Genomic DNA, 72,089 nt, shown 5'->3' on the forward strand with positions numbered 1-72,089 from the left:
CAACCCTCCTGCCCCCAACAACTCGCTTCAGCAATTCCCAAAATCAGATCCACTTACCAGGTGCCTCCTCTCCTGTTTTGCGCTTTGCCAAGATCCGACTGCTGTGACTGGTTAGGCTCCTCCGGGGTAGAAAAGAGCTCCTGACTGCATGCATCTCTGGCCTCCAAGTCATCCTCTGCCTCTGGTTTCCCCACCCCCTCGCCATCCAAGATTGCCTCCTCCTGGCTCCGTCCACTCTTGACTGGCATGTGAGCCAATGAAATATCCACAGTGGCCTTCGCAGTGGAGGTGGGGTCACTACCGAGTATCGCTTCCGGCTCTTTGTAGAACCGGCAGCTCATGGGCGCAGCACCGGAGCAGTGGTTTGCCTCCCGCGCCTTGTGGTAGGCGTTGCACAGCTTCTTCACTTTGACCCTACACTGCAATGTGTCCCGGTCATGGCCCTTTTATATCATGCATCGTGAAATCTGTCTGTAGGTATCATAATTCTGACAGCTGGAGCACAGCACAGCCTCCTCTCCCCAAATGCCAATGAGGTCCAGCAGCTCGGCATTGCTCCAAGTCGGGGATCACCTGGTGCGAGGAGCAGGCCTGGCCACCTGGAAAGATGCGCTGAGACCACGGCACGCATCACCAAGCAAAGAGGAAGGGGATTTTGAAATTTGCAAAGGAATGTAAGGGGTGGGGCTGACGGTTGGTCACCTGAGGGCAGGGCAGTAGAGTTCAAACCGATGGCCAGCAAGGTGAGAACAGGCATTGTGGGACACCTCCCAGAGGCCAATCACAGCGCTGTAATCACCACGGTGTCTACACTGGCACCGCAGCACTGTAGCCCCGGCGCAGAAAGCTCTACGCCTCTCATCGAGGTGTTTTTTTTAAGAGCGCTGCAACTGGCAGTTTCTGCACACTAAGTGGCTTGGCAGTGTGCACACCTCGGGAGTTACAGCGCTCAAAGATGCTTTACTGCGCAGTGTAGACGGGGCCTAATTCAGTCAGTATGCAGAGTGCCATAGAGTCTTCCTCAATGATATTTAAAAGGGAAAAGGACTTGACTGTACTGTGCCAGACAACTCAAAGACCTCCACCCAAGAGGAGCTGCAAATCAAATGTTAACAACAGAAAATAATAATAAGTAATAAAGGAAATAGCTGCTGGTAAAGAATGGCTCTAATCTCTGTGTTGGTGCCTGAGATAAAAAAGAAAGTTGGGCAACTCCTCTGAAACAGCAATTCTTACCTAGAAGGCGGGTCTCCTGTGGGAGGGAGCGGAGCGCTGATCTCTTTAAGGGGAGGTGTGACCACAGTCAGAAGCAAAGAGGGGTTAAAAAAAGAATAGACTTTTTTCTTCCCTGCTTAATCATTTTCATGTGAACCTCGTCAGCTGTAGGACTGGGTATTGTCCACTGAATGCTCTGTTGGATGCAAACGCTTCACAAATAGAAAAAATAACAATTCTGCCATCTCAAAAGGTGGTATTTACTAAAAATAGCATTAGAAAATGTATGGTCATGGATCAAATTAATCCAAACACAATAATGATGACATCACCTGAGAGCTCCAAAATGGGATTTATGAATCGTAGCTGTCTTTTCTGGTGTCTGCTTTTATAGGTACATTTTAATATGGGGGAACTATTTTCTTTTACATGACACTTTTGTATCTGAAATGTTTTGATCAAATATTTTTTGCCCACCCCAACCCTCCCTCTCACTCCTTTTTCCTTTTCCATGCTTTAGGAAGGTAATAAATAGTGAATCTAGAATAACATGCATGAAGGAATCATCGAATCATGCAAATCTAGGTCTGGAAGGGACCTCAAAGTCATCTTTTTCAGCCTCCTGCATTGAGGCAAGACCAGGTATACGTAGACCATCCCTGACAGATCTTTGTCTTACCTGCACTTTAATACCTCTAGTGACAGGCATTCCACAACCTGTCTTGTAAGCCTATTCCAGTGCTTCATTATCCCTATAGTTAGAAAGTTTTTCCTAATATCCCCCCTAAATCTCCCTTGCTGCAGATTAAGCCAATTACTTCTTGTCCTACCTTCAGTGCATATAAAGAACAATTGATCACTGTCCTTATAACAGCCCTTTACATATTTGAAAAGTGTTATCAGATGTGTCCTCAGTCTTCTTTTCTCAAGACTAAACAGGCCATTTTATTAACCTTCCTCATAGGTCAGATTTTCTAAACCTTTTATCACTGTTGCTTCTCTCCAGTTTGTCCACATCTTTCTTAAAGTGTGACGTACAAAACTGGACGCCATGCATGATGAGAACTCACCAGTGCAGAGTAAAGCATGACAGTTACCTCACATATCCTGCATATGACACTCTTGTTAATACAGACCAGAATATTAGCCTTTTTCGCAGCTGCATCACATTGTTGACTCATTTATCATCCCCTATATCCTCAGAACTTTTTCTGCAGTACTACTGCCTAGCTAGTTATTCCCCATTTTGTCATTGTGCATTTGCTTTTTCCTTCCTAACTTCACAGCACGATATTTATCTTAATTGAATTTCATTTGTTGATTTCATACCAATTCCGCAATTTATCAAGGTCCTTTTCAGTTCTCATTTTGATCTCTAAAATGCTTGCAACTCCTCCAAGTTTGGTGTCCTCTGCATATTTTGTAAGAATATTCTCCACCTCTTTATCCAAGTCATTAATGAAAATATTGACCAGTACTGGACCCAGAACAGATCACTGGGAGACCCCACTAGCTCTCCCCCCATTTAGGAGCAAACCATTGACAACTATTCACTGAGTATGTTTTTATTTTAAGCAGCTGTGCACCCACTCTAATGGCAGTAGTCTGCCCCCTTACAGTGGTGCCTCGTGGTCAGCCTCCCCCTTCAGGTGGCCTGGCTCTTTAAGATTTTGAAAAGTCTATTATATGTAAAAGGACTAGGAGATATTGATTGAGAGGAAGTGGTCCTGAGAATAAGTGGTGCTTGGGAGGAAATATCATCACTGTATCTTTAAGGGCTTGGGGTAGGAGCCTTGAAGAGAAGGCAGAGCAAGGCTCCCCTTTCACCCAGCCAATTGGGAATGAGCTGGGAGAAGGGGACCAACATAAATGCTGCCTCCTCCTATATAGCAGGCCAGCTGCTAGCAAGAGGAAGGAGGTCTGTTGAATCCTCTGAAAACTAATTGAAGAAAAGGGGCTAGTAGAGGGAGGAAGTGGCTAATCTCTTACAGAGGGTTAAATTATAACCTTCCTGTACAGCTGGGGTCGCCTGAGTTAGAGGTAATAATTGCCTTAAGTATTCATCTCTAGGTGGTAATTCCTGTTTAAGAATAACAGAGGCTGCAAGGTAATACAAAAGGGACTGGGAATAGAGCCCAGAGAGTGGGTTTATTTATTTGGGGATTTCGTTTGGGCTTCTTACCTAAAAGCGGATTGAAGTCAGGGTGACCAGGTTAGAGTCCTCAGCCATGGGGAGGAGGAAACTGTAGGCTCCATGGATAGGCTACTGTAGGCTCCATGGATCTTGAAAAGTGTGTTGATCATTGTAGAAGTGGAGGTATATCTACAGGTTTTGCATCTGTTGTTCTGGCAGACTGGTGCTGCTTGGAATTGGTGTGCCCTGATCTATAGGGAGCTTGCTTCTGAGGAGGATAATTTCTTAACATAACCAATACTGGAGTGAGTTGCCCAAAATCTGGGTGAAAATGGGTAAAAACTGAACAGAAGCTTTTGTAAAAAAATTATTAAATTTTCAGTAAAAAGAGGAAAAATGAAGGGTAGGTGGTAACAGCACTGTTATTTTCTTACCTGGTTTGAGTGTCTAATATGGTAAACTATTGAGTCCTAAGTGACTTAGTTAAATGATTGTGTGGAAAAAAGAACCAGCTGCCCCTGTACATGGGCCAAATACTGCACTTGATGACTGCATGCTGCTCTTTAAAGTCACATGTCAGAAGGAAGACTTGGATGCTATGGATATAAAATAGACTCCTTTAAATGGGGATATTTTTCACAATTTCTTCCTGTAGACTTGTGTTTTGTGTATGTGTGTGACTTTTTTCTTTTCAAGGGAAGAAGCCTGAAATCTAAAATATATTCTGCCCTTTAGGCTCTTGAAACACCAACCTCTAAGAAACCCTATAAGTTATACATCTGCATGGTTTAGCAATTTAAAGAAATTATATCCAATTGGCATGTTAATGTGCCAACAAAGAGAGCAGTTGCTCCTATGTAGGGAATATCAAGGGGCGGGGCCGGGGGGGGGGAGACTGAAATTTTGGGGTGTGGTGTTTTCTGTGGTGGTTGTGTGTTTTTAATTGCAAGTTCTGATTAATCAAACCTATTATCAACAATAAGCGTTCTTTACTGGCAGAAGGTGGGAATGGACTGGGAACTCTGACTCCAGACAAAGAATTTAGTATAATAAAGACTATGGAAGGAGAAGTGAAACTTTTTAATGGATTTGAAAACATTGCAGAAGACCATGGAATCTCAGCTGGCCCTCAGTAAATCTGTATAATTCAGTTGATTTAATTCACATTAGCAAATGATCTGGCCCAGGCAATATAAATCAACTTTTTTTGGTCAACAGCATAGCATAGAATCTGTAATAATTGCTACCAAAGCTCTGTTTGTCCTTTGTGTTAGTGTGTATTTATCAGAGTTTTCTCACAAGATGGCAGGATTATTTATCTCCTGGTGTTGTTGTTGTTGTTTATCTTTTCTTTTATGATCTTCCAGATGCAAATGTGAACACAAGCTTAAATCTAAATCATGTGATGTGTTGTGATTATTCTGATCTTCAGCAAGCAGCCCTTTCCAGTCTTAGGAAACAGCTTTATTTTCTCTAGCAGCAATCTTCAGCAGCAATGAGTGGGGCCTGTCAGAGCAAAAACCATTTTTTTAACATCCAAATCCCTTCTAAAAACAAGAATTCATAGGTTTAATGTGCAAATCTCTTCCTCCAGCTCTACTATCCAGCTGCTATCTCAAAGTCTCTAAAATAATCCTCAGTTGTTTAAAAATTGGCAGTGACTCAAAATAATGCTCAGGGAAACAAATTCCTAATATAGCAAAACTCAAAGCACAATCACTTTGAAAAAAATATCTGTACACTTAAATAAGAGTTTTCATGATACAGAAGAGTGACAAATTATACTTGTAAAAAAATCTTCAAAACCCATTAGGTCCAGTGGAAAGACTCCAAGGCTATGTCTATCCTGAAATAAAACAGCAGTAGCATGGTCATGGCTAGCCCAGATCAGTTGACTTGAGCTTGTAAGGCTATAAAACTACAATTTAGATGTTCCAGCTTGGACTCTGAGACCTCACAGGGTGTCAGATCTGGGGTTCCAGCCCAAGTCTGAGCACCTACCATGCAATATCTTGACCCTGAGCCTCCGTTAGCTGGCTCTGCCCCTGTATTAGGAGCTCTTTCTGAATTTACCCACAATTTTGTGTGTGTGGGGTAAGGGGAGAAAATATGAGGGGGGCTTTTTTATCTAAAATGATATCCGCACACTTAGATAAGAATTAGTATTTCTACCTCCTCTTAGCTCTAATGGGATTCTTTAAAAATATTTTTCTAAAGGAAAATATATCTCTAGAGAGGATGGGGTGGGAGGGAAAGACAGAGATAAAACGTTTTAGTACCAGCTCTCAGTAAACAGCTGTTTACACGGCTTTATTAAATATCAGGTTTCGATTATGAGAAGGGGGCAGAGGGAATTTATCAAGAAATCGCATTTTAAATCACAAATTGAACATTTCATATTTTGACTCCAAACTTTGTTCTTCAGAATAACACTTGCCAGTGCCCTGCTTGGCTCTAATTTCTACATGTTTCCAGCTAAGCTGAGTTTGTAGTTCAGTTTTGTGTGTGTGTTGGAGGGGGAAAAAAAATCCCCAAACCCGAACTAGTTATGGTTTGGCAGTGGAGAATTCCCCTCAAGTGTTCAGAATAACCTTGCATGTTAGGATTTGGGAAACTTGCATTCAGCCCATGAGAACCAAATGTATAGGTTTGCAAATGCTTTGCCTAACTGAATCGAGTGGGATTTATGCATCTCATTCTATTCTATTCCTCAATTTACTTTAATCCAGAATAAATTTTAGGAATATAGAAATCACCATACCAGCTCAGACTGGTATCCTGGTCCACTATTCTGTCTCTACACTTACAGTATCAAATCTACAGAAAATCTTATAATAACACACACATAAAAAAAGTTTCACCATAACCCCATCAGTTAGTAATTGACTTGTATCCAAAAGTTTGAAGTCTTATACCTATCCTTTGTATATTTTTAGCCTATTTGTTGCATTACAGTTCATCAGTATTTGCTCAGTTCTAAAATGGACTTTCTTGGTCATACAGAAAGTGATCACAGATAAAATACAATTTAGACAGTGGGTTGTAGACTTCTTTTTTTTTCTTAACACAAAAAGGGAAATCAATAGAACAAGATGAAAAAAGCAGGCGATATTTCCTACTGTGGGATGAAACTTGGATAATAGAAATCTTGATTGACTGATTCATATGAAAATCCTATCAATTGCTTCATAAAATATGATGCAATTGCTGATTTAGGCTCTAAGCATGATCTTGCAATTTCGTACTGTTCAACTTACTTCTAGGTTTCAGAGTAGCAGCTGTGTTAGTCTGTATTTGCAAAAAGAAAAGGAGTACTTGTGGCACCTTAGAGACTAACAAATTTATTTGAGCATAAGCGTTCGTGAGCTACAGCTCACTTTTGAGCTGTAGCTCACGAAAGCTTATGCTCAAATAAATTTGTTAGTCTCTAAGGTGCCACAAGTACTCCTCAACTTACTTCTACTTTGCATTCTTTAACTTTTTTCTAGACTATCTTTGGCCTGTATGAATACATCTCTCTAGAAATAAGAGTACATATGTGCTTAAACTTTTTTTAAAAAAAGTTTTAGTCTTAATTGAATTAAGACTGTCTACTTATCTGAGTTATTTTTGACCTAGAATATTCATGAGGCTCCAGTAAATTTCATGTGCAACGTAATGAACTATTTCTCAGTGTATGCCAATGTTTTTTCCAAAGGAAAGAATAGATCGTACATCTCACTTTCCATCCTTCCTCATCTCTGATTAACAAATCAGTCAATTACTGAGCAATTTAGTCAGTGGACAAATTTTATAAGTAAAAATATTGCTCTCACCATCATCAAAACACCATATATTAAGGCCCACCAGTTCTGGATGATAAAGAACAGATAACTGTTGGACCACATTTTCAAAAAGAGAAACCTTCTACTGTGGGTGCTGTTTGAACATGTAAAATTTGCATGAGCACTGTTGTTGCATGTATAAATTTGTATACTTATGCCTCTAAATACCAGGTTGCATATAGAAATCGGGGAGAGGGTATATATTCTGACTTACATTTGCCCTTTGTTTTGTGGGTACCAAAATGCAGATGCAAATGTGGGAGGGGTGGGGTTTGTTTTTCCCCCGGTAACTTTTTGTTTTTGTTTTTGGTGTGCAAAATTGGGTGTCAGCCATTTTGAAATTTTACCTCCTTGTTTACAACAGACTGTGACACGATGGGTTGGGGATACCATGAAAAGCAATTAAATAGCATTCAAAATACTTTCACAGGAAAACTTCTTCTAATGGAGTTTTTGTAATGATTCTCAAATACAACTGGACTATAGGGGAAAATATTCTAATGTAAACTTATTTTATCTTTAAAATTCACCATATTTTTCATAACTCCCCACCCCTTTTTAATAGATTTCAATGTTATAAATCAATGTAATTCTGTGGTAATTTTAAAATGAATTCTCAATTGCCATATTTTTAATTATCTGTAATTATGGATAGTGACAGAATGCAGATGAGCTAACACTTATGCCAGCAAGGACATGGCTTATGCCAATTCTTTGCATCACATTGGCAATCTGCTTAAAATGTTTCTGTTGAGAGAACAAAGGTAAGAAAAAAGATATACAAACATGATGATAAATACAATTCTCCTCTTTCTGGGAAGACCCAGGGCAGGATGCCACAAAAAATGACTCAAACCGCAAACCCAGCAGGAAAAAATACTGAAATTGGGTAATTGAAGCTTGTGCACGCTTAATGTGTGGCTTACCTAAAACCCCAAGGGTTGACTCTGCGCAAAAAAAAAAAACAGATCGGACAAAGATTACTTAATCTTTAATCTGTAATGTAGAAATGTATAACCCTTTAGTGAATATGGGGTTTAAACTGGAGAAACACTGGACTAGAAGCTGAAGAATGGGACTGCAGGAACTGACCAAAGGATCAGAGAACAGGATGACTATCCTGGAAGGTGGTAGAATTTCCTGGTGCTCCAGAATGTGGAAATTTGAGCCCATTTAACAATTCTGTCTTGTCTGTTGTTTGTCTGGCATAAATGTATGTCTACACACTAAGTGACCGTTCTGTCTGAAACCGTATAAATAAAAGCAAAAATTGATTAAGCCTAAATTGGGTAGACTTATGACTCATTTTCCAACTTTGACCACAATGCTGGTAAAACCTTTAATTCCATAAACTGCACATACATTCAATTCAATGATATCAAGCTGGAGTGTAAGTTTGATAGAACCAGATTGTAGCCATATTGCATGCTCCAAGGAGGCCTAAGGCCCCGTCTTACTCCCTGGTGCTAGCTACCCAAATTGCAAGTAACAGCATAGGTAGGAGAGCAGCTTCCACAGGGTGGCTGTATCCTCTCCTATGCAAATGTGCAGCCTATGAAAGTGTACAGAATTCCAGAGGGATTTGAGAGCCAAGGGTCTAGCACCCCAGTGTGCTAGCTTGTATGGCTTTGTCAGTTCGTCAGGGAAAGACCTGATGCAAGGTATTTCTTTGTTGGAATAGGGGGAACCCAGAAACCACACTGATTCAGTCACAATCTGGTTTCTAGCCTGCTGCTCCGGGGGAGAGCAACAATGTGCTACCTCTTGCTTGGTGCTGGGAAAGTCTCCACAATAGAACCTATAATCTTCACTATTTACCAATCAATGCTTTAAATCTGTAAAAACATAATCTTCCTCACTCTTTCTAGAACCTTTGTTCCTCTCACTTGGAAACAATCAACACTGTACATAGTCACTGATTATGTTGACTGACTAGCATTATATTGCAGTGACCACGTTCAGTCATGTGCGCAGGTTGTCAGTCGTCAACAGTCTGTACCTTCTTGCAGGTTAGATAAAGTTCTGCATCCAGCTCCCCTCTACTAGCAGAGCTCTGACACGTCCTGGCAAAGGGCAAGCAGGCTACACCTGTAGATCAGCTTCATTTTATTGCACCAAGTAGTAATGTGAAATACAGGTGCATTATTACTACAAAAGTCAGGTAACGGCCACTGATGGGACTCTGCTTGTCATGTACTTGTAGTATGTTTCCCCCATTAAGTTTATTAAAGTCACTTATTGACATAGGAAGAAAATACTATAACCTCTATTCTGCTTATCACTGGGCAAATCCAAGAAAGCAATGCCTACCACTAAGGTTAAGATTTTGTCATGGGTATTTTTAGTAAATCACAGGCAGGACCCAGGAAATAAATAAATAAATGACAGACGCCTGAGCCCTCCAACCATAGGGTTGGAGCTGAAGTCCAGCTGTCCTGGGGGGCTGATAGCCACAGCCCCACTGCATGAGGCTAAAGCAGAAGCCCAAGTGAGGCTGAAGTCACAGAATCTGTGAGCTCGTGACTAAATTGCATCCTTATCTATACCACCAATAAAGATATTTAAGAAGTTGTGTATATTTTTTTAGGGACATTCCTTAGGGGCCTGATCCTCCTTCCTTTGATGTCAGTGACTAAACTCCTATTGAAGTATGTGGGAATACAATTGGTCTCTTAGTCTCCCCATTTTAAAGACTGTATTTTTCCCTCTTGTGAAGATCTTAAATAGATTTTCCAAAAGCGTTGGCTTTATTAAACTATCATTAGTCTAGGATACTCTTTCTGTAATGAGCATTTTAAACAGATTCATCTCTTGCCCTAGAGAGAAATATCATAAGTAAATGTATCCATTGCTGTCTCTGAAGTCTGTATTTCATTAGACACACTATATTAAGATAAAGCTACTCCGTTCACTTATTAAAAATGCAACTTGTGAAATGTGACAGCTTTGAGATATATTTGTATTTCTTTTAGAATTGAATCTTGAACATGCAATGAAGGAAAGAAAGAAGAAACAGACATTGTAACTATAAATTTTAGGCAAACCTCAAGAGCCAGCATTAAGTGAAGACCGAGTCAGAGTGTCCTGGGATCTTCATATGTCTCATTATTACTTTAGCAGGCTGATAGGGAGATTGAAATTGATAATTGTTACCAATTTTATGCAGCAGTAACAAAAACCCTACATGAGAGACTTCCAATCAGTTAGTCTAGCTTTATCTTTTTCTAAGTTCAGAGACTAGATAGAGAATAAAGCTCTGTTCCTGCAAAGCTAAAATTTATTCATGAATCATATCATACATATGTCAATATAATTGCTACCTATTATAACACTCCTCTTTTCAGTCAGGAAGCCAATTACTCTATATGTAAGAGAAGACTTAAATGTTAATAATAAATGCATTGCACTTCTATAGAGTATATCCACACATTTCAAAATACTCTAAGATACTATAATATGTTTTGCTCACAGGAGGCAACTTATGCTCAATATTTCATAGTAATATAGTTTTTAAAAACTAGACTAGTTCAGCTTTATAAATAGCCTAGAAGGAGCCTGGCTATATGAGACTTAGAACCTTGCACTGATTTACACCAGCTGAGTCCATCATTGAAGTTATTGGACTGATGATAGTTTACGTCAGCTGAGGATCTGACCTTTTAGCCATTTAAGTGATCTACTAGTTCAAGACACAGGTCGTATTAACTCTTACTACATAGTCTCTGTTGCATATGGCCTAACCAGGGTCTGGGAGACCTTGGTAATACAGCTCCAATGTAGCTGCTAGGAAGGTGTTGGTAGGCACAGGTACAGGAACATGGCCTACAGGTGTCGTCTTTTAATTTTACCAAGGGGGGGTGGGAAGTCTTGCTTCTCATTGTCTGTCTGGATACTACAGTGATGGACACTTCTAGAAATGCCCATGGGTAGCTAGGCAAACTTTTTTTTTTTTTTTTCAAAAATCTACTGGAAAAACTAAAAGGAAATTGTTTACCTTTTATGAAGCTGATGGAATGTTTGGAAGCAAAGCACCTTATTAACTGGCACAGATGGATTATTGAGGAACTGCATCTGAGATTCTGCAGGGCCTCAGGTTTGTGCCTTCTGTATATTCTGTTCATACATAGTCTCCTAGCTTTGAATCTGGTTTTATGAACAACTAGGCAAGTCCAGATACTGTTTGGATGGTCTGCTGTTGAGTCTTCCCCCGCCCCCACCCCAAAGTTCTGGAGGGGGGGCGTTGCAGAACTCCAAACAAATCTTAAATTATTTAAGTGCTCATATGGTCTGGCCTGACCATATGCCAGTGTCTAAATAACCAAAAATAGCACTGACACCAATAGACTGGTCAACTTTTGTGTGTGACCCATAACAACTTAACAGGAGGCACTAAAATGTAATCAAGACAAACCTACTTGTATGTAGAAAGAAAAGGAGGACTTGTGGCACCTTGGAAACTAACAAATTTATTTAACATAAGCTGTAGCTCACAAAAGCCTATGCTAAAATAAATTTGTTAGTCTCTAAGGTGCCACAAGTACTCCTTTTTTCTTTTTGCAGATACAGACTAACACAGCTGCTACTCTGAAACCTACTTGTATGTGACTTTCAAAGAAATGTACTAGACTCGAATCTTTAATATGTTTGCCTGTATTGTTAGAGAATCAATGGTAGACACTAATTGTATTTGTCTGTGTTCACCTATATCTTGTTACAAGTTTAACCATGTGACCTAATTAGCATGTAGATGCTAAAATCTTGTTCTTGTCTGCTAATGATTCATTACTACATTCTATTGACTCAAAGATCATAAGACATAAGATACTGTAGGAACTAATATTATTTGTCTCCAGTTTACTTGATGATGCTATAATGAACTGTCTTGATAAGGCAATTAATCATTTGAACTATGTTAATGAATCCAACCAGTTACCTGGGTATCCAAAGGAAATAGAATAACTTCAAAACAAAACAAAAGGGTCTGTTCTGACAATTGCTGACCAGAGGCTTCAACTATAAAGGAACCTTCAGGCCTGATCTTTTTTTAATCTCAGATCAGCTTAAACTTTTGACAGGGAAAGTTCAGTCACAAGACTGAGGTCTCTGAGCTTACTCTGGATTCACCCTGGAATTCTCATGGAAGAATTTGAATAAACTCTGTACCTGGACTGCCTGTTGGACTACAACCTTTTTAAATTTAATTCTAGAAAGACTTTCACAAATCATCAGCCTCACCATCTCTGCTATGAAAGTAACCTAAGGACTTTGCACATACTTGTATGGATATTGATCTCTTAACCAAAAGATAACGCTTTTATTAATTTTAAAAAAAATCTATGATTTTTTTTTTGTTAATAAGATTGGCTGTATGCATGTATTTGGGTGAGGTCTGAAATATTCATTGACCTAGTGGGCAATGTGTCCTGTCCTTTGGGATTGGTAGAACTTTAAATATGGTGAATAAGGTTTTCAGTAATCTCTCTCACTGTATTAGACTTGGCTGTCTAAATGGGACCCAAAGGCTGGATTGCATAAGGGGACTGTATTGGACTTCTTGATAACCAGTGTGGTGTCATAGAAGCTGTTTTTTGTTATAGTTTGGAATCTAATTATTGAATGTCCCATCGTTTTGGGGGATTGTTGGCCCTATTCCCTGCAGTTTGCCCTAAGTCAGCATTCTCAGTGTGGCCCCTTTAGGACAAGCAGCACCATTGCTGGTAGTCTTAACGTTACCCAGCTGTAGCTTATAAAAGTGTGTATCTATTTTGGTGGGGTGCTAGATTTTATTTAAAATGGTGCTGATTATAGTCTAGAAAACAAAATTGTAACTGGTAGGAAGACTTTTTTTTTTTTCTGTTTAAGATATTGTTTTGTTTTAAGCCAGCAATGGCCCAAGTCGCCAAATTCAGATCCAGACTTAAATGATTTCCCAAAGCTTGGTTGGAGATACTTCTGATTATAATGGGGCAAAGCAAAATCTGTAGAGCTAGAGTTCAGCCATAAGGTTAGTATCTAGAACAAGACACATCTAAAGTATTTCTTTTAAGCGGAATGTTGGGCCTGGAGTCTTGGTTAGGTCTTATCCCTATCTATTAATGACCTCTAACTCATTTTCTTGGTGTCTTAATACTTTGCGGTTCAGTACTTATCAACCTCATCTTTATACTAAAGATTTGACAGTTGTTTGCTTTACTCTTGGTGGACCTATAGAGGGAATCTTCTCACTTTCCTGAGTGTGGGGCTGAAATAGACTTTGGTCTTATTATGGCCATGGATGTGAAGTGTATTAGTACCTCTAAGATATGACTAGTGCTCTCACTATTATAGCACACTTTATCTGAATGTCTCAAAATGCTTTGCAATCCCTGGATAAACATTTTGCCCTGGAATCTAGGGCCTCATCTGCATAGTAGTTACTGCCTTTGTCTCCCACTCAAGCCATTAGAAATTGAGGGCTCAGCATCTTTCAGGATCAAGCTCTTAAAAGTTGCTCACAGACAGTGAAACGCCAGCCTTTGCTTTCTATTCTACATACTACCAAGTCTAAAATTGCATTTTAAAATCCATAAACATTATGGGGGCGGGGGGAAGGGGAAGATACCCTTTGTTCTTAACACTTTTTTTATTGAGTTTTCTTTAAATGTTTTCTGCTTCTTGATACAAAAGCACTTTAAGATTTCATGAAAGGCACTATAAATAGGGAAGTTCTTGTTGAAGGGCTGACCAAATGGCTGAAATACAAAGGTCAGATGACTGCAGCAGCTTGCTGCAATCTTCATATTGCAATCTTGAGGTTCACCTTGAATTTCTGCATAAGGCTATAATTTCCAATACAAAAAATCTCACTTTCACTGTAAATGGCAGAGAAACTATTTTAATCATACTATACTTATACTTAGGCTCAAGTATAACTTCAGTGAAAAAGCTTCAGACAGACCTTAAAGGAGTCAGTACCATACGTAAAGCTGCATATTTGTAGTGAAAGTCAGACAGATTTAATGACAGATATTTACTATAAAAATGGATGACGGACATTTTGGAGAGTAAGAGGTGCACATTTGACAATGATAAACAGGTGAATCAGTTTTGCCTGCAACATTGAGGGTTGACCAGCTTAAACTCCTGGGTTACATGGAGAATGTGAGTTTGGTGATAACCCTATAGGGATACAAATGACCTGAGTAGTGAGCACATTAATTTCTCCTGCAGTGCTATCTTTCTCTATCAATTATCCATTGTATGGGTTCTCAATGCATAGGTCTCAAATAAGCTCTTGTGGTGCTAATTGGGAAGGAGTCTTGGCAGAGGTGGATTAAGGTTTTGTGGGGCCTTGGGCCAGCACAAGGGGGGGCCCCTCCCTGACTCTTCTACCTGCACTGCAGTCCCAAGACCAGAGAAGCTCTGTCCTCCCTTCCACAGCCTGCTGGGCCACAGCTGGGAGTGAGAACTCCCCCAGCCTTGAGGCCATGGCAGGGAGCTAGAGCTCCTCTTGTTCTGGGGCTGTAGTTGGGGTATGGGGGGTTTACATACCTGGCATTCTCCTGCCTGGCATTTCTGCAGGGGACTAGGGGTCAGGGTGTGGGGGCTTCCCCTGCCTGGCACTTCTGCAGGGGACTGGGGTCAGGGTACAAGGGCTTCCCCCTTGGCACTCCTGCTGGGGTCAGGGCATGGGGGTGCCCACTTTTCCAGGGCCCTTGGGCATGGGCCCTATTGGCTAATACATCACTGGATCTTGGCTAGATCCCAATTAGACTGAGGGGTGTGGGGTTTACAATACTGGGCAGTCAATCACTGACCTAATGCAGTTCTGTGTTATCTTTTGGACTTGTATAGCACCAGGCATTGCACCATATAGGCACTGAGCAATACTGAGTAGAGCTTATTGGAGACTGGTTGCTTGCTTTGCTCACTCAGTAGAGGTGTGGCTTTCCGCAAGGTTGTGCTTAACTAGCAAAACTTTGCTATAAATGGGGGGGGGGGAGAAGTGGGAGGAAGGAAGGAAAAGAAACAAAAACCTGACAAGAATGCAAGAATTAAGGCTGAGTAAACATGCACATATTAGAATCCTTTATTTTTTTTAAAACAGTAACACATATGCCTAGATCATCTTATTACACAGTCAATAGCAAACATAGTTAATGAGGAAAACATCAATAGACAAGGCAACATGTCCAAGGTAATGTGTGGTCTCCTAGGCTTTGAATTTCATGACGGTTTTGTGTGCTCAACTTCTCAACCTTAATATAGTATTAATGTCAGATTGGGCATTTAGGTCCTCTTGCTGCAGAAGTGTTAAGCACATGCATAATTTGAAATCAATGGGATTATTCATGTACACAAATACCAGCTCAGAGTCTCAATTTTCCTCTTAAGAAAAGAGAACAAATAATGAAAGATGTCATTAAATGACTGCATGTAACTTTCATTAAAGCTAAAGTCAACCTTAAGTGCTTAAAAGAACTTCTAGAAATAATAGCTTATGGTGGCAAAAATAAATGGCATCCTTAAGGGGTGAGGCCCTTAGATGTAAAGGCTTATGTCTACACTAAAGACAAAGGTGTAAATAGAGTTCAACTAGGTTATACTCACACTACCTTTAATCTAGCTACTTATGCCTAAAAATAGTCACGAAGCTGCACCAGCATAGACTGTATGTACAAGCCCTCCCAGAACCCTGGCTGCTTGTTGAAGCCCAGTGGGGGCTATGTCTTCACTGATGTCTTGTGGTGTTTTGATGCTGCTTGTAACTATTAGAACTGGGAGCACTGGCTGTTGGGAGTCTGAAAGATCAGGAAGGATGGGAGAGGAGTTGAGAAGCTTGGAGAGAGCTACAGAGGGTGCAGCACCAGCTTGGTAAAGAGGTTTCCACTTTAAAAATGAAGTCCTGTTGAAGTTTGTTAGTACCTTGCCTGGTTGCTACAACATGTCTTTGGCCATGTTAGCATGAGTTTTCTTCCCTGAGCTGCAGACACACCTCCAGTTGCACTGTAGGCATACCATTTAACTGTAAATGGTGAAGAGACTTAAAATTAAAATGGTTCTGAGGGTGAATTTAACATTATGGGATTAATTCAATATCTAATTAAATCAACACTGTCCATGAGTTCAGAAAGCATTGGGTCAGGCTTATAGCCCAGATTTCTTGCTTGTATATGGATGTAGTTAGTGGTGAGCTGGAGCCAGTTCCCACTGGTTTGCTAGAACTGGTTGTTAAATTTAGAAGCCCTTTTAGAACTGGTGGTTCCGCGAGGGACAACCGGTTCTAAAAGGGTTTCTAAATTTAACCAGCCAAAAGTGGTGCCTTCATGAGTGCTCCAGCCCTGGAGCACCCAAGGGGAAAATTTGGTGGGCGCAGAGCACCCCGGCAGCTCCCCTCCCCGCCCCAGCCCCAGCTCACCTCCTGTCCGCCTCTGCCTCCTCCCCTGAATGCGCCGCCCTGCTCTGCTTCTCTGCCCCCCCCACTCCAGGCATCCTGCGAATCAGCTGTTCACATGGGAAGCTGGGGCAGGCTGAGAAGCAGGCCGTGGCTTCCAGCTCAGGCCCAAGAAGGTGGAGGTGAGCTGGGGTGGGGGAGCATGAGGAGGGCCGCCCGTGTCACAGCAGGTAACCCGGGGGGGGGGCATGCAGGGGAACCACTTCCTGCCCCAGCTCACCTCTGCCACCCTCGGCCTGAGTGTGAAGCTGCGGCCTGCTTCTCAGCCCTCCCCAGCTTCCCACCGAACAGCTGATTAATGGGAAGCTGGGAGGCAGAGAAGCAGAGCAGGGCGGTGCATTCAGGGGAGGAGGAGGAGGAGGAGGTGAGGTGAGCTGGGGCCAGGCGTGGAGCGGGGAGCTGCCGGGGGTGATCTGCACCCACCAAATTTTCCCCATGGGTGCTCCAGCCCCAGAGCACCCAGGGAGTTGGCACCTAAGGCGCCACTTTTTTGATGTGATTAGTGGGGGAGCGGCCGCCACCCCCCTCCCCCCAGCTACACTCCCCCACCCCTAGGAGCCAAAGGGACCTGCCGGATGCTTCCTGGGAGCTGCCCCAGGTAAGCACCTCCGGGACTCCGCATCTTATCCCCTGGAAGGTGCCTCTAGCTCTTAGGGGTGGGGTGGGCACCCACTACGGTGGCCCACAACACCCTCCTGCCCAGTTCTGGGAGCAGTCAGGGGACAGTGGAGGGGGGTGGATGGGGCTGGGGGGGGCGTCAAGGAACGCGGGGGGGGTTGGATGGGGCAGGAGTCCTGGGGGGAGGGGGTGGGCAATGACCCCCTCATGGGCTGAGGAGGGAACCCATTAAGATTTTGGCAGCTCATCACTGGATGTAGCATTCTTAAGTTTTGTTCTTGGAATGATTATGATGCTTCTCAGTTAATTCCAACAGTATAAGAAGCCATAGTTAACTTAAGTGAGAGATGCACCTAGGCTTTCATCACTCAAGTCTCAGTCAGCATTTTATGAGAAGGCAGTCCCTCTGTAATTGGATGTTTTTCAAAGAGCTTTCCTTTATTCATCATAAGTGTGATCACAAGAGACACCTTCACAGATAAAACATTCCTTTGGTTTTCATCTCAGCTGATAAGGTAAAAATCTGATCTTCTGCATGATAAGATCTCTGGGCCTTTATCTCCAGGAAGAAGCTACTTCCAATGCAATGTCTCACAATGATAGGTTCCTTAATGAATCTTCCTCCCCTAGGCCATCCACCCATGATAACAGAGGGCAGATTTCTCTTAATAATGAGGAATGCTTGAGCTACCTTCTTTCAGTTTCAGTTCAGGAAACCTTCTAATGGGCACAGTGAAATATAATATAAAAAATCTTTGAACCATGTGTCTTTTGAGAGAAATAAGCGGTGGTGGTGATGTTGGGGCATCACTTCAAGGGCTCAGGGGTTACCATAGCAAATATATATGGTTTGGTAGGGGGCAGATTCTGTTAGCCTTCCTCAGAATTATTCCACAAGTAGTCCCATTGAATTCACTGAGTCCACTTTTGGAGAAGGGTCTCATGCAGCATGAGAGAGGCTGGCAGAATTAGGCCCAACTGTGATGGCAATTACACAGTTAAAACTGAATGTTTTAAGGAACTACATTAGAATCTTCTCTACTTCCCTTAGACTGGGTCTGTTTTGTGCTAGTAATAAGGATGAGGATTCTTTATTTTTCATTAAAGACCAGTAGAGTAGCTGACACCTGCTTTTCTCCTAATGAAGTGACATCCTGATATCAGCATTCTGTAGAAAGCAAAATTATTTATTCCAAACTCACAGTTTAACATTATCAGTAGAGTTGGGTGTCTCTCTTTTTTTTTTTTTAACCCAACCTAGTAACGTAAGAGAAAATAAAACTCTTACCCTTGTAATATTGCACCTCAGCTCTGACCCACCTGACGCTGTCTTTATGATCCCATTTTCTGCACAGTTAATTCTGAAGTCACCTTAATTACTTTGTCAAGTCAAAATAAAGTCCTGCAAATGCTCATTTGTTCACAAGAGTACAGGAACAATATAGTCCACTCTAACGAACATGGAAGTAACATTTTTGACATGCCCTTCCACTTGTTAAAGTTGTGTCCTGTTATAATCATTAGGTATTACAGGGAATGCCTCTCCCTCATCCCCCCCCTCCCCCACCCAGTAATGAGAGGTTGAGAGAGATGGTCCTCTTGTTAACAATCAAAGTACTATTGCTAAGAAGAAATACATCTGAATGGCAAACTGTCGTTTAAAAAATAAATCATGGAACTACCTATATGAAAGCACACCTGAAATTCAGGTATCTCATTTAAAAAAAAAATTACTGAAGCACTTCAATGGCACAAGGGTGCATCTTTTGTAAGAAATGTATCCTACTCCATCTGGCACCCCATCAGTGTGAAGCAATGCATAAAAAGTGGGACAGATCTGTACCCCATCAGGAAAGTTTTAGAGTTCCTCAGGTCCCAATCAGCCTCAACATAGCACACCTTTGAGGCTTGTCAAGCCTGGGTAGATCCTTAAAAAGGGAGGATCAGGCTTGTAACTCAGAACTCCCTGACCCCTGAAAGAAGGGGTGTGTGTGATTGGAGAACCAGTCTGAGGACCTTGGCCACCCAAGCCATCTCAGAATGGGGAAGACTGGTACGTTACCTTTTTTGGCTTCCCAAAAGCTTTGAATTCTGCTTTTTGGGGGGCAGCAGAGGCATACCAACTGCATTTGGACTACTTTAACTGCCATGTCACAGCTTGTGACATGCTACCTACTGATGATATCCATAACACACACGGGTTATAGACGGGAATAGGGAAATATACATAGGAACCATGAGATCTGCTACTGTGGCTATTGGTGATGCAAGCTACTACAAGACTAATCTTATATGTCCTAGTAAGATGTCAATACAATCAGCTATTTCTTTTATCACAGATACATAGGAGGCAGGCTTCACTGATTTTGGGGGGCAGAATGAGTCCACTGCATGAAAAGCACTTGCTTCCTCACCACCACCACCAAACTGGCAGACCCCAATTTTCCTCTAAAACTGACTCTGAAGTCAGTGGTACTGATATCACACTACTGAGAAGTGAGGGTCCTACTCTGGTGTCTTTTAATGTCCTGCTCTGCATATTTCCTGAAGTTAGAGCATGACCATCTCAACTATGGAGCCTATGGCCATTGCCTCTGAGTGAGTGTCGAATTTAATGCACAATCTGCCAATAAAGAATCCATTGATCCTTCTCTGTTCTCCATCCCTAAGAGAAGAGGTTCAGGGACAACATTCAGAGCAGGTATATTCATGGTGTCACGAAGATGACTGAATTATAATGGGGAGATCTGAGTGTTATGCTCTAGGGGCCAGTTCTTACTTCCACCTGTCCTAATAGCTGGATACACAATGATGTACAATTTGACATCTTAGATAGCATATCCCTCCATCAAAGCTGAGGTTCCACACTTCAAGAGCTGTTCAAGCAAGCTATTGTTTGTTAGAGGTTGAGGGTAGAGGAAAAGATAGCATTGGGATTGTGAGACAGGTAGACTGCATATTGACCCTTAAACTCATGATTTTTAAGGATGCTTTACTCTGACAGGGAAAGTCTAACCTTCTGCTCAAAATGTATGTCCAACTGTCAAATGCTGCTCTAAGCTGAACTGCAGAGTAGCAAAATATAAAAGGGAAGTAACGCAACTGTTTGTGGAACAGGAACTATCTTGTAGCTTTTAAGAAAAAAAGGGTTTTCCTGTGCATAGCTGAACAAATAAATTACTGTTTACTATCACTATCATAAACTGAAGGGAAATTGAAAATCTGTTGCTTCTGGCTTCAGATTGTCTCCCATTACCATGGATCCCACAGCTTTTTGGCTGCTGGCCTTTGGCCTTGCAATGTCACCATGACCTGACACAAGGTATGCCTACGCTTTGAGCTGGAGTGTGTGTGATGGTTCTCTGGGTACCCAGGACTGAGAGTCACCTTGTTACCCCTGCCATCAGCATGAGGGAGTCTTGCTTGTGCTTAACTGGCTGTCAACTCCTTAACACCAACAGCCTGTTAGCCACTTAAGTACTTTCCTCTAAAGCATGCCAGCCGTGCAGGTTAACAATGGGTGTACCAGTTGGCATGAAGGGGGACTTAGGTCACAGTGTGATTCACATCTTGAGGGGAGATATCAAACTAGCATGCTAAAAATAGAATGTAGCTGCTGGGCAGCAAGTGGTAGCTAGAGCTAGCTACCTCAAGTATGTGCCTAGGGTACTGGATGGGCATGTATTTGGGGCAGGTGGATCATCCCACCTCTTGTGCTGCAGTAGCTATGCTATTTTTGGCATGCTAGCTTGATGAGACTAGTGTGAGTTTATCTCCTCAAGCTGGGAATTGCACCCCCAGCTTGAAGTGTTGGCATCCCTCAAGAGGTGTATGCTTTTTTGGCTGGCCGCACAAGGTTAAGAGTTCAGCAAAATCTATGACTCAACATCTACAAGCACGTAACTTCTAGCCAACTATCAAGTCCAGTGATGTTAAGAAACTAAGCCAAACAAAAAAACCATGACTAAGCTGTTCAACCACATCCACCTTTGTGAAACTGAATGAAACCCAAGTCATGTCAAACATCCTGCATAAATATCTATCTTCTTGGTTTTGCTTTTTTCCAGTTTTTATTAATACAAGTTTGCCTCACCTGAGCATTTAAGTATTCTTTCGGGGGTGTTTTAACGCCAGCAGATGACTCGGTATGTGTAGAATCTATCAGAGGAACACTAGCAGAATAATGTCTAACGCCTACAACAGCCCTAAATAAATTTTAAAATAAAAAAAACTTACTGTCCAAAAGACTACATATTTTATGGGTTAGGAGTTATGTTCTATATAAATCATGCTGGTTTTGCCCCAATTATTTATTTGCTACTTAAATGTCATAAGCAGCGTCCTATTGAAACGTTTCATGTAACCCTGTGTTGGGGGACCAGAGGAGAGACTATCACAAAACCACATATAATTTGGGTAAGATGCCTTTAATTGGCAAGAGGGCTGTAATCTTAACATTAACTTCAACCTGGGAGCGATTTGGTCCTAAAAGCAAGGGCATCCACTGCAGTGTTCCAACAATAAAGCCAAATGTGCTAAAATATGTTTCAATGGCAATAACAACCTTTCTCCTTTCCTTCTCGTCTTCTCTTCAAAAAGAAATCCACCATATGCTGGGCTGGTATAGAGGATACTTCAGAGAGAATCATCTTTGTACAAATTTGAAATAAATACTTTTCTTTTTGCTGCTATATCAGATGGGAAAGTCAGTTTCTGAGAAGCTAATAGCAGCAGCAGTTATGGCATTTATTTTAATACAACTTTTATCCGTTTTTAAAAGTAAGTCAGGATGGAAAGAGATGACTCACAGAAGAATGTTTATAAGTCAAACTCAAAGTATTTTAGGCATTCCTGATATTAGGCACCAACTAATCTTATACCATACCCATCTTCTGCTCTTGCAAGATTCACTCATATTTCTATGACATTGCCATATTGACATTCTGTGGCCTTAATGAGTCTTATTCCTTTTACTGGTGGTGAGTGGTTTCTGAACTAGACTGATCGATTGAACTTTATTGCCTCCTAATTATTTTCCATCATTTTAAAATTCTAGAGAGTATGTCAATACCCTTCTTATACTCTGTACAGTGAATGTAATTGAGGGAAAAGAGCTGGATCCAAAGAACAATTACAGCACAATTACATAGAACAACTATAAGCAGAGTGGCAGGAGTGCCAGGTTCCCTCTGATCCTGACAGACCAGATGCCAGCTGATGTGACGGTCCCTAGACCTAACTGACAAATACTTAGCTGGAAACTGGTTTGCCTCTCCCATGTGTTAGTATTGTTAGGTTTTGGACTTATATCAATGTGCTTAGTATTTAGACTTTATGAAGTGCAAGCATAAACAGGGGGTTGCCTGCTGTTTTGCTTGAGTTAGCCCTAAAGGACACATTATAGAAGTCCCTATTATCTCTTGGAACCTAATATTGTATGTTACCTGCTTTTACCTTGTGCATAACTTATTTCTTTAACACCTGCTTGGTTAGTTTATTATAGGACTGGTTACAACCATTCTCTTTGGTGTGGGTTTTGGGTGCAAATTGAACTGGGATAAGTGTCTGGCCCTAAGGGGACTGTCTGGGAGTCCATGTTAAGGCTATCATAGTGATGTAGCAGTTCACACTTGTTACTTAGTTGCAGAAAGGTAATTCTAGAACACACAGCCAACTTTGGGATTTGTGCCCTGTTCCTGGACAGCTTCCCTCAGGTTGGCACTCATGGTCATGAGTCACTCCAGACAGCGTGACACCAACACTGCTTTTTTCCATCTGCCTGGGGAAAGACCCCTATACGAAAAATAAGACTAATTCAGTCTCAGTGCCCCTTCAACTTTTTTTGCTTTGAATGCCTTAAAAGGTATGCCATTTGCAGTGTTGTTGTAACTATGTCGGCCTTAGGATATGAGAGAAGAGGTAGATAAGATATCTTTTATTGCACCAACTTCTATTGTGGAAGGTCGAAGCTTTCAAGCTTCATAGAGCTCTTCCTTGAGTCTGGGGAAGAAAATCAGAGTGTCCAAGTTAAATACATGGTAGGACAGATAATACATGTTGTAGGAGACCATTTAAAACAAAAGTAGCAGGATGTGTTACAAATTGTTGTAATGAGCCATAAAACCAGTATCTCTATTATGTCTATGGCTTTTAGAATCCAGCAAAGATGAATTTAAATTCTCAGGATCACCTAAAAGGTTCCAGTTAATACACGTGTGTGTGTGTGTATGTGTGTGTGTCTTAGTTAATGTGACTGGCTTACAAGGAACTGGACTGTGTTTGTGGCCTCTGTCCACATAGGCTACTGAACAACAGTTTAACTCCCAATTTTTGTAGACCGTGTAAAAGCTATATGGTTTGTCCTAAACTAGAGTTACTGAATGTGCCAGTCTTGGTGGTGTATGCATGATAATACATAGCTAGGAAAGCAGAATGGAACTAGTAAGGGATGTCATTGTGATAAATTTGCTTTTATGCTAACTTCAAGAGGAAACTTTAAGCCTTATCTAATTTATGCAGCCGAAAGGAATGCTAAATTTGTCTTTCTGTTTATATTTGGGCAAAAATACATTTGCTTAAATTTATTTGTAAATCAGGGATCATAGTCTTTTTTTCTTTTTGGAGCAAGAAAAAAATCTCCTCTTTAGAAATGTATATTTGAGTATATAGCTATAAATGTAGAATATGAAACTACATTTGGGCTTATGTTTTCATTTTCCAAAAGTAAAAGCAAATAAGCATTTGTATTTATATAAAAACAAGCTTCCTAAAATGCCATTTTTAAACCTGGAGAAAGAAACTGAACAAAAAAGGAAGAAATAAAATGTGGAAAAAACAGCAAGGGAGATGATGGGAAATGTACAGTAATCTCCTTTTTCTCATAGAAGATTACATATTAAAAATGGCCTCCATTTTTGGATTCTTCTGTTTCTTAATTCCCAGTTTGAGGCCATGTAGCACAAATTTTCAGAGTATCTCAAGTTGAGCAGGCAAAACTTGCCTCACCTTTTTGCATTTTGCTGTCCTGGGACTGCTGTATGCAAGGGCTTTCTCCCAGTCTAAGTAAGCACAGCCTGATGGCTATTGTAATTTACACTGGCTACTATTGGCCCCAGGCGATCAAAACTGCAGATGGGAATTGGCATAACCCTCTTGTCCCCAACTATAAGGGGCCGGGAACACAGGTCATGGGCTGCTCTTGCGCCCCCTGCCCAGGCCAAGTGGAGGGTCCAGAGATCCCCACAGCAGCCAAGGTAGTTCTTACCATGGCCCAGCTTTGGCCTCTTGCCTGGTCAGGAGAAGGATTTGAGCGGGGAGGAGGTGGGAGAACAGGAGGGGTGGGGTGGGAGAACAGGAGGGGCGGGGTCACTGGGGGGGGCAGGGTTCCTGCATGTGTCCCACTTTTGCCTTTTGAAAAGGTGGTCATCCTAATTATATACCTTTATAAGGTCAGCAGGGAAGAGATTGTTTAGGAACTTGGAATCTATGTATTTGATCTAGGTTAGAAGAAGATGGTCTTGTCCTGGGGTGATGCTTTGTGGCTAGTTTCTACAGCCATGTGGCGTAGTGGTCATATCTCATGGGGGGGATTTGACCCAATATCTTTTAGAGATTATACCGTAGAGCTTATGATTTACCCAAGAAACTGGTCATGTCTCCCTTAGAGTAGCTGTATTAAATTCACTACTTCTTTGCATGGCTAATGTAAATGTAGAGCAACAACTATAATTTTACATTTACATGGTTAAGCCAGTTAATTGCGTGTGGAATAGCAGAGTGTATTGCTGTGATACCTCCTTCGTATTTGTGAATCAGGCATTGAGTTGTTATATGTTCCATGGTCTATTCTGGGTAACAACAGTCGCATACTGGAGTCTTTAATTTTTCATTTGTGCAGCAAGTAGTTTGTCTAGATACGGTTTAGGATAGACCATGAGCTTCATCGGAGATCACATTCAGGGATCTTCTGTGTTGGGTCTTTCACAACTAAATTCACTATTAAAATAAGGCTGTTCAGCTTCTAGTCTTCAGGGGCTCAGATTGTCCAATTGTCTTCAGATGGTGTATTCTATTATCCAGCGACTAGTGTATGATCCACTTTACATCAAGAAAATTCTGAAATGTAAGTGTCGAATCCAGTCCTGGCATAAGCAAATGCAGCTTCTATTGACTTCCATGAGAACTCCTCCATATACTTACAGAAGATCTGAATTTAGTTCTCAATTACTTTTCCATTTAAACAGGATTAAAATTTTGGTCTTTAGTATCTGGAAACATTTGGCTTCCTGTTGCTGGTGTTGCACGGTGACTTTTCAGCAAGGATCTTAGAAATGCCTGTGTTTAACTGAAAAAATGAATTTCAAATACAATTGGAAATTTATATTGGGAAAAATTGTTCTGTATGTGATCTATTAACTTTGAGACTGTTCTGCTGAGCATGATGAGTGCAGCTCTCTTCAGTTCCGTTACTACAAAGAGAAATGCTAGAGTGCAATGGTTGCAGTGCCTAGAACAGGTCATAGCTGAGAACGCCAAACTCAGGACAGATTGTCAGAAAATAGGGCAGATGCCACCAAACTGGTGGCATAGTCTATCGTTAGTCACCAAGCCAGTAATAAGAATATTCCTGAATCACTATACTAGTTTTACTACAAAATACAGACAATTCCCTTGGCATTCCAGCCCCCCTTATCACCCAAGCAACCTGGACTTTATGATGTAAGGTTATTAAAACCAAAATCACCACACCTTAGGTTCCTCTAACCCCAAGGGGTTAATTACTCACCCCAGGTCACTGGATACTTCAGACTAGCCCTATGTTACCAAGTTGTATGCAGTGTGGTAACTGTGTTGGTCCACACCCCTGAGTGGCATAGTTAAGCCAACCTAATGTCTAATGCAGACAGCACTAGGTCGACAGAAGAATTTGTCTGAGCTAGCTGCATCTCGCAGGGAGGTGAGAACGACAGGGAGGTTCTCCCATTGGCGGTATATGTAACATCTACATTGAAGTGCAACAGTGGCAAAGCTGTGCTGCTATAGCATTTCAAGTTACCAAGGAAGGGTGACTTCCTGCTTTCTTATGCAAAGTGACCCCCTGCCCATTTTGAAGGGACAAGAGATGGGTGGGGACCCTACAAATACCTCAGCAGTCCTCTACTTCCTTACGGCTAGTCTACACTAGCAAAGTTAAAGTCTTAGCAGACTCTTTCTTTAAAAAAACCCACCTCCACGAGGGTGGCTCCCAGTGCTGGCTCGCTGTCCACACCAGTGCTTTATAGCGCTGAAACTTGCTGCGCTCAGTAGGGTGTTTTTTTGTTTTTTTTTTCACACCCCTCAGCGAGAAAGTTGCAGCGCTGTAAAGTGGCAGTGTAGAGAAGCCCATGAAGTCCCTTCATGAATTTTACAGGATGTCCCAAAGTGACTTTTTTGGGGGGGGGGGGGAGAGGGAAGGGGAGCTCTTAGTCCAATGGCTCAAACTCTCCCTGTTCAGAGTTGAGCAGATCGGAGATGGCCAGATTGTTCCAAATGCTGCTGCTTATAGCTGCAAACAGCTTGGTGAGCGTCACTGGCATAGCATAAGTTGTGTGGGTTTTTTTGTTTTTGTTTCTCCTCTGACTAAGAATAGGTAATGCAGACTGTTTGTGACGCTCCATTGTTACACCAGTGACCCCTTGTTTTGAAGTTAACCTTGTACTTCCCATGTCTATACACACATAATCCAGTAACATTGATTTACATACAATAATTGCTGGTCATGCATTATAACAGAGCTAGATAATATCATTAGTTTCATGCATTGTATATACACATCTTTGATATTAAGGCTGATTGTTTATCATCTGTCCTCAATCAAGGAAAATGTTAACGGTGGTATTTTCAACAAAAGTGAATGTACTGATGTTGGCTAGTCCATTTAACAGCCCTTGATTTGGCCTGATTACATTGCAATGCCTCTTGATATACCTTTTAAAGGTTACACACAGGTGAACTGGCCTGCTAATTTTAATCCTAGCTGGATTGTTGAGTGTCACAGCAACCACACTAAAGAAGTACTGTATTCTATGCTGCCCAGTACAAATGGGGATGCAGTCGAAGAATAGTTTATTGACTACATATTTTCCTTTTCTGTTTTAACAAAGTAAGGAGGGGGAAAAATGATTCTGAAGCCATGTCCCCATGCAAGAATGGAAAAAGGCTTCTTGTAGCGAGATACATTGGACACAAGAGGCCATCACCTCTGCTCTTGGAGATTTGGGCTGGGAGACTGTCACCTCAGAGTTAAGTTGATACCTGTAACATACAGCTTGACATTTACTATTCGGTGGAGTTTTTTACTCCAGGATATAAAAGAGTCATGCTCGTGGGCATAAAGGAATACTCCTACAGGTGAGGATTTAATGATTTTTAAAAATTTCAGACAACTAAGAAAACAATATACTCAGTTAACATTTGAAGAAATTTACATGAAGTTCTCCAATTGCATCCATATAATCAAAACATCACTTCTATGTAATTGCATGAGGCCTAAGAAAGTAATGAGCCTATGAACTATAAATATGTTATCCTGGAATAACAGCTTCTCAAAACAGAACCTCCTCCCCACTTGTCTTTATTAACCTGGATATAAATATAAGGACATACTTTGTAAAAAATAAATAAAGTGATTAAAAAAATAACAGAAATCCTTCAAATTTTCAGCTTCTCAGAAATCCATATTAATGAAATATATTTTGTACATACTTTAACTTTATGCCGAAGTATGATAGAAACTCTTTTTTCACTGGCAATAATAAGACCAGAAGGTATTTCAGAGTGATTGCCAGAAGGCTGTCTCCTATGTGAATGTTCCACATATGTCTCAGGTCATGCTCACTTCATTAAAAAGAAAATATCAAAAAAGTGATGTACAGTGCTTGAGAGGCAGCCCCAGTGGAAATTGAACTTTTGGAATAACTGTATATGTTGCCCACAGAACTGCTCCTGGAATCCAGTTGTTGTAGACCTTTACTTTTTGATTTTTTATGTTGTAGGAATACAGTTCTGTGTGCTAAATTTTGAGAGAAGCTTAAAAAAAAAGTAGAAAGCATATTTTGGGCTGCACTTTTAATTTAAAAAAGAAGCTTTATAGTTCAATTAAAATTGGACAGATTGTACATTTATCCTCATTAGGAAGCTGGCAGCTTGAGCTTATACTTCTTTTGTGAAAACACACTGAAATCGGGTAGACACTACAGTCTACCATTTCAATGGATGAAGGGTCCAATCTTTTTCTAAGCCAACCTGCTGAATTATTTTTGAACTTTCACTGTGCACTGCATAACTCAACAAATATTTATATGCAGCTCATGCTAGGTAATTATTTTGTGTGTGTGTGTGTGTATATATATGTGTGTGTGTGTGTGTATATGTGTATATATATATATATATATATAAATTTTATAAATATATAAAATGTTAAAAGCCAGATTCTCAGCTGGTGTAAGTTTAGATAGGCACTGAAGTAATTGATGCTACTCAGATTTATGCTAACTGAGCATCTGGCTTTCAACTTTCATATATTACAACATCTAGAAAAATTGAATGTCAAATGATGCCGTGTTTGACAGTACAGGGTACCTCCTCATGAGTCCTTCTAAAAGTTGCATAGGTAAAGAAAAGTTCTCTTGAATAAAAGCAGGGTTGATAAATAGATATTTTTAGCCAGAGCCTTTGTAGCTTATCTAGAAAATTTTGTTCTCTCAACTAAAACCAGTGCATACTCACAGAATTACTGTCTACACATTTCTATACTTAGGAAACAAATGAGATCACTTGTTTAGAATGATGAGCATAAGAGCTAGTGATGAAACACCATCTTGACTATAGAAAAATAGGAAATGACAGATACTCTTTGAAGGCTAAATCCTGGAAATCTGTGCACAACCCAAGTAGATGAACATCGAGGGGGGGTTCTCTGAGACATGGAAGGAAAAGAATCTATGAGGCTGAAGTAATCCCTGTGCAAACCCCTCAGCAGAAACTGTGTGTGTGTGTTTTGTTTGTTTTTCCCGGTAGTTTCACCAGTCTTACGTCGGCTGCTCCTCCTGCCCCTCATTGTAGTACTATGTGAAGAAGTGAATGAATTGGTCTGGGTGAAATAATTAGGTGCGCCAATAATGTGGTGGTGGGAAAGGTATAACTATTTAAATATGATAGAATTACATAAAAATACTGACCTTTCATTTCAATTTGGGTCATAACCTGAATGACATTTTTGTGCTTAATTTTGAAAAGCTTTTTGTTACCCTCTATTGCCTCACTTTAAAGTACCAAAATACTTCCAAAAGAGCTATGCTTATTATTTCAGTCTAATCCAAACCAGGAAACACTGGCTCACCAGAGAGCCTTTTCTTGTGAGATTTTCCAACCAATTTCTAGAAAAACATGTTTGGATCCATATGACACAGGAAGACTTTATTCTGTTCTGTTTTGAGTTTCTTATAATGTGCTCATCACCATGGTATCTAAAATCACTGGGTATTAGAGGCCTAAATACCTTTTTGGGAATCTGGCCTTGAGTGCCTTCCAGTAGTCCACTAAGCAACATGACTATACATCATATCTTCCCCTGCATGACAATCTGCAGTGGAGTGTCTTCTTTTGGTAGGGTGTCGGCTCAAGAGGTCAAGTATCTGAACAAAACCTTTTTGGGATGTCCCATCACAGACTCTGAGACTGAATGAAACAATGATGGGAACTTTAATGTCAACTTTCATAACTTGTAGCTTCTTTAAACTAAGAGTACCTTTAATGTAGCCCAAGAAATTATCACTGATGTGTAATGTCCTTGTGTGGCTTGGATTTCTTTGGATGAATTCAGATATAATCCCTATGTGCTACGTAGGCCTGGAACTTCCTGCATCTCTCATGGTTATGTCAATAAAACTAAAAGATATGTGACTTTGAGCATATTGAATGTATGTAGGACGTGCCCTATAAGCAATGGAAATGTGTCTTGGGCATGACACACTTCCATAACCTGCTTTTAACTGCATATGTGCTCGGTAGATGAAATGTGATTGGTTCTGCTACTTGAATAATAAGTTATGAAACTGTAACTGAAACAACAGGAAAAGAATAAGTAGATAGACAAGCATAACTGGAGAAATTTGAGTTCGGTACTCTATGACGTTTAGCATAATTATGCTAAGAGAAATAGTGGGAAAACTACTTGGAAATGAAGTTTGCATTGACTATAGAATGGAATATGCAGGACATATGCTTTCTCTTGCAGGTGCTTGGGAAATTAACCACAAATATATGATGATGTATGTAACCAACCGCAAAATGTAATGGGCAAGTAAAATAATGTAAGCAAGCAGCTAATGTTCTCATAAATGGGTAGGTTCTATATAGCTCTTACAGAGATGCTTGGCTGAATGAGAGTGCCACAAGAAGCCTATTCTAGACATGGCCAATGCAAGGGGAGCAGAACAGGAGAAAGGTGGTTTTTAAAAACTATTAGTGGGTAATATGTATTAATAGATATTAAGTCCAAAAGGAACAATTGTGATTCTGTAGTCTGACTTTCTGTATAATATTGGCCAAATAACTTCCCCAAAATAATTCCTAGAGCATATCTTTTAGAAATACATCCAATCTTGAAAAATTGCCAGCACAGGAGAATTTTCCCTTGGTAAATTGTTCCAATGGTTAATAAACCTCACTTTAAAAAGACTTACACCTTTATTTGTGGTCTGAAATTGTCTAGCTTCAAATTCCAGGCCTTGGACTGTGTTGTTCCTTTTTCTTTATATTGAAGAGCCCATTATCAAATATTTGTACCCCATGTGCTTACTTATAGACTATAATCAAGTCATGCCTTAACATTCTTTTTTAAACTAACTAGATAAAGCTCCTTGAGTCTATCACTATAAAGGCATGTTTTCTTATCCTTTAATCATTTGTGTGGCTCTTCTTTAAACCCTCTTCAATTTATCAACATCCATCTTGAAAGTGGACACCAGAACTGCACGCAGTAGAATCATACTAGTGCCAAATACAGAGGCCAGATAGAATAGAATCCACTATCCTGTAAGTATGGTCTATAGTCTTTTTTTTTCCTAGATGCATAAATTTTACATTTAGCAGTATTAAAACACACTGCTTGTACCCAGCTTACCAAGTGATCCAGATCACTCTGATCAGTGACCTGTCCTCTTCACTATTTACCATTCCCCAATTTTTGTCATCTGCAAACTTTATCAGTGAAGATCTTGTGTTTTCTTCCAGGTCCATTGATAAAAATGTTAAATAGTGTAGGGCCAAGACCCAATCCCTGCATGACCCCACTAGAAACACACCCACTTGATTTCCCATTTCAGATTACATTTTGAGACTTCTGTTAGCCAGCTTTTAAGCCATTTAATGTGCGCCATGTTAACTTTATATCAATGTAGTTTTTTAATCAAAATGTGCTGTACCAAGTCGAACACCTTATAGAAGTCTAAATATATTACATCGACGCTGTTACCTTTGTCAATCAAATTTGTAATCTCATCCAAAAATGATATCAAGTTAGTTTGACAGGAACTATTTTCCTTAAACCAGTGGCTTTCAACCTGTGAACCCCTAGGGATCTGCAGACTGTCTAAGATTTCCAAAGGGGTCCGTACCTCCCTTTACAATATTGTAGGGGTCAGTAAACATAAAAAGGTTGACACCCACTGCCATAAACTCATGTTAATTATATTACTGTCCTTTTAATTCTCTATTAATAAAGTCCCCATATCAGTTTCTCCATTATCTTGCCTGGGGTCAATGTCAGATTGGGTCATCCCATTTAACCCTTTTTAAAATATATTGGCACATCAGCGTCCTGCCAATCTTCTGGAATTTTTCCCAGTGTTCCAAGACCTATTGAAAATTAACATTTAACTCGCTAGTAAATCCCTCAACCAGCTTTTTACAAATTCTTGGTTACAAGTTATTCAGACCTGCTGACTTAAAGTCTAACTTTAGTAATTGCTGTTTAATATCCTCCTGAGATACTAGTGTTGTATGATATGACTAAATCTGTTCTCCCCCCACCCCCCCCAGAGTTCTGTTGAACACTTCTACATTTTCTGCATTATTGATAATTCCGCCATTTCCATATAGCAATTGACCAAAACCATTGTTAGAATTCTTCTGTTCTTAGTATACTGTAAACACTCAGTTTTACTCTTGTAATTTAATTATGGGCTGTTTTAAAAACTTCTTCATCTAATTGTAGACTGGTTTTGACGCCTTTTAAAAATGCCTTAGTTTGTGATGGTCATCCGTAGGTGGTGAGAGCCCCTGTCCTACCTTAACATTTGCCCTCCTCCCCCACCCTTCCCAGACAAACCCCAATTATTTTATTGTTCCCCCTCTTTTCAGATATCCCATCAACCCTTCCCGCCCCGCCCCACCCCTTAGCTCCTCTCAGCCAACATAAAGTGCTCCTACAACTTCCTCAGTCCATTGGTCCTCTTCCACCTGGGCTCTTGGATTCTCCTATTTTTTTTTTTTCTGCTGCTCACAGCAAGCCTGGGGTAAGTCACTGCAGGCATTGGTTGTAATTGGGCAGCAGGTCCATTTATCATTTATGGAGCATACTCTCTCATTTTGCTGTATTTTGGCTTTGTATTACCTAACTACATATTCAGGTAACCCTTTTCTAGCCAATAGTAATCGCCAATCACAACAAAACAATAATGTTACACCCAGGATGAATATAACCTACTTTGTATGTGTGTTCTGAAATATCAGTACTCACCTTGCAACCATACAGAATTTGTATACAAGCCATTATTTGACATATTGGAGGCCTAGGTTCCATTGTTGTTCTACACCCCATCATGCTTTCTCCAAATGATTTCCAAAGATGAAAATCCTATCAAATAATCATTCCAGTCTTAATTGCCTGAATTAGACTGGTTATCTTGTTGCTGGTCAGCAGCAGCTTTTTCAATTAATGCTTGTAAACTGGGCAGTTTTCCAGGGTGCAGAGAAAAACACTGACACTCTTTTCTTAGAGTGGCTTAGTGCAATAATATGCAAAGGCAAGTACAGAACAAAAATGTTTCTGTTTTTGCTGCATATTTAAACCACTTTCAGTATACAGCTGAAAGTAATATCACCTACAGAGTGTACAGTTAGATATAGTGAACAATTTGACACAAATGTAGGCATACACATTTGGTTAATCATGAGGTCAACTGTGTGTGTGTGTGGTAACTTTTATTAACGTGATTAGTTATATTTTTTTTACTAGCCATTAAGAAAACCCCTTCTCACAAATCATAAATCCCTTACTGCTACATGTGGGGACAAAAGGCCTTGATATTTCCATATGATTAACAAGCTGTGCCTCTGTTCTTGTGCAATACTGCCATAAGTCTGATCCCTGGATGCATTTAAGCTGAAGCCTTCTCTGTTAAAAGTAGCTTTCTTTTCAATTTTATATAGATTTTTCTTTTTTATACTGTGTTCATCACCATAGTCTCTAAACACCTTCCACTAGTGCATTAGGCAACATGACTATACAGCTGTCTTGGTGATTGTTCTGTCAGCTTCTCCCTAGAGGGAGACTGTGTACAGTGGAGTGTCTTGTTTTGGTAAGGTTTTTCAATATATAAGTAATACCGGTTGCTAAGTGTCTGTTTGTTACAGAAAGTAGGTCAAAGAAATGCATCTCTCACTGGGAGCAGAAATGGTGAGGTTTGTGATGGCCCTTAGTTCCTCGGGGAGTTAGCTGTATATCCTGGGCCTAGGCCATGAAGTGCTGTGGGCAGTACATTCCCCAAAAGGGGAGATTTCACTCCTTGCACTAAGGATTTCAGTCCTCTTTCAGCCTGAAATAGCCTAAATTTGTTGCTCTTCAAGGGTTCAGACTTTGGGGAAGAAAGGATAATGCAGGCTGGGATTTATGGCTCAACCTAGTCCCGTGACCAGGTATGGAGTCGCTGCCTGCTTATTTCTGGACCCACAGCTTCTGGTGTCTCCCCTGCTCTGGCAGTCTGCGTAGAAGAGCATTGAGGTGTTCGGCCTTCTTACATGGAGGGTAAGAGGCAATCTTGCACTGTGAAGAATGTCATTTAATAGGTAGTTTTCTCTGATTAGAGATCTAAGTGAAATATGCCCCTTTTCATAGATTTCTGGAAAGAACTTTAAATGTCACCTGGGAGGGAAATGAAGCCTAAAGTGGAAGCTGAGGGAGAAGGAACAGGTTGGATATGTTTTTTGTTTTTTTGTGTTTGCATACATTTTTGAATGCTTATTCAATATTTGAGGTTTGCTCCTCAGCAATTCCATAATTATGACTCTTATTAGAACCATGCATTGAAATTCAGATGATGAATAATATAGAAACAGTAATGCCACGTTTTAAAGTTTAAAAAAAAATAAAAGGATTTACCCAGAAAGTCTGCTGAACTTAGCCTCCTCACTTATGCTAATACGTGGCTCAATATTCATATAAAATGCTCGTTGTGATGCTAACTTACAGGTAATGCCAGTGTCGGATAATATGCTTATGTATATGTTTTATTTACCTGAGGGGACTGATGGAATACTGTATATTACAAGTACTGATAGTACTGGCTTAAGACATGTTTTCCAATCTTGAATCCTGATGTTAAAAAGTTTTTTTTTCTTTGATGTAGATGGGAATTAATGGGTTTTGTATTTCACTCCCTTGCTACTGATCTCCAGTGGTCTGAATTTATTTATAGTGAGCCCCCTAAAGCAAGAGATTGAGAGAAGACTATACCTTGGAACTCAATTAGGAACCCTTAGACATTAAGTAACAGACCTGTTTAATACAGTCTTCTGTTCGTGGTATATCCATCCATGTTTAATGCAGTTCTCCTTTAATTATCTTGCTTAGTAAATTTCAGTTTAAAGTTTATGCTCATACAAATTATACATAGCCTGAAATAGTTAAGTAATGCAAATTGTAGTCCCGTCTTTTGTGAGAGGGAATACTTTGACATGGCTTCTGCATTTGCAATACATTATAGGTTCCGTTAGTCTGTTAAGCAGACCATCAGAACAGATCCTTTGACCCAACAGGAAATGGGTGCCCCAACTTTAAAAAGGAGGTGGTGATGTACTAGTTATGACTTTCTCTCCAGTCTCAGTCCCAAAACAGAAAGCATGGCCATCAACAATGTTAGACCATATGTGGATGTCATGGTGACCAGGATGACTTGAACAAGGCCGTGATTCAGCAAAGTACTTAAGTATGTGTGCAGCATTACATATGTGCATCATCCCACTGATGCTAATAAGACCTTTTATGGGCTCAAAATTAAGTATATGCTTAAGTGCCTTGCTCTATCCAGGCCTTAATAAACTGGAGAAGAGAGAGGCCCTGGGAGAGAGAACAGGATATTTAATTCCAGTAAAACCGAACAGGTAATATGAGGAATCCCTGAGGTTTGTTGGGGAGAGGAAAATCTAGAGTCCATGACATGCTAACATTTCCACTTCCCCTGAAATGGAGAAATGGCTCCCAGGAATTTTCAACCCTATTCTGATAAAAGGCACAGAACAGGAGTAATTGAGGTGCAGGTGTATTTATCTCAACCTCCTTATAGGAGCCATGGAAAAAGGGAGAGCAGGCTCAGATCATCTTTTCCCTCACCCACTCCTTGGTCAAGGAGGTCTTTTCTTCCTCTGATCCTGTCGGATGGGAGAATACTCCTAGGTTGGGTTGCTGGTCTTGGCAGGATCAGGCTGGTACTGGCAAAATTCCAGTTGCTGAGATAATACACGTCTCATGAATTGAGTTCTGTTTCTAATTTCAAGCCTATAATGTTAAAGTAGGTTAGAAATTAAGTAAAATGTATTTGCTCACTGCTGTTTGTAGTCCAGATAAGCAAAGACACTCAGATTTATAGCTTTTTAAAAATTCTGTGCTAAGCCAAACAATGCCAATTTTTGACATTAGCTGTGAAACCGAGATGCAGGTGGGAAGGATATAGATACATCAACAGCTTTGACTCAGATAAGCCTGTCTGTCACAACCTTAACATGACCTAAATCTCTCACATGCAAAAATAAGGCTTGACACCACATCCAATAAAAGGTTCTTCTGAGCCATCACATAGTCTCTTGTGTGAATGGATGTCTGTGTTGCCTAAATAAAATATATTGTTTACTTGGTAGAGTATCAAGGGTTTTTCAAAGGGAACACAGTTACAACGCTGCACAGTTGACATGTTCTAAAAAGATACTTATATAATTATCCAAATGATCTGTTGTGTCCTGGTTGGTAGATAACATGTAATCAGTTTGTTATAGTGCCTTTTGTTCATTATTTAATTACATTAGTTACTTTGGAAATGTGGATCATAGACCCAAAACACAACAAAAGTTTCTATGTATGTAGTGTTTGCATTATGCATAAAATAATGGTTTATTTATAATTCTGGAAAAATAGCAGAAATAATGATTTGTATAACTTATAATGAAAATTCTGACCATCTTTCAAAGGAAAGAAATTAGGGATTAAGGCCCAGATCCTCAAAGGTAGCTATTTAGGTGCCCTGGGAATTAGGCACCTAAAAGATGATCCAAGCTTACAGCAATTAAGGTGAAATTCTCAGTCCCTGTAAAAATTTGACTTTGTATAGAACAGTGAAGATTAGGAGGATGGGATGCTCCCTCCTCTCTTCAGTATAGAGCTGCCTATTGCTATGGCAATCCTGTCAAGCTCTGGATGTTAGCGCATTGACCTGGGCTGTCTGTCATATTTGGAGCCCATGTGGTGCCCAACAGGCCCAGAATTAGGAGAATTGCCTCCTAGAGAGACAACCTGCAATCTCATCCTTCGTTTTCTTCTCAAACCATGTCTTGGTCCAAGTCTTCAGTTTGTAATTTTAAAAGATAATAGTTTTACATAGTGGACTATTAATCTTAATATAATTGTAGCCCATCTCTATTTAGTGCATGATTTAATATTTCAATTTTAACTCCAAGAGAAATGAATGAGTTTAGTATCCTATTGAAACTTTTTTCCCACAATCCAGGCCAACTGAACCCTGGACTGTGCAAACATAGATTCTGTGACACTTCTTTAAGAGCCAAAGAAAGAAAATACAAAATCTAAATCATATCTACAAAAATGCTGTCTCTATTGGAAACTAGACTTTGCCACATTATTTACATGTATTTCAGATCCCAGCAGGACTGGTTGCTAACACAAGACAAGAAGCTGACTTCTTTAGAGCACAAAGAGGTTTGAGTCTCTTTGTGAATTATGAGCTGGAAGGAAATTCCAGCTTTCTGCTGAATGTGCCAGCTTCATAGAACATCCAATCAGTGACACCACATTAAAGCAGGGGAGAAACACAGACATTCAAGAGGACACCAAGCAGAATTTAAAGATTCTGAAATAGTTGTAAAATGTTCATCCTGCTAGAATATAGTGCAAGACATGGAATCCAATTGCTTCTCCGGGAAGTATTTATAACACTGGCTGCCTTTCCAATCAGACTGAATAACCTTTTATAAATGTAATCTCATTCTTTGACATTTAGAGTTTTTTCCAGTAGTTTTGCAAAATGCAAGCAGAGACAACCATCCAGCTACCAGTGTCAGTAAAAAAAATAAATAAATAAAAAAAGGGGGGGGAGTTTGAAAAATCATTTATAATAACGTATTAGGTGCTAATTTGGGACAACTTGCCACTTTTTCCCTCCTAAGGATGGAAAAAAAACAATGTGTTACAACTGAAAAAACTTCAGATAGAATCATCTATGGTTTGGAGGTATGCTTATCTCTTTAAGTGAAAGAAAGTTTGAGTTGTCTCTTTCCATTGCATTAAACACAAAATGGAACTTTGTGAATGATAGTTAAAATTTTATACTATTGCAGGGATTATTAAACTGAAATGAAGAGTAATTGAAAATGTATCATTCTTTGAAATATACCACTTTATCCTGCTGACAGATAATTCACACCAGGCTAAAGGTATTAGTCTTAAAAAGGAAGAACATTGTTGTTGAAGAGCAAAGGTAGAAATGTTCAAAAGGAAAAATCTGAAAAGCAATTTGCCTGATTTTTGCAGCCTTTTTTCAGGCAAAACTCTAGCTAAAGTAACAGCTCTATTTGCACAAGTCACTCACTTCTGTACAGTTAAGTGCAGGGAGAGCTGATGGCAAGGAGACTGAATAGTTGTAGCTGAGGAGAGCTGTTCTTTAACAAGGTTAAACAGCTCCTGCTACCACCACTTTAACCATGGGAGTTTAGAAAGAGGTGTTAACAAAAGGTGTTTGAGATTTTCCCCTGTCAGATTCTCAGCACAGAATGGCTTCAGGGACTGAGAGAAGATAAAATTTGACATGTGGGTGTTGATCTTCACTTTTCATAAGCAATTAACACAGCCTGAGTGAGCAGTGTTGAGTGTGAAATGGGATTTAGTAGAACAAGTGAGATTTTTATACCTATCCCTGAGAGACACCCAAGTATCTATAAATTCAACATTTCCCAATGTTACTGCTGTAGCTCTTGTTCAGACGCACGATAAAAGACCACTTTGTTCTGTATGCACAAACAGACATGTATATCCTTAAGAAACAGGATAGCAAACACCATGTTAAATCACTATTCTGAGCAAGTTGGTTATCTAGCTTAAGGAACAATGTACAAAACAAATCTGACAAAAATGTCTGTTTATTTTTCTAAGTAATTTCCCACAGCTAGACTTATTTGGTTGCGGGAGTGGAAGAAGATACCGGAATGCTTTTATTAAAGCATTTGACTTTTTTTTGTTTTACAAAAGCCACAAGGAAAAGCTACAAGACATTCTCTGATGTGTTTATAAGAGAGAATTTTATTTCAAGAAATGATAGTTCTGCTTTTAATCTCATCATTTAAGCTATGGAAGGTTTAAGTACCCAACCTAGGAATCCCTTAATTAAAGACTTTTCATTCCTAGCCTAGCCAATGAACAACCAGTTTGTATAACTTTTTTTTGAACCCTTTTAAAATGTTCTATGCAGTTTCTATAGTTTCATAGCATTCACATTAATGCCAAGTGAGCTCATCATGATTAATGTTGTTATATATATATCTACTAGTGGAATTAATCATTTTGGTCCTTTTTTTTTTAATTTAAAGTGTTACCAAAATTTTAGACTGAGACATTGTTTCTATTTAACTTGTACTGCTTTATGTACATTTTTGTGATACAATTTTCTATTGATATTCTTTAAAATGTTCCATAGAGCTTGCAGTAAATATTTAATGTTTGCTAAGTTTACCCCCTATTTTACAATTATTCATTACAACATAAAATGTATCTTGACCCAACTTATCAATCCCATTGATTTAATACTGGTGATTTAAGATGTGACTAATACCTTAACCTTCTGAATATTTTAACATTCAATTCTTAATGCATGGTAATTTTTTCCCCCCTCTCTTGTTGCTGGTCAGCATTTACAAAACCCAAAGGTTTTATCTCGACTAGGGTTTAAAGGTATGTTAGAAGGTGTTGGCTGATTGAGTTGCAGCTAGCACATAGAAAAGGCAGTGTATACTTTTACTACACTACAGTTTTCAAATGTTACCTGGCACCTTCTAATGACTTATCTTTAAATCCTAGTCATGACAAACCCAAGGGTATTGTCTAGACTGCAGTTTTAGATGTAATGTTAACACATGAGATCTTGTGTGCTAAAAGTCAAAACAAGGGAGACAGAGTGAAATCCTGACTGCACTGAGATCAATAGCAAAACTTCTCTTGACTTCAATGCAGTCAGGATTTGATCCACTGTAATATATACTAAACTAGTTGAGCTTAAAGCATATATTAAGGACAATGTACATTGTCTAGACTAAACATGAAAAGGTGTTAATTAGAATTCGCTAGCTAACAGTGCACCTTTAAATCATAGTGTGGACAAGCCCTAAATGGCCTAGATTTCAGCAACGTCCTAGACTTCAAACTCTCTAGCCAGAGGCCTTGCTCTTAAACAGACTCCAAAGTAAGCCTTTGGGGAGCCAGTGGCAGGTCCTTATGCCTGGAATTTGTATTACCAGAAATACTTCTGAACTGGCCATCTCTTCCAGGTTTTATCAGGCAGCTTTGATACTCATAGCTTTAGCCCTGCTGATAACCTTGCAGTGTTGCTGTGCAGTGGCAAGGGGGTTCTGAGCCTCTTTTTTTTTTTTTTTCTTTCTTTCTTTCTTTCATATACCCTACTTGGAAAATCTATGCCATGGAAAGTGTGGCCAAATACCACAGTGGACACCCTATAAATGACTAACAAATGATGAATTATCCACTTGAAACCACATATATATTGTCTAAATACATGAGCCCATAATACCCATCCCCTTTTTTTCTCCAAGGTTGTTGTTGAAACCCCTTAATGGAAGATAGCACTGCAATGATTGTGTTTGGCATGAAAAACAAGGAAAATGAATACTGAGCAGTGAACACTATGTTCTACTACTTGAACTGTAAGCCCTTCCTACCTATGGCACCACTAACTTTGCATGTGTGCTTTTAACCTGCACTTCTGGATTATTTTAAATCTGTATATATGAGTAGGGCCCTACCATCTAACAACTCCTCCCACTGCCCTCTACCAATCAGGCCACCCAGAGACCAGATTTGACCAAAATAGGGCACGTTCAGGGACAGGGTGAACCGCCCAGAAGAGCAGCGTGTGACCCCTCTGCCAATCAGAGTGCAGCACCATCACCCCATAAGTCCCAGCGTCGGGTAGAAGAGGCTGTCTTTTACCAAGAGCGCGTGTTTTACAAATTGTGGAAACATGGACTTCTCCCCCGTGAGGACTTCGGACTTTGTTTTAGCCCCGAGGACCTTTGGACTTGTGTGGAGAAAGTGCTACATCAGCGAGAGTTCTGAGGAGGACCCTTTGGCCCAGCTGTTGATGGACACACCAGAAACCGACCCCGAAACCCGGCTGCTTGTGAGGCACCGCGATGAGCGTGATGGCCTCTTGTTGTCCACCCCCCGAGAGGTGGAAGGTGATCATGGCTTGGGGGAGTTACGGGCGGACAAGGTGAATGAAAAAGACGTGGCTCAGGTAAATGAATGTTTAAGAAGTGACGGTGGGGGTGTGTAATGGGGGGGTGGGCTAGGAACCAGGGATTGTGTAAATCAAAAACCAAGCAGTGGGGTGCTTATGCTGTTTCTTGTTTTTGAAAAAATCTCTTGACAGCTCGATGATGCCTTTCTGGAGGCCTTTGAGAACTTACACGTCAGTAGCCCTGTGGGAGTAAATGTATCATGCATCAGCTGTTTTTGCTCATGTCTGAGACACAGATCTCAAGTGGAAAAGGACAAAATGGAAGAATGAACCAGCACAGACACCCTCATGTTAGGAGTCATGGCGTCCATTTTTACAGGTGGTTGTAAAAGGTTGTGTTAAACCAGGCGATTAATAAAACTTATTTAAATGTGTTCATATGAATGTTGTCCCCCACCCTCACTTGTGTTAGTAAAAGATGGTACCAGTAACAGTCATGTCTCCACAGGCGTCCCTGTTAAAGAAAATATATTACACCCCCGGGGAAGTTGGGAGCTTTGGCGGGGTGAACCCTCTTTTTCAAGTGGCCAAAAAGCATAGTAAAACTTTAAATAGAAGACAAGTAACAGCTTGGCTTTCAGACCAGGATGCTTATACTTTATACAAACCGGCTAGAATATGTTTTAAAAGAAACAAGACCATTGTTTCGGATGTGGATGCGCAATGGCAGGCAGATTTGGTGGATATGCACTGGTTCTCCAAACACAACAACAATTTTAAGTACATCTTAACAGTGGTAGACATTCTATCCAAATATGCCTGGGCCTTAGGCCTAAGGGACAAGATGAGCGGGGAGGTAACCAAGGCCTTTTAAAGCTATTTTTAGCGAAGGGCGCATGCCTCAAAAATTACAAACTGATCGGGGGAAAGAATTTTTAAACAAACCCTTAAGCAGATTGTTAAAGCGGCACGGCGTTCACCATTTTGTTACTAATAATGAAGTCAAAGCACGGGTCGTGGAGCAATTTAACAGAACTTTAAAAACTAGGATCTGGAGATATTTTACAGCCAATAACACCTTTCGCTACATCGATGTGTTACCTGACTTTATAAAGAGTTACAACCAGAGCTTTCACAGAACTATACATACCAGACCTGCTGATGTTAACCCTTCAAATTCTCTGAAGGTATGGAAAATGGTTTATGGCGATGGTTTTAAAATAAAACCGGTTGTTGCCCCTTTTAGAAAAGGCGACCACATGAGACTATCTAAAACCAAACCTTTTTTTGAAAAAGGTTATGAACAGACCGATGAGATATATTCATAGTGGATGAAGCCTTAACCAGGGGTCAGAGACCTGTATACCGATTAAAAGACTACGAGGGTGAGACAGTTACTGGATCTTTTTACCCTGAAGAATTACAAAAAGTAAACCCCAAACGAGACAGGATTTACAGGATTGAAAAAGTTCTAGCGGAGAAAGGAAAAGGGAGAAAAAAGCAACTACTGGTGAAATGGTTGGGGTGGCCTGATAAGTTTAACAGCTGGGTGAAAGCTTCTCAACTCTGTGACATTTAGACTCAAACAAACAAAAGTTATTCCTCCCCGCAAAGACAGAGAAGATGAGCGACGGCGGGTTTTACATTACTTTGCCCAGCAACGCCAGCTCTGCAGTTTTTCCCCCAAAACACCAGCTCGAACTTTACAATACAGCTAATTAAGCCCTTGGATCTCCGGGGTGCCTGGGAGGTGGGGTTAGTGGAAATACAATACGCGCACAGCTGGAACACTATCAATGAAGACACCCCTTTTGAAGTCACCTTTGGAGATATGGCATGAAGTTTCATCCTACGACGAGGTTATTACGCGTCCATACCCGAATTACTGGATCATATGAACAGTATCATAGCTCGTCACCCCGGACCGCCTGAGATGGTCATGAACTACAACCCTGTGGGTAGAAAAATTAGACTTAAATCTGCCGCTTTTACTTATGTTTTCTACCAGCGGGGAGCTAACTAACATTCTGGGCTTGGGCCCCAAACACAGTGTCCAAAAATTCCCTTTCTCGGCAGACATTACAGGGGGTTTTAATTCCTTGTATCTGTACACGGATATCGTAGAACATCAGTTTGTGGGGGACTTTTCTGTTCCCCTGTTACGTTGTGTCCCCGTCCAAGGAAGGAACAACGAGTTTGTCACCATCTACGATAAACCTCATTACGTCCCTATCAGTAAACACCACATCGACACCATTACCATTGAAATAAAGACAGATCAGAACAAAAGCGTCTCATTTCGCTTTGGCAAGGTGATCATCAAGCTACACCTGCGTCCCCGGAGAGAGCGAGTTTTCTAAAAAAACAAAACAGTATTATGGTGATCCTAAAGAATTACGGCGACCCCAATGTCTACAGAAACTATTACAAAGCCCAGGCGGGATACACCCTTCCCGGATATCATGGGGCCCCCGTGATGTATGGGGCAGGCGTGGGTGGAATATTCCGTAGCCTCTTTCGAAAAGCCGTACCGCTTTTGAGGAGGGGGCTAGAGATTAAACCCCACGTAAAAACCGCCACTCAAAACATAGCTAAAGATGTGGTAGCATTTCCCACGCTGTTCTGGAGAAGGTGGGGAACACAGCTTCACAGGAAGGATCGGGGCTGATGTACATTAAAAGGAGGAAGAAGAGAAAGAGAAATCCATCATACCCGCGACACACAGGTCCCCCGAAACCCTTTAAAAGAAGGGCTTTGACCCGCAGGGTCAGCCATAAGCGAAAGTCCAAGAGGAAGCCTGGGCGAAAGAGGAAACACTCGCCGGCTGATACGAGAGAGATATTTTGATCAACATGGCTTTCGTTCACTGCGGGTCTGAAGAATGCACCAAATCCGAACTAGACTTGTTCCAAATAGCCCCTACGCAGACCAGCATTCAGAAAAGCATCTACAGCGAGGTGCCACCTCTGTCGGCCATTACGGAGTCTGCCCCCATTGACTTTTTTATAGCAGGGAATGGCGTAGATTATATGGATTTAAACAACACACTGCTGTACCTGCGTTGCAAGATCGTAAAAGGAGACGGAACTGAACTCAACGCGGACGCCAAGGTGGGCCTGGTGAATTACCCAGTGGCCTCTATTTTTAGTCAGCTGGATGTCACACTCGGAGACCGCATTGTAAGCCAAAGCAACAACTGTTACCCTTACAGGGCCTTTATAGAATCGGTGCTCAATTACAGCAACAACACCTTTTTGCTACGCAATTTTCCACTGGCCTCTTTTACAAAGACACTGCCGGACAACAGGAAGACACAGACTTGGATGGCGAGAATCTAGGGTTTGTGAGGTGTGCAAAGCTGACTGCTCAAAGCAGAACAGTAGAGCTTCTGGTTCATCTACACAGTGACCTGTTTTTTCAAGAAAAACTATTGTTGAACGGAGTGGATGTGAAAATTAAACTGACGCTCAGTAAAGATCCTTTCTGTTTAATGGGCAGCGGAACCGAAGGCTTTAAACTGCGCATTCTATCAGCATCCCTTTTTGTGAAGAAAGTACGGGTGGCCCCGAGCATTCGTCTGGGGCACGCCGAGGCCCTGCTTACCGCTAATGCCAAATACCCCGTGGACCGTGTGGGAATGAAAGTGTTTAGCATCCCTGCGGGCAGCAGGGTCAGTAACCAGGAGAACCTGTTCTTGGGACAGTTACCCAAAATGCTTGTCCTGGGGTTCGTGGATAACGATGCCTTTAGCAGAAGTTACGCTAAAAATCCCTTTCATTTTAAGCATTAAGATATTAATTTTGTGGCCTTGTATGTGGACGGTGAGCAGATACCGACCAAGCCTCTGCAACCAGACTTCAAGGCAGGACGCTGCGTGAGAGAATACATGAATCTGGTACAGATGGCCGGTAAACACATGAAAAATTGTTCTCTGTTAATCGACTGTGAGGAGTTTGCACAGGGTTACACCATGTTTGCCTTTGACCTGTCCCCTGACCAGGAATGCGCTGATCACTGTTCCCTGATTTAAAACTGGGAACCTGAGAGCAGAAATTCATTTTGGGAAGGCTTTAACCATTACCGTCAATATGATCGTGTATGGGGTTTTTGACAACATCATAGAGATAAATCAGAGGAGAAATGTTCTGTTTGACTACATGTGAACATGGACACTGTGCAGCTCTCACGTGTCTTATCAACGGACCCTTACACGAAAAAGAATTTCTTAGACGTGTTTCCCTGTGATTGGCTCCCTGGCGGCAAGCAGTCTCAGAGACCCCTAGGTTTGGTGGTCAACACGCATCCACACAACCGACCGGGTGAACACTGGCTTGCTGTGTATCTGGTGGAGTGTAACCTTGGAGAGTTTTTTGACTCATACGGGCATCCCCCAAACAGCGTGTTCTTTCCTAAAAGCACTATGAAATTTTTAAACAAAAATGCCACAGACATTGTGTTTCACAACAGACAATTACAAGACCCCAGCTCCGTCACCTGCGGCTATCACTGCGTGTTTCTCTTAAACCCTTGCTACGATGGTGTATCTTTTGACCGGATTTTAAAATTGTATTCTAATGGCTTAGTGCAAAACGACCGGATGGTGATGAATTTTGTAAAAAATAAATTTAAATACTTGGCCATGCCTAGCCTTGTTCAAAGCATGTTTCAACAAGCCCAGACATGCGTATCTTGCAACGCTTTTCATAGTCATGTTACCCAATAAAGCACCCCTGGTGAGGGGTTTAAAGACAATCGATGTTTGTGTGGTTTTTTTGTTTGTTTTTGGCGTGGTTTTTAAAAAAAAAAATGACCCAATTCAGAAATGTTTTATTTAAAGCAAAACATTACCAGTTTAAAAAAAATAAATAAAACATGAAAAAGATCACACCGAGCCATTCAGCTCTTTTAGCCAATTTTCGTTTTTTAGATGGCAAAAAAGGGGTCACTGTTTCTTGGTCCACACCGGTGTCGGCGATCGAGGCCTTGAGGCGTTCCAAAAGATCTGTTGGTTGCGTTGCCCATGACGGAAGATGGTATGTTCAGTTCCGCCATGGCATTCATAAACACATCCCATCCTTTAGGTACATGTCTGCTAGGAACAGAGCGCGTCTGGCTGACTAAGTCGAGCATGTTAGAACCATTAACCACAGAGCCTTTGTACACAAAAGACCCTTTATCAGTCCATGAAGAAATGTTTTTATCTTGGCCCAGCTTATTTAGCAATACTGATGCATTTTTCTTATAACGCTTATTCACGTTATCCAACACCTCCTGAGCAACAGAGTCTGAGGTCTTTGGTGTTTCGGAGGGTTTGGCAGTCACACTCTGTTCCTGTTCTGGTAGAAACAGACTTATTTTATTTTTCCTTTGTCCACATCGCTCTACTTCATGTACGTTAGGTACCTTTGAAGCACGGTGCTGTAAAGTTTAGCCTTTTCATATTCACCTAAGTCAGTTCTTTGAAGAACAGATTTCATTTCAGCATCCAGTAAGCGTGTTGCGGTCGTTCTGATATTTTCCTCTGCCGGAGGGGGAGCGCTTAATTGCTCCAACTGCTGGCTGGGCACCAGGTACATTTTTTCTGCATACGCCATTATCGATTAGTTAAAAGCCCCGTTATCAGAGGGATAGCAAAACTTAACAGGCGTCCGATAAACCCCCCAGACTGCTTCACCAGACGCTTCTTTCTTATAAGTGAAACCCTTTTATTACACAAAGTTTTTATAAGCGTGTGTTTCTTTTTCAGCACACGCACTTGCTTCTGTGTTAAAGGTACGTTTCCTTTTAAGGTGTTGAGCGCTATTTCTGAGATGGCTGCTACTAGATCGTCAGAGGCTGAGCACAGTATAGCCCTCCTTTGCTGCGGGGACGATTTGCTAAGTAATTTTAAAAGGCCCAGGTTTCTTTTCACGCAGTTAGACATGTTTTCAGTCAGCAACCCCGGCTGTTAAAAAGGGGCCTGCCAATAATTCATCTCTTTTTATACCTGGCTGTTGTTCTTTTTAAAGTGTAAACTGCCAGCCAGTCTGGAGGGAAAAGACCAGTTCTTAGCCTATAAGCTTCCTGGGTGGAAGCATTTAAATCCACCACCAGGTAGCCATAAGGCCTTTTGGTAGCATCCTCAAAAGCTTCTAGAAAGAACTGAGCTTTGCCGGGGTACATTTGCCGAGTGAGTGTAGCAATTTGTAATCTGTCCCTGGGGTTTTTGAACAGAACCACGTACTTTCTGTTTAGGTTAATAGTGCGACTCTTTTTTCCCTGGCAAAATACGTTCTGAACTATATACATGCTCAGGTTCCTGTGATGCACGTACTTGGTAAAGGCTTTCTCGATTTCATCACTTTCACAAGCGGAGTTCATCAGATCGTCTATGATGATCATGTTCACTTTATTGGTAGGAAACAAACGGTCATCGTCAAAAGCATCAGGCAGACCCTCCACAAAATTGATAAAGGGGTATTTACAGAGCAGTTCTTTATACAGAGGTTGCCAACAACTGTAGCACCACACAATATTCTCAGGCATAACAGACAATGTTTGTTTGGCATTATCCAATATATTTTTTTATAAAGTAACTTTTCCCGCAGTTGCTAGGCCCCGCGAGAATTGCAGAAAAGGGGTGTTTCCACCTCGTATCCATTTTTCAAAAGCCATAGGGCAGGGTTTTAAACCCTTCTCCTAGGACCCTCTTGTTGTAAACGACTTTCTGTGGTTTTTTAAGGGTTTTTGTCTCTCTTTGCCACTGATTTTTGTTTCTTACAATAGAGGGTTGCTGCACCTCTATCTTTTTTGAGGGGTTTTCTCGCAGACCCGTGCAATAGTCCAGGACTAGATCTTTCAAACTGTCAAAGTTGATCTTTTCACAGTTTGTACGTTCAGGGTAATACCTTTGACCTTCATACAGGCCTTTCCTCCCGACAGTTTATACCCGTATGTTTTTGGGCCTGCCGACACAAACTCGGTGATGTGTTGATCTGGTGGGATCTCGCTCGTGAGGTCCCCTAAATAATCCCCCAGAGGGGGATTCCAGGCCCCCTCCCTTTTCACAAATATCAGAGTCAGTGTCGTGGTACAGGCACCGCTCTTGCAATCCGTCTAGGAGGCTGTATAGTTCTAAGCGGGCATAAGCGGTGGTGAAACAGGCTATGAAAACATTGGTATTGCCAGAGACAGAATAACGGTCTTTTGCATGCTTCCAAGATACGCACGCTGTTTCATTGTCGATAAACTCACAGGATGAAACCTCGTAGTTGGGGGAAAATAGGTACTGAAAGAGTTTGTCAGGATCTCTCACGATGCTGGTATTGGGTAGGCTGGTTCTTTGGCCGAATTTAGCCCACAGAGAATTTAAAAACAGTTTAGCAAGTTGGCGTTTAGCGGGGTTTAGCCTGATCTCGTGTCGGCGTAAAAGCATGCCTTCTTTCTGGTAGAAATCGTTAACATACTTATTTTGTTTGTCTTTGTCTGTGCACCAGCTGGGATACCCTGAAGCCTCTTGTTTCTGGTGGAGGTGTAATTTTATGTACTCTGAAAAGAGTTCAACAGATTTTTCATTAAAATGCCAGATTTCATAGATTTTTAGCCACCACGTACCCCTTTGCTATGGCTGCGTTCAATTCCACCGTGCACCAAGTCCCCAGGATGGCCCTCTCCTCGTCAGTGTGGGTGCACGTCTCCCGCTGCTCTGTTTCTGCGCAGGTTCGGCATAGCGGGAACATAAGCTTGCCACCCACTCTGACAGGTAACAATGGGAAAAAGAGGCCTCGTGGGGGGTACACTTTAACTTTTGCAATTCCAAAATAATTTGCAAGGGGTCCAAATTTGTCATAAACTATATCGGGGTGCCCAATAGGGTAGTCTTTGGTTTTGTTTACAAAAGGGTACAAGCTGGTAAAATCATAATAGTGGATTTCTTCTCCGGGCTTAGGTTTATAATATAGACGGATGGCGTTCATCCTCCCCCCAAAAAGAGCATCCCTAGGCATGAAAGGCTGGGGTAACTGGGCTCGGTTTAAAAAGCTCGTAAGCTCCCTGTCTGTTTCTTTCATCACAACCCACTCGTGCTCCCAAAGAGTCCTCACTACAAAACCAAGCCGTTTTAGATAGTCGGTCTTGAGCTGCGTCTTGTAATAAAGAAATCCAAAAGTTGTACCCATCATAGGGTTTTGTGCTTTTTCACAATGACAGGCGACACAGCCGTGAAAAAAAAACACCCATTAAACTCAAAGGCTGTGTGTACCCCGTCAATATTGGCATAACCGTCTAAAAAGTAGGGGCCTACCTGTAGTTCCCCACCCTGTAAAGCGTGCCATATTTGTATATTTTCTTTTTGAGAGATATACAATGGCCACTGGATAGATGGTGTCGAAAAATCTCTTTTGCTGTCTGTGATAGTTGTCTGGAGGGAGAAGATCTACCGTGTCAGGCTCCAAAAACATAAACCTGTACATAGCCATGCAGACGGATGCCAGCGTTATGTACCGGAATGGATCTATACACAGTTTTATCTCGGTGAATTTACCGGGTTCTCTCTCTACTAGATCGACCTTCTCCGTCATATTCATAATGTCTTTTCTGTATAGGATACAAGCCTGTCTCAAAATTTTTACATCCTGCTGGCAGTAATACGCAAGCTCTTTCTGCAGGTCAAAAGTCTCAGAGCTGTGGTCTTGATACCAGTCGAGAAACTCTGCTTTTTCACCGGGCATCATGCTTTCTACACCGTAGTGCTCCACACCGGGCATAGGCCCCACATAATTTTGATTTTCTAAAGTGTTAAAAAAATGTGGAAAATACCCTTTGCAACCTTCAAACCCCATCACCTGCGGGAGCTTGCTAAGCTTCATGGGCAAGAAGTTTAAAGAGTCTATAAAACGAATGCCAAGGGCCGTAACTTCCACGCACATTAATTTACTAGCCTGAGCGATCAATTCTATGCACATCTTTTCCTTCAGTAACTGTCTAACGCAGAAATACGCATCATAACCTTTGGAATTGTGTGCTAGGAACGTGTAGTCCTGGAACTATTTGCCAATAAAGGTCTTAACAAACATAAAAAGACATTTGTCACCCTTAAATTCCCAGGATTTTTCCGGCTTTAGGGACATCGCAAAAATGTAATTGGGAGTGTGCAACCCAGTCTCCTGCATGCATTCAAAATCATAAAAAAATACTTTTCTGATGATTCGGGCTTTCTAAGGCTGTCCATAAAACAGAGGTGAACGTCTACATCTCCAACGATCAAACCCTGACGCTGCTTACAGCGCCTCCCTTTACACCTGTGCCGCTTGTCCACGTACGCCTGACACTTATCGCACAAAGTTTTAGACAGGCATTCAGCTTGGTTTTTTGACGCACAGGTGACATGTCTGTCTAAACACTCTTTGGACCGACAATAGTTTACAGCTAGGACACCTCCGCTACATACCCACGTTGTCAGAGCATGTTGTGCTCAAGCAGAGGCGGCAACGATACCTGCAAGAGTGGTCGTGACTGTACACTGTGTGGCAAAACTCACAGTAATTTTTTGCTCTGAACAACTTTTTCACATCCAGAACCCCAGAGTAATGTTCATCGTGCAACAGGATAAAATAAGTCTTAGGGTACACGGGGGGGGGGCACCCCCCTTTTAAAAAAAACCCCAGCCACCTTTCACCGCATACAACACCACCTGTATGTTAACTCCTAAATGCTGTTCAAACTTTGCTACGTCACTGAGCATAACCTTTTTTTGATCTGACCACCCCTGTTTCTCGTGCAACTTTCTCGCCTCTGCTAACAATTCCGCATCCGTAGGTTTATGACCGGCCATGACGGCCAAGAGCCCTCCCGCAAAACATAGATTGGTACCGGTGTAAGTCAGGTCTACTAAACATTGTCTCTTTTTATGAATAATCTGACTACTAAGGATAGAATTTAAAACTCTTCAAGCGCCCCCACCCCTATTTTTTACAACTGTCACAACGAGGCGCAATGTACCATTGAGATGCAATTCTCTATTGCTCTGAAGCAGCTTTGAGGTCTGATTTTAAGAAATCCTCAGCGGACAGCTCATCCCTAGTTCTTCTGACCAAAAACAAAGGGTTAGTTAAATGACGGCTCTCTAAATGTAAGTGTACGTAATCATCAGGGCCTACCCTACCATTAACGTCATCAAGAATTAGCTGTATCCCTCTGTGTATGGCTTCAACAGCCTGTTGAGCTGAATTTATTTGCTCAAGATGGACAAAACAAAACTTCTCACAATACACCGACCCCCCCCCCCAAATCTAGGTAATTCACGTTGCCAACTTCTCACTCTCTCCATATACACCTCTGCATTTTCAGGGTTACTTGGGGGTTCCTCTACGGAACCATCAATGGCATCTTCTACATCAGATACTAATTGAGAGTCAGACTCTGAGACGCCCCCGTGAGGGTCATTGGGAGTGGATGGGACCCCGTCTAGAGAGCCCTCTGGGGAATTTTCTAAACCAGAGTCTGATTTTGCCTCCCCATTTTCAGACATGCCAGTTTGAGAGCCTCTGGTAGGGTGCATCACTTTTTGTTTTTTTTCCCTCATTACCTCTTTAGCCCTTTTTAAAATTTTTACAGCGACCCTGGCCTGGAATTTTTTGGCAGCCATCTATTTATCCCCCAAGCGCCGTCCGCCCTTTTTTGTTTACACATGAGCTGATGTGCACCCTGGAGGATACCCCTTTCCACACCTAGTCATGCCTGATCAGAGCCACCCTTTCCAGCCCCCCTTTCTTTTAGGCCCCCTGAGGATTCAGCATCCATCAGTTTTCTGAAGGAAGCATCAAACTCTTCCCAAATACTAGAATATGGGGGATCTGGGACAAGCTTATGGTTTTGGGAGAATGGCTTGTCAGTCCTTAGTTTTTTATTCACAACCTCTAGAGCGCCTGCTCTGGGTTTATGAATGTGTGTGTTTCTGCACACATTCAGAGCCCCTAGAGTGCCTACTCCGGGTTTGTGAACGTGGACGTTTTCGCTCACAGTTTTCTCAGGGCTTGGTGCGGCGGTGGCCACTGAGGAACTGGAGTTGTGTTTGCATGGTTGCAATACCTTGGCATCGCAGGTGTTTTCAATCCTTGGTTTTTTATTCACAACCCCTAGAGTGCCTACTCCGGGTTTGTGAATGTGGACGTTTTCGCTCACAGTTTTCTCAGGGCTTGGTGTGGCGGTGGCCGCTAAGGAACTGAAATTGTTTGCATGGATGTTTTTTACCAGAATGTTTTGTTTTGTCCTTGGGTTTGACGTAAATGAGGTTTGGTCTGGGCTGATGCTTCATCTGCACTCTTATGCTGTTTTGCGTCGTTAAAGGTCTCAAAGCAGATTCCTGGTTCTTTGGTGGTTCTTGGGGAGGGGTCCTTGTAGCTCCCACTCCAGCCTTGTCAGAAGGGCTGCATATGCCTGATTGGGGCAGGGGGAAAAAAAAAGCATTTTACAAAAACGTAACTTTGCCAGCTATCTCACCCACACCTATGTATGTACTTAAAATACAAAACCTCATAAATTAACCAGACTAATAAGCAAAATATATTTACCCGGCTTCATCTATCCATCTGTCACTGATACTTGTGAATTTTTCTTTTCAGTTGTCTCTTTTTCCTTTTTCTTTTGAGCATTTTTACCCGCTCATGTTTTGACCGTGCTGTAAAGCAAACAACATTCTAATAAAACACATGAAACTGTCTAGTAAACTTTAAAATAAAATAAAAAATATCCATTAGGGTGTTTTTTCTATTGAAAAAAGTCATAGCTTTAAAACAAAATAATCCATTTCAGGCTGTACAACAAACACAGGTTCTGAGTTTATTTCTATCACTTTGAAAACAACCCCCACAAATATTTTTTTTAAAAAAATACATCTCATTTTGCAAAGTAAAAACCCTGTTAATTGGAAACACACCATCACCATCAGTTTGTAGACATATACTTTTCAAAAATCCCCTATTTTTTTTACACACACACACACACACACACACACACACACAGTTTAAAACACTGTTTGCAACAAAATACTTTTCAATAAACCCACATGCTTTTAAAAAGAACCCTGGTTGTTCTGTCACCCGCCCCGCCCCAGCCATGTGTGCTTGGGGTCTTTGGGGTAAAAAAACAAGCCAAAATCTTAGGTTGAATAGGGATTTGGGAGCTAATAATAACTATGTAATACCTGAAGTTATTAAGCACAACTACAGTTAAAAATGGTTTTTACCTTGGCCTGGTGATGAACTACAACTTAAAGTTACTGGCTCCATGCTAAACAGATCACACTGCAATAAAGACATGCACCATTATTTACTAAGACAGCATGGCCAAAGAATGGCATTATATATATATATATATATATATATATATATATATATATAATTTTCAGAGTTAAAAAAAAAAACAGGGAACATACCTCCACTTGCAGTCCAGCAGCAATTCAAGAGAGTTTCTGTTGAAAGAGACAGTCTCCAAGCTACCTGAGGTGTGTGTTTTTTTGTTTTTGTTTTTCTTTTTTTACACCATCCTAACTCTTTTGTTTCAAAATAGTTAGCAGGTTGATTGGATCACCCCTCCCTAGCATTCCCTTTTGTGATCGGGGGTGGGGAATAGGTTTTCTGCACAATTGGGCTGCTTTTCTTTTTTTCTTTAAGTTCAAATACTTTGTTTTTTTCCCCCTGTAGGGCCTTCTTACAGTAACCATTTCAAGTGAGGAGCCCTTTGCAGATATCAATGAATGTCTTGGGGCTTGTTTTTGTTTTTAAAAACATGTTTGTTTCATGCTTAAAGTTTGGTGGGGCAGGGGTGCTTTCTAGAAAAAGTGCCCCGGGGCCTTCAACCAACTCCTGGGTCATATTTAAACTGGCCTATAGCGTTCCACCAACTCCAGGGGTTATATTTAAACTGTCCAATAGCATCTGCGAACTCCTGAGGTTTTATTTCATTTCATATTAATCAGAACTCACCATCCTCACCCACCCACCTCCCTTACTATGGGTGCACCCCCATCAAAATTAACCCTATGGCAACAAGGGTGAGTAATCACAGTCACCCTGGCTATTCAGTGTGTGGGGGGGTGGTTAAACCCGTTCAGTTCAACAGAATAAGTCAGCTCTATTGTACTCAACCACATGTCTGAACCATCCCTGTTTGTTTTATTGTAAACACATTTTTAGGATATTTTTCCCCCTCCCACAACATACATTTCAGCTTTTTTTTTTTTTTTTCTGTAAATGGGTCTCTCTTACGCAAAAGACACAAGAGCTAGGTTCTCACAAACAATTTTTTTTTAATTTAAAAGACATACAGCTCCTTGAAAACAAACCAAGATGTTCCATTAAAAAAAGAAAAAAAAAAAACTTTAAGCTCCCTTAAGGGCCAGAGACCTTTTAACAGAAATACAGATAGTCACAAAGCCCTTTTCAATAGATTTTTTTTTTTTTTTAAATTTGCAGCTACCAAGTTTTATATCGCATGTTTGGCCCCTCACCATTTTCTAACTTAATCCTTTCAGATTTCTTACAAATAGACTTTTTCTTAAGCAGGGTTCTGTAACTTTTTGGGCGGACCAGACGGTCAATATAACGCTCTAAGCAGCCATCTTCCGGTTTGGTCATTTTCTTTAAAACATGGTCAGGGTCTCCACTGAATTGCACAGCATTTATCAAGGTCACCCCTTGTGCTAAATGTTCTTGGGTTAGGCACAGACATTGCATAGCATAACCTATGGCAATAACAGTGTTTAAGCTTTCCAAGCACAGCTCACCACACAGGCCCCGGAGCTTGCAGTTTATATCCACTGAAGTCCAAGTCACACAGTCATGGTGCCGCTGGCCTGGTGCATCTATGACACAGCCCTCACAATCTTCAAAAAGCTTTTCCCTAAGACAGTGATTAAGAACAGAATAAACAGCAACGCGTACAATAGTCCGCATGACTTTTTTACGCTCACGACGTGGCACTGGCTCAGTCAGTTCCATGCCAAGCCTCCTCCTAAACTCCTCATAGCCGTCATCCTCGGAGTCCTCTTCAACATTTTGTATCGGCGTTGAGCAAAAACAAGGTGGGCCCGGTTCATCTTCGCTGCTCGGTGCAATGCTGTCCAGGGTCTCCGGGTCCTCTAGAAAGGCATCGTCGAACTGTCGAGTTTTTTTTTTTTTTTAAGAAAAGAAACACCGTAAGCACCCCACTCCTTGGTTTTTGATTTACACAATCCCTGGTTCCTAGCCCCGTTACACCCCCAACCTCGACTGTCACCTCTTAAGCATTCATTTACCTGAGCGTTGTCTTTTCCGTTCATCTTGTCCACTAGTGACTTCCCCGAGCTGCGATCACCTTCCTCCTCCAGGGGGGGTGGACAACAAGAGGCCATCATGCTCATCGTGGGGCCCCACAAGCGGCTGGGTTTCAGGGTCCGGGGTATCCATCAATGGCTGGGCCAAAGGGCTCCCCTCAATTGCCCCCTCCTCCTCCTCGGAGCTGTCGCTGATGTAGCGCTTTCTCCGCGGTTTGTCAAAGGCCCTCGGGCCTAAAACAAAGTCCAAAGTTGTCACGGGGATGGTGAAGGAGTCCATGTTTCCACGATTTGTAAAACACGCGCTCTCGGTAAAAGACAGCCTCTTCTGCCCGACGCTGGGACTTATGGGGTGATGGTGCTGCACTCTGATTGGCAGAGGGGTCACACGCCCCTCTTCTGGGTGGTTCACCCCGTCCCCGAACGTGCCCTATTTTGGTCAAATCTGGTCTCCGGGCGGCCTGATTGGTAGAGGTCGGTGGGAGGAGTCGTTAGAATCGTTTCCGGTCGGGTCACCCCCACCCCGGAACTCATCCTGATTGGTTAAATCTCCTCTTGGGGAGGTCCTACAGGGGCGAAACCCCTCTTGATTGGTAGAGGGTTGGGGGTGGAGTTGTTAGAGGGGTCACAAGACCCACTTCCGGACGGGTCACCCCTGCCCCGGAACTTGCCCTGACTGGTCAAAGCTCCTCTTGAGGGGAAGTCCTACGGGGCGAAACCTCTCCTGATTGATAGAGGGCAGTGGGAGGAGTTGTTAGAGGGGTCACATGACATACCCTGCTTCTGGTCACGTGGCAGCCTTGATCCCGTAAGTAATACCCCAAATGGGGGCGGGACTTCCGGTCAAGGGGGTGGGGTCAAGGGGCGGGGTTAGGGTTTGATGGTAGGGCCCCCTTGAGCTGGGGGCGGGGTCAAGGGGCAGGGTTAGGGTTTGATTGACAGTAGGGCTCTTATACTACTTCCATGGCAAAATATAAAAATGCCTGAACATCAATGGTATTTCAAAGTATTTTTCATTCAGAAGCTTGAACTTTTGTTGTTGTTGAGGAGCAGAATGTTCTATATGTGAGATAAGTGATCTCATAGGGTTAAAATTTTACAGAGTAGTTTTTAAGTGTGTGGTTTTTAAATAGGAAGGTTTACATCTGAAGACTATGGTGCACCTTGTTTTTTATTGCATGTTATAGTTCAACAAAATGTGACAGAAAAGAGCAGATGTTCCTATGCATTTATTTCCCAGGCTAATCTCAGATTTTTTTTATTTTCATTTGTTGTGTTTTTCATTTCTCATTGAACAACCTTTGTTTTTATAATGGTTTAAAAATAGTTCCCATCATATAATTTCTAAATGTTTCGGAAGTTCTGTACTGTATTTTACATAATGCTCCAAGTGAAACACTTAAATTGTACCGGCCTGACGTGAATAATATTTTTAATCATCCCACTCGGGAGTATCCAATTTCTTTAACACGTGATTTACACAGCACACATGCAAAAATTAGTGTGTAGCTAGACATTGAGCATCATCTGTTGATTATGTATTAGAACTTCCGTTTTACTGCTTTGCCACTTTGCATTGACATGTTCAGAGGTAGTATATCATTACTTTAATTTCCCTGTCACAAGCTAACTGCTTCAGCTAAACGTTCTCTATCTGTACTTCTAAAACTTTTGCAACCAGCATATATTTCTTTACATTTGTCTACTTTGAACTTTATTGGCCAAGTCTGTAAACCCAGTTATACAGAAGGATTCACATCCTTTTGATTTTTTTTCTTGCTGCTTCCTCTAACTTTACTGCTCATCTTAAATTTATATTATCACAAACACCTGTTGCTTAGAGTTGTTTCATCTTTTTTTGTCTCCTCAGCCATCCACTATTTGTAAATTAGGAAGCATAGAAACTTTGCTTCTGGGACCTAGTTATTTGACAAATGGTGGAAAGGGGAAGGCTGAGTGGAACATATGCTTCATTAAGTAGTGCCCTCATAGAGGTGAATGTTATCTTATCATACCAACAATGTACAACAGAGCTGGTTGAATACTGAATAAAATTAGTCGTCCTATAATACAGTAGACAAATAATGCATGATTTGTCAAATGCACTACTTGGCCAAGAGTGCTCAGTGAAGTTCTAGTAACTTTTAAGTCCATGCTCCTATGTCTCATCTTCCATTAAACTGTGTCTTCATTGCAGATGGAAGGAAAAAATAACTCTTCCATCCAAATCCCATTACTCCTTAGCCCCACTATTTTTGGGGGGAGGAGGCGAAGAGTGGGGGCAGAAGGAGAGGCAAAGGGCTAAACTGAATCTTTTTAAGGGTTTGAAATGTAAAACTACTTCTTTTTAAATTTATTTCCAAAACTTAAGTACCAAGTTCTACAGTAGTAGGTAAAAAGCTGTTCTTCCAGCATTTCTGTCTGGGACCTGAAATTGAATGCAATGAAAGAGCTTTCTTGAGATTTCTGGTCCAATATTGCAGACTCAAGAGGCCAAACTTTCAGAGGGCCTCTTGCTGGTGCATCCTTTTACATAAGCAGAATTTGCATTTCTATCAACAAATTGATTTTTAGCAATTACCCAATCAAATCATTTCAAGTAAATTCTTCTCATACACACACTTAATACATGACAATCAAACTATTCACCTACAGACTGGAAATGAAGAAAGAGGGAGACAACATCTTATTTTTATTTCTAAACATTTGGGAGCTGCTCAGGTTCGATGGGGATGTGGACTATAGCAATTTATCTTTGTCTATCTTGAACCAATTTACTGTCCAAAACTTGCCTCTCTTTGTGTGACATAATTCTACCTCTCTGCTACTTGATCTACACCATTTTAAAAATAAATCAATTACAGTTTTAGACACTTTCATTGACATCAATTTATTCCATTCTTGTCAGGATCTCACTTGGTTGTAAATCCATTTCAATATACTTTCAAAATGTCAAATGACCATGTTAGGTGGTGGTCTGACTCCTTAAAGGTAGTGGAGCAAAGAGGGTCAGTCTACCCCTGGAATGTGATGTGGCCCTTTAAGTTTGTGGGAGGTCTGATAATGCAGTGTTTTAGGACTATGTTGGAAATGTAGTCTATCATGGTGGTGGAGCAGGGGGAAGGAAACCATGGCTCCTGGTCCTGCTTGCAGGCTACGGCATGCTGCAGGGAAGTGTGGGATAACAGTCAATCTGGTAAGAGCCAGCCTAGGACGAGAAGGGGTATATTATGCCTGCTCTGTCTCTTTTTTTTTTTGTTTTTTGGGTTCTTGTGTGTTATTCTGAATTCTAAGAAATGAAGTAGTCTTTTGCTGAAGAGTTTCAGCATGAGTATTTTCTGGGGTTTTCGAAAGTTTAACTTCTCTGTTTTATGCTGTAAACATAATACTGTACAATATATTCAAGGATGTAGAAGATACTGGTAGAGAGGAAGTGGTCCTGGAAATAAATAGTGTTTAGAAGGAAGTCTCATTACTGTTTAAGGGGCCAGGAGTGGTGGGAATTGTGCAGTCTGTAGATCTGTGGAAGACAATGGACAAGAAGGGGTAGGAGCAGCCCAGGGAAGTGGTGGGGAATACCATGGGACAGTCCTTAGCTGCCTAACACAGACTCCCTGGGCTGGAACCCAGAGGAGAGGGCTGGCTTGGATTCTGCTACTTCTCCCGCACCAAGAGGGGAAGTATTGACCTCAGGACTAAAAGAGGCCAAGAATAATGTCCCAAATGGGGGCTGAGAGCCTGGCATACAGGCCAGTAGACTTTTTTTTTTTTTTTTTTTTTAACTCTTCTATTAACCCAGGAAGGGAACTGAGTGGTGACCAGGCTGGAGGGCTAAGCCACAGAAGTTGGCGTCTGTTGTGGAAGCAGGAGGACTGACAAGGGGGTGCTAGAGTGGAAGAACCCCCTGCAATACTGCAGCCTGGCAAGAGGGAGTGCTCCTGCAGTGAGTGTACCCTGTGACAGTTGTTCATACTACTTAGAAAAGAAATGAATGTGTAAAAGTCTCCACAAGACTGACTGTGTGAGATTCACACTAAGCAACCCATGGAACTGAATCTGCTCACCACAAAAGAAGGTCTTACTGTAGAGAGAGAGACAGACACCTTATCAGCAGAAAGGTGCAGTATGCCAGAAACAGTTGTCATAGTTTCAGGGTAACTGCACCTGTTTTCCCCACCCCTATGGTCCATTCCAGGAGTGCCCAGTCAGTTCTCTAGCTGTCACCTGTGTCTGGTGAATGTGGGGGCTGGACACAGAAATTGGGCTGCTCTAAACATCCATAAGAAGATGCAATGTAGCAGTAATTATTTTAGTGTGGCGATCGCTTTCTGAAGAAATTAAATCACCTCCTTTATAAGGTAACGAACATGAAACTACATAATTCATAGATTCAATGACCAGAAGACACCATTGTGATCATTGTGATATGGGAACGTTCTCTGCTGCTACAAGAGGGGGAGGGATAGCTCAGTGGTTTGAGCATTGGCCTACTAAACCCAGAGTTGTAAGTTCAAGCCTTGAGGGGGCCATTTAGGGATGTGGGGCAAAAATTGGGGATTGGTCCTGCTTTGAGCAGGGGGTTGGACTAGATGACCTCCTGAGGTCCCTTCCAACCCTGATATTCTATGATCTAGTCTCACCTCTTATATAACAAAGGTCACAGAACTTCCCCAAAATTATTCCTTTTGAATTAGAGTTGCTCTCTTGGAAAAACATCCAATCTTGATTTGAAAATTGCCAGTGAGGGAGAATTCACCCAAATCCTTGGTAAATTCTTCTAATGGTCAATTACCCTCATTGTTAAATTATGCTTTATTTGCAATCTGAATTTGTCTAGCTTCAGCTTCCAACCACTGGAACTTCTTGTATCTTTGTCTTCTAGACTGAAGAGCCCATTATCAAATATTTGTTTCCCATGTAGGTGCTTAGGGTGCAACCACACAAAAACTTAGGTGCTTAAGACCCATTTTTAGGCACCATTGCAATCCACAAAATTCCTGCTTGGCTATTGCCTTACCCTGTAGGCACCTAAAACTTTTGCTTTTGGGCATGTGCATTGAACTCCTTCTCTAAATGGCCAAGCATCTAGCTCCCAGAGCCCTAGAGAGATTCATAAACTAGGAAAGTCCAAATCAGGCCCCTCAGGTGAGGTTACACAAAACAGCTAGGAGTAGGGGGGTGGAACTCCCTTATAGTCTTTGAACTAGTGGATAGGGTATTCACTCAAGCTGGGGGAGACCCTCATTTCGAATCATCCTGCTTCTCCTGAATGGGGGAGAGAATTTGGCTAGGGATTTACCACCTCCCAGGTGAGTGCCCTAAGCTATGGAAAAATCTGATGTGGGTCTCCCTCAATCTCTCCTACTGAATTTGTTCCACTTTAAATAAATATGTTTTAATTAATTAAACATTAACTGGGCCAGTGAAAGAGTTAGGCTCCACCCTAGTGGGTAGGGCACTTACATGAGAGGTGGCAAATCTGTTTCTCCTCCTTAGTACCTCCGCTCCCCTGAGGGCAGGGACTAAGATTTGGGGTGGCCTTTACACAGGATGCAAGTCAAGGGACAGAAGATTCCTTACTCTCGTCCCCGCCCCTGTGCAGCTGTGTCAGGGCAGGACACAATGTACATATCTATTCACTTTGGGGTGGTAATCATGTAATGATTACCTGACTTGTTTAAAAGTACAGTAAGTCCATGGTGTGTGTGTGTGTGCTTGAAATTTGTCATTTACGATGTTTATTATACTGTAAATGCTCTTTTGTTGTGAAATGAAAAAAATTCCATAAATAGTTTGTTCAATGCTAACTAGAATAGTTAGGCTTGACAGTTTGATTTTTTTTTAAATAATTTCAAGCATTTTTTATTTTTATCAGTTTTTAAATTTCCTGCAACTGTGAAAATTTGCGTATGGCGGGAGGTCAGACAATAGAAGCAGTGAGACAATTAATGATGGATGTTTCAATTCAAAAAGTTAAAGATTTATAGCTATGAAAACACTAATTGTCACCATCCCCAGTCAAAATATACATAGTTTAATATCCTTAAATCAAACTGAGTTCTCAAGAAGCATTTTTTTTTACGTTGCTTACCTCTAAATTTTGATCATCTACCGAAATGGTTTTCGTTGGTTTGTGTGTGTAAACTGATGTTTATTGACATTTACTGATTAAAAAAATCTGATCTTTCCAAGCCTAAAATAATTCTACTACTTTTACAAATTTTAAAACACATACACACACTTTAAAATTATGTCTTAGCATTTTATACTTCACTGCTTAAACGTCTGAAGTACGACAAAGCGGTGGGGAAGAAAAGGCTTATTAGAATACACTGCATAACTATGTATAAAAATAGGTCTCTTTTTAAAATTTTTTTGTAACTCTTTTTTTAATTCATTCTCTCTAGTCCACATTTGTTTTAGTTAGCACTTGAAGCTATCTAAAAGAACATATCCTGACTGCTCAGAAGTATGTTATCATGGTCAGAAAAAAGCCAATGCAATTTCAAATGCTGTGACAACCGAAGTTAGGCCTCAGGAACAACCTGTGCAAATTAGTCCTTCACCTGTGCAGAACTGTCAAAATGATCACTAATTTTCTGGAGTCCTGCCTAAGTGTAGGTGGAAGCCAGCAGTACTAGTCTATAATTATTTTTGGGGGGTCCTTTTTCTTTTCTTCTGCTTATTACATAAAATTTGTTCTATTTGGAATAAAGAAACGATAATTGGAACATGCAGGCTATTTTTATAGCCAATGACTTTACATGGTGTAATGTTAAGTAACAGCTGCAGAAGAAAAGACTGTCAAAAATGGATCAAATTCTATGTGATATGTCTAATGTTTTCAGCCAAGAATACTACTTCTCCTGTGCCAGTATATTAATACTTTAAAAAAATGGTTTGGGGATTGGGTGTGCCAGGGTTAGTAGCTCCCTGTACTCTGTATTACTCAGACAGATGCCTGTTTCAATGGGAAAGTCTTCCCAAAGCTCTCCATGGCTGGGACTTCTAAATTGCTTTGCTGCCATTTATACTTGCTTGTTTTCATTACCTACAGCTCTTCTAAATCCATATTTGCTTTTCACTCTGCCTGCAGTGTGGAGGTCAGGTTAAACTTTTACCTCAAAGGTTCCCCCGTCTCCAGTGCTATGGAAAGCACTTCTCATCCCACAGTTTCCAGAGGTCCCTCAAGGACCTCAATAAGCCTTGATGAAAATCTCTCTAATTATAGGTCTCCCTTAGTTTTTGCTGAGTTACAGGACATGCTGATCAAAATGAGTGCAATGTTTTCAAGCCATCGTGTGAAGGATTGATATATCTCGAATTCTGTATGCTACAAAACAACCCATGCTTGGCAAATATGAAAGACAAAACAGAGACGGAGTATATTACAGGATGGCAGATCACCCTCCTTCCCATTAATTTTACTACAAAACAACCCTCAAGTAATTGTTGTAATATCCAGAACTTTTTTTACTTTCAAGAAAGCAGGCCCTCAAGTACAGACAAGCTGGAAATTGGAATTCTACATGAGTGTTAGTAATTTCATAAGGCTTTAGATAAATGAATTAAGTGCTAGCAACCAGAGAATTAATTCTAAAAGGCTCACTTAATACCTTTTACAATATCAATCTAGTATTCATTTTGAGATCTAAGCAACAGAAATTCAAATAATAGAGGTTATGTTGCCCATAGAAACAGGTAATAAATATACCAACACCCTTATAGCTCATAAACATCTGCTACCTTGCTGTATTCTAAACAAAGTTCCTGCGGCAGCACAGAAAACAGCTGCCACATCATAGTCTTGATGCTGCAATGCATTTTGCTGAGTCCCTTCCTTATGCTAAATATAACTCTTTACAAGCGTATAGTATACCTTTCCCCTTTTTAATAATTTACATAATAGAGTTGTTTAATGTTTAAACACATTGTAAATGCAGAAAAGTCAATACATTGACTGACAAGCACGTAAAGGGTATACTCTTGCCTTGACTTCAATAGGACTACTCCTGTAAGTGAGGACTGCAGCATTGGGCCTAAAGGGGGAAAAATGTTTTGTTTGTTGGAAAGTATTTATTTGCCCTAAGAAATTGATACACTTTTATTGGGAACTCCTTCAAGAAGTTCTATATTCTAGGGAGGCAGGTCTACATCCAAAGGCCGGGACTGTGTGATTGTATGGACTGCTTGCTTAACTAAGGAAATAGTTCTTTCCCAAGAAGAATAACATCTGCTATACCTGTGCCCAACAGGCTGACCAAAAAACAGCTGGAGAAATATTTGTATGTTATGAACCACTCTCTTTGTTCCTTACAATACTTTGATGCCTGTGATGATAGGTGATACTGAAATACTTAGATAAAGAAAGCTAGATAAGAAGGCATCTGCCCAGAGGTTCAGTTTGGTGGCTTTGTAGCAGCTCTGTTTCCAAGCTGGAGAGAAATTGATGTCATGGAGTCATGTCTGGTGTAACTTGTTTTTCATGTACTCATCTGTATTCTTGGCTATGCTGAGTCCTATTACTCTTAAATCGAGTTCATACCCAACTGCACACAGGCAATCTTGGAAAAGCCAGCTCAGTTAGACTGAACTATCAACAGGAACAGCTACCTTACCACTGTCCCCCATATCCCCAGTTATTCAGCTATCTTTCCCACTTTCATAGAACTGTCCCTTCTGGCTGCTTTATTACCCTCCAGTCAGGAGCCAGAAGAACAACAGGAGATTCATCACACTGCTGTCAGCTGATTTATTACTGTTCAGCAGCTTCCTTACAACAGACCTGGTTGATCATTGAAATTTCCATTCTGTGAGAAATTCTGATATGTTGATATTTGTTTTCATCCAGAATTGGGACCAAAAATTCAAATGACACAACAGAAATCATCTTGAGTCAGAAATGTCATTGTTTCATTTTGACTCAGACATTCAACTGTCTGCCCGAGCTGCTGCAGTTCCTCATGGGAGCTGCCATTCGGGTGACTCATGTCCTTCTTCTTCTTCTCTATGGACCAGGTTCCATGTAACGCCTCATGATTCAAAGTGGTCACGGGACTCACAAAATACACCACAGGGATTCACCCAGAGGGGAGATTGTTGTGTATCACTGTCAACGTTCCTTCCCCACTCTGAACTCTCGGGTACAGATGTGGGACCTGCGTGAAAACCCCCTAAGCTTATTTTTACCAGCTTAGGTTAAAACTTCCAGGTTTTAACCTAACTATTTCCAAACTATTTTACCTTTTGTCCCTGGACTTTATTGCTGCCACCATCAAGCATCTAACAAATATAACCGGGAAAGAGCCCACTTGGAAACGTCTTCCCCCCCCCCCCCCCAAGCCCTACACCCCCTTTCCTGGGGAAGGCTTGATAAAAATCCTCACCAATTCGCATAGGTGAACACAGACCCAAACCCTTGGATCTTAAGAACAATGAAAAAGCAATCAGGTTCTTAAAAGAAGAATTTCAATTGAAGAAAAAGTAAAAGAATCACCTCTGTAAAATCAGGATGGTAAATACCTTACAGGGTAATCAGATTCAAAACAGAGAATCCCTCTAGGCTAAACCTTAAGTTACAAAAAGACACAAAAACAGGAATATGCATTCCATTCAGCACAATTTATTTTATCAGCCATTTAAATAAAACAGAATCTAACGCATATCTAACTAGATTGCTTATTAGCGCTTTACAGGAGTTCTGACCTGCATTCCTGCTCTGGTCCCGGCAAAAGCAACACACAGACAGAGAACCCTTTGTCCCCCCCCCCCTTCAGCTTTGAAAGTATCTTGTCTCCTCATTGGTCATTTTGGTCAGGTGCCAGCGAGGTTATCTTTAGCTTCTTAACCCTTTACAGGTGAAAGCGGTTTTCCTCTGGCCAGGAGGGAGTTAAAGGTGGTTAGCCTTCCCTTTATATTTATGACAATCACATAGAAGAGAAGAGGGGCATGAGGCACCCGAATGAAAGCTCAGAGGGACAAATCAAAATCAATGTAGCCTAAAATAAAATATTTAGTTTCAATTTTCTTTGTGGAAAACTTTTTTTTAAATATTCCACAAAATCAAAATTTTCCACAGATGCTGTTTTCTCCATTGCTAAAACATTTTGATGGAAAATTCCCATTAACTGCAATAGTTATAAGGTAGCTTTTTTTTTTCTCTCTGGTATTACAGCATGCTTTTGTTTGCTATTTAAAAATAATGCACTGCATTTCAGTTCTCACTACTTAATATCACCTAGAACTGAGCAAAATGTTTTCAGGGATAAAAGACAAAAGAACCTTGTCTAATTTCAGTTTCATCACACTCTAACTTCAGACTATGGCCCCAGTCCCACAAACATTTAGGCAGGTACTTAACTTTACTCACACAAGGAATCCTGTTGAGGTCAATAGAACAACTCTCACGTGCCTAAGGTGAAGCATACGTATCAATGTTTGCAGGACTGGGGCCAATGCTTTTTGAAAAGTTCACTAAAGTCAGCTTTTCAAGTAAACAATGATATTTAGGGCTAAACTTTCAAACTGTTCATTAATTTTGGGGGGCCAAATTTGATACAGTTATGGATCTTCCTATCACACCCAACACCATATACAAGAAACAACTCGACTCAACGCATTCAGCCAGTAAATTGGACTGGAAATCAACCGCAATAAGACAGATAACGTGACCTTTAATATTGCCTCAACATCACCAGTACAGATAGAGGAATATGTTCTCACCAATGTAGAAACATTCACATACTTGGGCAGTACCATCAGCCAGGATGGTGGAACAAGCCAGGACATCCGGAAAAAATCCAATAAAGCCAGGAACACCTTCAGGAGCTTAAATATAGTCTGGAAATCCTCAAAATACAACACCAAAACCAAACTCCAGATTTATCAGAGCTGTGTACTTTCAACACTACTTTATAGTGCAGGATGCTGGGGAATGAGAAAGTATGACCTGTCCAAACTGTCTTCATTCCATACAACCTGCCTCAGAAAAATCCTCCAGATCTTTTGGCCCAGAACAATCTCAAACCAAGGTCTATTGACACAGTGCAGTCAAGAGGATCTGAGCACCCTTATTGCCAGGAGGCGCTGGAGATGGATTGGCCTTGTTCTTCGGATGGAAACAGATTCCATTACCAGAGTAGCAATAAGGTGGACACGTGAAGGCAAGTGGAAAGCAAGGCCACCCAAAAACAACATGGTGAAGAGCTGTGGAAGCTGAGCTGAAAAACCTGGGGCACAGCTGGGGAACCATTGAAAGACTTGCCAGAAACAGACAAGGGTGGAGGAGCTTCATCACCGCCCCAAATGCCAGAGGCGTAATGGGAACATGATGGTGGTGGTGGTTTGTTTGATCTTCAGAGCTGCTGAGTACCTGCAGCTCCGATGACAGCTGGTGGTTTGGGACGTTTAACACTGCTGACTATTGTTAGGGAAAAAGGTTTTCCCTCCCATCTAGGGTTAGGAGGGTAGCCTTCCCTGGACTTCTGTATCAGCCAAACAAAACACAGAGTCTTGGCTCTTTGATAAAGTGAGGCACTTTAATGCTAGCAAGTACGACAGCTGAAGGGCTCACCAATTCCTTTACAGAGGAAGATGGTGAAGCCCTGAACAAAGAACAGAGATGGGCTTTTATAGCCTGGTTCAACATACAGTGTGATATCTCTTCCAGTTCAAGCCGGTTAACCCAGTCTGTTTGAAGTTCTGGGGTAGGTATAAACATGGAGGCCTATCTGTATAAGGAATTCTTTCCCCAAAACGGGGAGTACAGGTTACACACACTTCACATTCCTTCTACCCATAACCTTAGAGAGAAGACAGATAAGCATAGAAAAAAGACAGAGGCCCAGCTTTACATGATTATAGGGTTGTTTTCTGGTTCTTTTCTTTATCACTATCTGCCCCTACCCATCTAAAACTGGGCACCCCAATTAAGCTCTTAAAAATTGCATTGAAATAATAATAAAGTGGGTTTTAATGTGACAAGGGAAACTAAGATTTGAGATTTTTTTTCTTTTTTTTGCTCAAACACAAAGGGAAACTGGAGAGGTAGTGTGTACAAATCCACACAGACTGAAACAATGTCGGCATGTATCTCTGTGAATTAAAACAACTGAGTTTCAGACAGCTCTAGTTTTGCTCAAAGAGCCCAAGAGAGCACTTTATAACAGCAAAGGGCAGGCACAAAAGCAATTAAAGAAATTATGTACATACAATAACTAACTGAGGCTTGTCTGTACTTTCTCATTAAGTGAGAGTGCGCGTCCAGGTCATGGGAGGGATATGAGATGCAACCAGCCTTTTTTTCTTGTCACATCTCCGGAAAAGAGAAGTTCTGAGAAAGTGGGGAGGGTAGCCAGAGACCAGGGACTGCACTAGCCATATGCTCTGTAGGGTGCAAACAATCCCATAAGGGACTGCAGCAGAAATGGAACCCTCCCTCACTGAACTGTGAAACTGCCTGGTCACACTGAACAGGGCAGAAGGGAGCCTGCCACATGGGTTGGTGCAATTTGCACACTCCCCATATGCATTGAAGAAATCTGGAAAGGATTATGCATCCAAAAGCTGACCCTGGTGCAGGCATCTCCGTCATGGACCTATCCCTATTTGGAGCACTTTGGCCCTAGATTATTTTAAAGAATTTTAGCCATTAAAAACAAAACAAAATGTGTTTATTCCATAAAGATAATAACAGAACAAAAATACATCCCGAGCAGGGAAGATGATCCCTTAAAATAAACAGGTTTCAGAGTAACAGCCGTGTTAGTCTGTATTCGCAAAAAGAAAAGGAGTTAGTCCCGAAGGTGCCACAAGTACTCCTTTTCCTTAAAATAAAATGCAGCATTTTCAAATCCATTCCAGTGAGTCCCCTGCAATGCAGCGTTCGGCCCTGGAATTCTGATTTAACACTTATTTACTCTCACCAGTCTGCTGAATTATCTTCAGTAGTGGCGATGGGTCCAATGATCAACAATTAACCTTAATTAGGCGAGTACTAATGTAATTTTGCACGCAGCTTACAGAACAAAAGAGTTTAATTTTTCCTATTGTGAATGTGAGGTGATATAAGGAAGGGGCCAGACTCCAATATTTGTTGAAAAGCAAGTTGCTGTGTGTCTTTGCTTTCTTGAACCACATTAAAGGCCTTAGCACAAGGGCGAAAACTGCTGTTGCCCCAAAATCTAATTTTTTTTAAAATGTAAACAATAAAATGTTAAAATAATAGATTAAGAATAAAACCAAATGAGCACTTACCATGCACTGCATGTGGAACAACAAAACAAATGTGGGAGCTGGAGATTTAGGTGTTCTAATGTGCCGTCACCAAACATAACTTCAAAATTATTGAGGCTTTTAATTCTGTTGTTCTTGTTCATGTTCCTCTCTTGTAGCGTCTGTTCGTAATGGCTAGTATTTCAAAAGCATCCTCAAATTGTGAATCTTAATTATGAAATAACATTTGAGGTGGAATTATTTCTATGTTCCTCAGCAATATCATTGTCCCCTACCTCTTGGTATTGCCCTTTTTTATTTACTTATTTCATGGTATTTCTCACAGTAGGGGAGCTGATATTGAAGAGGCAAAAGATTAATATTTAGATGTATTTATTAAAAATTTATGTGAAGTGCTACCCTGAGGGTCTGGATCTTATACAAATATTTAAAATATGCAAACTAATCAAAATCTGACTAACCCATCCAGACTGACCTCAGCTTGCAAAAATCTATCAAGCACCTCACCAAAAGCTCAGGAAAGTAGCCTTACAGTGTGTTTTGTAGGGCAGACTAAGGTGATGATTGAATTCCAAAGTCAGGGACCACTCAGAGAAAGTACGCAACCGCTGTCTCCCTCCTTCAGTTAGGTGCATCATAGCTCAAGTGCCTATTCTGGTTATACCTATGTTAGTGACATTGATGGCAAAAGATGGTAGAGACAGCTGGCCAGGTCCATAGTCATTTAAGGCTTTTTAGATTTAAAAATCAAATGCATTAAATTCCATCTGGGAACTAAAAGGGCAGGTTTCAGTGCAACATTGTAATGTGTCCCCTTTTTTAAGCACCACTTAATAGAGCAGCATGTGGCTGCCTGCTTAACTTGTTTGTAAATAGTCAAATATGATAGACACCCAAATGTGAATCTGTGTGGAAAATGCTGCATGCATCCCTTCAATGAAGGGAATGATATCATTGCTGTCTGTTAAGGTTCCTTCCTCCAATGTATCCATGTTATCTCAGTTTGCCTGGATTGAGCCTTGTTAAGCTAACCTTCATTTAAGCCCTAATATTGGCAGGATACTAGGTAATTCTTCCATACCCGGTACTTTGGATGAGATGGAGACATAGAAGTGGGTGTTGTCAACTTTCTGAAGGCACCATACCCTATGCCTCTTATTAATCATTCCAGTAGCCTGGTGTACATATTGAACAAGAGGGACAACAAGATGGAACATCTTTGAGAGAGCTCTTGGGGCGGATGAACATTAACTCTATGCTACCTTCTGGGAGATTTCAGAAAGAAAGGAAAAGAGCTATTCAAAAGCAATACCATCTCCCCCTCTTAAGGACCACATGTCGTCAAACCTTCAGAACTAACGACATTGAAGGCAGCTGAGTTAGTGCAGATGCTTGATTTTTATCTATTACCGGGAAGATGACATTGACCATGAGCACTATTCCTATACCCATATTTGAAATAGGTCAGCTGGGATCAAGACAATCTGAAAATTCCAAATATTTCACAGTTGGAAAAATTCAGGTAAATTGGTTGGTCAGAATTTTCTGACATTTTGGCATAATTAGAACATTTTTGTGGAGGCGATCAAATTTCACCTAAGTACAGCTAGAAACCAAGCAGGGTTCAATTTGAAACCTGCCTGGTTTCTTGAAAGTTTGCCTGCCCAGATTCTTAGCAGCCTGCTTGAGAGTCTGGGCTTCATCCCTGGATCAGCTAGCAATGAGAAATACTCCACTGCCCACAATTTTAAGGCTTCCAGGAGCTGTGGCTTCAAAGCAGACTGCCAAGCAGACGTCGCCTGAGGTGCCATTCCCTTTTACAGAGAACTTTCTGAAATTTTTTGTTTTCATTCCTAATTGGAATGAAACTATATGTTGAAATATCAAAATCTTCCATGTAATAGAATTGCCTTTTTCTGCATACCTGAAATTGTAACCTTCTTGATAATCTTTACCAAACCCGGAGAGATTCTAAAAATAGGACAATGCCTGGAATTGTTTGTCAGTAGATGGCTTTGTAAATATAGATCTCACAAGATGTTTTTAAGGTCAGGCTTGACAAAGCCCTGGCTGGGATGATTTAGTTGAGGATTGGTCCTGCTTTGAGCGGGGGTTGGACTAGATGACCTCCTGAGGTCCCTTCCAACCCTGATATTCTGATTCTAAGAGCTTTGAATAGCTGACACCCTGTCCTCCCCATAGGTAGCACTTGATCTCCCAACTAACAGACCCAGAACTTCCCAAAGCCTTCACCCAGGAGATATAACTCCTAGATTATAGCCCAAAGCTCTCCCAGAACCTCCTGAATTTCAGCAAACAACTCTGCCTGCACATCTTGGTTCAAGTGAGGTTAACTTTGTGCTCCAAGTGACAGAAAAATACCTAAGAGCAGTTGGGGATAGGGGAACTGGGCTGCCTTCAATCAGACAGTCAAGATCTGCTGTGCTTGGTGGGGACTTAACTTCTATTACAGCACAAGTAAAGAAACTTTTCCTCCTCTTTTGCACACCAGCGATTTTTAAAAAATCATGATACCATCATCAGTCAGATGCTTGTTCAGAGGTTTCAAGCCTGTTCAATCCTTGACCCTGGCTGCTGTTGAGGCTGTCAATGATCATATCTGGGGTGACTAAGATTTAATCCAATGCAATTTTGAATGCCCTAGGTATAAACTCCTGAAAGTAGAAATGCTGGCAAACCTTTAAGTGTACCAGTTAAATCCATGGTGCTGCTTTAAGCCATTAATTCATCTCTTCATACCACAGTATGAAGTCTTTCTGCCTTTTTACAGTGGCCTGTCTCTGGCTCTGGTTCCAGTGTTACATATTCATTGCACACTCGTGCTTACTCAACAAAATACTCTATGAAAGGGGAAAAAAACAAAGTAGAATTACATTTCAGTATTCATTTGAAATAACTCTCCTTCAGGGGAATTCTTTACAATGAGGAATGTTGACTAAAAGCTGTCAATATAAATGGTTACAGATAATCAAGAGGAGAAAAATAAAAAAACATGACATAACTGCATTCGATTTGCAGCTCAATTTCTCGTTGACTGTTATGTTAACCGTAGGAATTGGAATGCAGCAGCCGTGCAATAACTACCACTGACTTCTACCCTTCGGTAGCTGCAATGTATGGTATCTGTTTTATTAAAGGGAACTCGTGCCTTCCCTTTTATCAGCAAAAAAATATAATTCATTCTACCTTGAATTTTTGACACCGCAGTATCTATCCTGTCCACAGCAGTGCCTTCAATTATGTAGTTAGTGTGTCACTATGTCAATGTGAAGTCTTATTAGTCAGCGGAAGCCATGTTCTCTACAGG

This window comes from Natator depressus, chromosome 5 (genome assembly GCF_965152275.1).
Source record: "Natator depressus isolate rNatDep1 chromosome 5, rNatDep2.hap1, whole genome shotgun sequence".
Classification (NCBI taxonomy): Eukaryota; Metazoa; Chordata; order Testudines; family Cheloniidae; genus Natator; species Natator depressus.